At 36.7% G+C, this 55968-nt stretch overlaps 3 protein-coding genes across 14 annotated transcripts; 2 read left to right on the forward strand and 1 right to left on the reverse strand.

Annotated features, from left to right (window-relative positions):
• Positions 1-1361: 1361 nt before the first annotated feature.
• On the reverse strand, positions 1362-17281 carry LOC131789286 (carbohydrate sulfotransferase 11-like). Of its 12 annotated transcripts, none has more exons than XM_066164674.1 (6): positions 10066-10415; positions 6395-6462; positions 5936-6057; positions 5043-5208; positions 2936-2997; positions 1362-2250 (listed from the first exon to the last, which is right to left on the reverse strand). In XM_066164674.1, the coding sequence occupies exons 4-6, from the start codon at positions 5134-5136 to the stop codon at positions 1447-1449; spliced, it is 960 nt and encodes a 319-aa protein (XP_066020771.1). In that variant the 5' UTR covers positions 5137-5208; positions 5936-6057; positions 6395-6462; positions 10066-10415; the 3' UTR covers positions 1362-1446. The 12 variants fall into 12 exon arrangements, with proteins under 12 accessions (XP_066020771.1, XP_058962341.2, XP_066020762.1 ...); XM_059106358.2 differs by lacking the exon at positions 5936-6057 and adding an exon at positions 9849-9927 and having other exon boundaries at positions 10066-10413; XM_066164665.1 differs by lacking the exons at positions 5936-6057; positions 10066-10415 and adding an exon at positions 17262-17281.
• Positions 13047-33501, forward strand: LOC131789300 (attractin-like protein 1). The gene is made up of 29 exons (XM_059106384.2): positions 13047-13260; positions 15482-15568; positions 16092-16205; positions 16777-16914; positions 17280-17461; positions 19031-19093; positions 19237-19342; positions 19974-20073; positions 20634-20856; positions 21392-21569; positions 21963-22120; positions 22550-22634; positions 23016-23080; positions 24041-24166; positions 24993-25105; positions 25380-25440; positions 25912-26076; positions 26738-26929; positions 27434-27505; positions 27967-28032; positions 28644-28737; positions 28861-28925; positions 29481-29560; positions 30170-30245; positions 30779-30927; positions 31120-31178; positions 31568-31646; positions 32027-32119; positions 33112-33501. Exons 1-29 carry the CDS (start codon positions 13067-13069, stop codon positions 33346-33348), a joined length of 3420 nt encoding a protein of 1139 aa, XP_058962367.2. The 5' UTR covers positions 13047-13066; the 3' UTR covers positions 33349-33501.
• A 2905-nt stretch (positions 33502-36406) lies between these two features.
• LOC131789267 (G-protein coupled receptor 83-like) lies at positions 36407-37852 on the forward strand. Its single transcript, XM_066173645.1, has one exon. It carries the CDS (start codon positions 36568-36570, stop codon positions 37507-37509), a length of 942 nt encoding a protein of 313 aa, XP_066029742.1. The 5' UTR covers positions 36407-36567; the 3' UTR covers positions 37510-37852.
• The last annotated feature ends 18116 nt before the right edge of the window (positions 37853-55968 follow it).

A 55968-nucleotide genomic window follows, 5' to 3' on the forward strand; every position in this document is an offset into this window, starting at 1 on the left:
AGTGCATTCTAAAATCCTTTTGACTTTAGAACCTCGTGGTAAAATCTGCATCAAAAAAAAGTTGATATAATTTCATACTTAAATACTACACATACTCATTTAATCTGAGCAACGGAGTTCCTTGCTTTTTCTCCTTGTTTCTTTACTACTCAAAGATTAGTTCATGTTGCGTGTAAAACTCGCTTAACAACGGGAATTTTCTTGAAACTGTCGCAACTGTAAAATTGGACGTCATTAAAATGATGATACCCTGACGATACTCATCGCGAGAAAACTAAAGATAAAAGCTTTGATAATAATTTAAAAAACCCAAGTATTTTCTTCTTTTAATTTCAGTAATATGCCCTAGTTTCGTTTCGTGCGGGTGCTGAAAATTCGTACAATACTGGTACACGCATTACCTGACATTATCGTTCTTTAGCCGGATTCCTCTGATCTTGTTTTTTCCACTGGGTGCATAGTTCCAATTTCTTTCAACGGCTGCTACGTAAAAATCACGAGTAGCTGAGCTAACAGGCCTTATAAGGGTACACTCCACAGCAAGGAAACTCGCTAAAAGGTACAGCAGCATTTTGTAGTAGTCCAGGTACTGAGCTGTATTTTTTTGCTTTAAACTCGACCAAAGTGTTCGTTTTTGCGATAGTAATGAATAGTTGTAAAATGTAGTTACCACGTAATTTAACACAGTTGAATGTGATAGATGTCATTTAGTATATTGAAGTTTTAATGAGGAAATTAGTTTCAGGGCAAACGAGGACAATAGACGGACATAAAACGCAGGTCAATGTCCATGAGCACAAAAACAGCCTTTCGAATCATTTCACAATTGTTCCGTTGGCTATTATAGTTAAGTGTTAATTTGCCTTTTGTGACAATTAGGCTTCATTTGTCCTAAACGAGATTCCTCCGGTCCTCGAGGCCGAGTATTTCCATTAAGTTTACATCTGATGGTTCTCAAGGCAAAATTTAACAGAAAATTGAAGAAAAAAACTCTAACATAACCAGGACTGGGGTGGGGTGGGAAATACGATCGAACTGAATAGAAGTGACAATGAGCCTAGCCTACGAGCAGTTCCTCCATTTCGGCGAAGTCCATCATGGCAGTGACAAAAAATTGGTGTTAGCGCGCCGCGAGGAGCTCTTGGAGTGACGTCGATGCACTGCGGGAGCTCCATGAGTGAGGCGCTCGAAAAGTAGCGGCACATCGAAGTGTCTCAAAGAGCTCCCTGCGGCGCACCACCATCAACTCTTTTTCCCCTGATTTTTTTTTTACTCGAGTGCTCGTAGTCTACAGTAAGCTCTGTGTGTTAGTAGTTTTCCCTTCTAATATAAAGACAAGGAAAAAGAGCTAAAAACCTCTCTTCAGGTAAGAGAATATAATATTTTGATTTTGGACAGTCCAATAATGGTCACTTTTGACATCACGTTAATTTGGTCAGAAACTATTTACTTTATTATGCTTCCTAGAGAGTTCTTAGCATTGTACCCGAACATTTCAAGGTCGCGACGGTAAAGTTTCTTGACCCGCATAATGTCTTCTCGTGGAACCTTGGAATAGTAATCCCCCAAGCTGTTCCTAGTTGATGTGTAACGGACAGGAGGAAATGATACTAAATGATCCACACCCGCCTCGCGTAACACAAATGGAGCATCCTCTGTTAATGTCTCGTATTTTCCGATAAAATCAAAGTCTATCTCACACGGATGACAGAGGTTATCGTAATGATTCCAATGTTCATCTATTTTCCCCCTTATTGAGTGAGTATCGATTAAGTATGATATGAAATCCTCGAACTTAAATTCTCCATGAAGTGCTGAAGATGTTTCATTAGCGCCCAGTCTTACTCTGACAGATTGCTTGATTTTGCTCGCGTACAATTTGTAGATATCAGTTTGATTGGTCAGTTTGTTTCTATACGCTGACAATAGTCGCTCAAAAGGCTCGCGAACGAAAAGAAACTTGTAGTAGTTCTGCAAAATATAACGTATATCAGCTTTGGAGTGATAGCTGAGAAAGTTGAATTTTTGTTTGTGTACAGACTTGCCAGTCAACCCCACAAGTTTCGCCATGATTTTCTTCCATTTGGAGCACGCAACTTTAGGAATATAACAATAGACCAGTCGGTGTTTGCTGTCCACTATGAAATGATTTAGGTCCTTGGCTTGCAGTGCTCTTGCCCTCGTCTTTTTACAGTATGCCAGAACTTGACGTTTTCTCTCTTCTTGTCTGGATGCCATAGAATGAACGGACTGAAAGTAGAAAGGTTTAGTGCGATTTTCGTTTGACCCGGGTGAAAACCACAATTGAAGTAATTTTAACTACCAGTCGCAACAGAAGTAAATATAATCATAAGCCAACTGGAATTAAACTAAATGTCTCGTGAATGTCTAAAGAAAGAGAAAACGCAAGAGACCAGGTCGCCATTCGTTTAGTGTTGCATTTGATTGGTTAAGAAAGTGGTGGTAGGTTTTCTGAACCAGTCAAAAAGCTTAAAAAACTCTGCAATCCTTTATAACCTTGACAATATTTTGTCAGTTGTTCTACGGTCAAACACTTGCTACTGGCTTCGGGAAAGGCATACTACCAAGTTCATATTCACCAAGGAAACTCATGAACTGTCTTTGGACTGTCAAAATGTCATTTGTTTTAAGGCCATGGTATTATTTTCCAGACAATTAACATGATGAGAAAATGCTGAGTTTTGATTTGAGCTCAAACTCAAAACGAACTTTTCGATATAATCCATCCATAACAGAGGATGTCTCCTCTTTGTAGGACACGCGACATGTAACGGTTGGCACTTGAAACTTTGTCTCGACCGTATGGGAGGGAGTGAGGAAAGGCTTTTGGAGAAATCGAGATATGAATCGTGGGGAAAATTTTGATTTTAAAGTAACTTTTTGCTGTTCTTAACTTGTTCTTCACTTTACTGACCTCTGGTTTTGTTGACCATCCTGATTCTGATGTGTTATATGATGATTCTTTTGAGGCGAGACCTGTGGAAAAAGAACAAGCTTAGACATACTTTCATTCCCGTTATTTATACTTGACCTCATTTTCAATACACAGATTGTGGATATTAATAGATTTGACAAAGGAACAGCACCTGATGTAAACAACAGGCCAATCACCTCTATTATACAGCTGAAGCCTAAAGATTTCTGTGTCTTCGCTTAAATAATTCGTCGCATCATTCGATAGAAATCGGTAAAAAAAACAAAACAAAACAAATTCTCGGCGCAGTTCATCAGGACCGAGCTTATTCCGAGTTCCGTCATACCAAGCAACTAGCAGTAAAGTACTGTATTCCCTCGTCAATATAAGGTCTCCCTAATAAATCATTATTTGTCCAATTCCCACAATTTGTACCGCTAATTTTTACTGCTAAGAACAATGAAGAACACATCACATTTAACCCCAAGACGACACAAAAAAATTCTTAATTGAATTATACGGTCTTATATCAAGTAATTTTCGCAAGTGGACTTTAAATTACACTAAGCAAAAGGAAAAAAAAAATTTGAACGTCACTCACGCTGCTGTATCCGAGACACGATCGATTACTATTTGGACGCTTAAATTGAACGAGAAGTCATTAACTTAAGTAGCATTCGTCAGATTCCGTAGGGATTTACTGAAGGCTTTAAGTCGCGAATCTAACAAGTCACAGGGTTTTAGTTTTGGTGATCATCTCTCAATTCTACTTCCTGACCTTTGATGAGAGTGAAAAACGAAAATACTAGAAATGAAGCAGCAGATCTATCTATTTTTAAAAACGAACATTTTTAGGGTCAAAACGGGACATTTAACAGTTACGCGTACCGCTATCTGCCTTGTTATTTTCACTTTTGTTCTAAAACTCATCAAGCTTTCATTAAGTCGTTATTACTCTTCCCGAGTAGAAAAATAAAATTGATCTGAAAATTTATGTACGTGAATTTGAGTACAGTGTGTTCCTAGATTAAATACTCAGAAGAGAATAACTACCGTGAGCGGATTTTCTACAAATTCCGTCGCATATATGTGCGTGTTTATTTCTTCACAAGTGATCAAGATGCATGGGACCACTTAGAAAATGAGATGAATTGCAACACAGTGTAACAAAGTAAATTCTAAAACTGGAGAGTGAATCGTTCTAAATCGTTGATGAAATAAAACGTCGTTTATTTTCAAGCACCTCAGTGGGACTGATTAAAGCGCAAGACATTATAATTGGATTATAAAATGTTTCAGGAACCACTCCAAGCGCATTAAACAGTTTGAGTAAAGGCACGCATTTCCTGCCAGGTTAAAAAGAATGTTAGAGGGGCGAAAATATGTGCAAAAGGCTTAAAAACATTTGATGTGACCGAAATACAAAGTGCAACAAGCTGAAGCGCGCCTTATTCAGGTGTTATTGGGCCTTTTTTCGCAGGAGTGATCAAAAAGTAAATTCTATTGCTAGCCATAACACTATACTAGATGAGGGGATATGGTTTAATTCAACTAAATTTTTTACAACTGAAATAGCAAGAAATGCGTGGCAAATACTACATATGGGATTGATCTTTAGCTCTAAAGTGAAAGGGTAATAGAGATAGTTGTGGTATATAGCCATATAGCCAAATTGCAAGTGGTTGAAAAACCATGATTATTCACAAATTACGAAGGAAAACAAAGGGATACAAATCGACAACGACATTATAGATTTGGAAATAAAAACTAAATAACAAAGTATTTGTTAACGTTGTGTTTCTTAAACACGATGGACGGAAAGCGGTGGAATCAAAAACGTGGGTGATTTCATGCAAAAAAAATGAACTTAACCAGGTAAAAACATATTTTGCGAGGAAAAATCTAACAGAATTTGAATCATGTTGAGCAGAAAAGGAGCGAAAACGAGAAAAATCAATTCTATTCACAAAAAAATGTTACTGAGAGTTCAAGTTACATATTTATCTGGGAACACAGACGCAACAATGGATTCGACCGAGTTACAAGGAAGTCTCTCCTCAGCTATTATAGGAAATGCCGAACAATCTACATCTTTTTATGTTCTTACCTTTAAATCTCTGCCTTTCTGTTGAAATAATCAGCCAAATAGTATAGATGCCACCAAAAATTGCCATCGATGTAAAAACCTTTCTACGCATCATCCTGGTTGCATGTAATCGAACTTGAGCTATCAGACACGATTTCAAAACAAAGTGTAAACAGGCCTCGGATCACTAAGAGACAAAATGGCACCTCTACAATATAAGATAAATGGACGTTAACTTGTGGCTCTTAATAAGAAAGATCATTGCTATTTCCGGTAGCAAGTTGAGGGCGAACGAACGTCGCAAGCCGGATACAAAACGGCAGAGGAAAACAGTCGTTCCTTGTTCCCATGGGGTCTTCCCAAGAAATCTTGGAAGGGGTTTCCCGCTCGGGTTTCTAAATCATGACTCTCTCTCATGCTATTGTTCCGTAGCTGTAAAACACAACCTACCGAAGACATACGGGGGCTAATGCATAAACTTGAGTCAAACAGAGCGCGAAAAGTTACTTTACACCAATTTTGTTGAAAGCCACGAGAGCGTAAATATTCGTGCAAAAATGCGCGACTAAATTTGGCCAGAATTCAACGGGACATCTAAGTTAAATCGGTGCCTTTGAAGACAACCTTAGGGTACTGAGATAAAGCTGGATTTACACCCCTTTAAGGTTTCCGAGCGTAACTGGATTAGTACCCTGCCGTCACTTATCGTTTATTATTATTCCGGAAGGTTGGACATTAGGAACAATTTTAGAGCAGGCGTTTAGCTAATTAAGAAGGCCTCGTAGTCGCGAGTTGGTCAGTTGCTTTTTGGAAAAAAGAGGGTCGTAATATCAGCCTTTTTCTCAAGAAAGCTGTGATACTGTGAAAGATTTCTGGTCTTTCTAGCCAGAAAAAAGGTCGAAAATCTTCCTCACCGTCAAACTGGTCGCCAACTCATCATCGTCATCCTCATTCTGATCCTCATTGTTACATAAGTTGTATGGAGCACTTGAAGCCCAATCTCAGTGTTAAGTACAGAGTGAATTTTTGTACTTGTCTTCGTAGATGAAAAAAAAGATATGTGACGACAGGGGATCATCCTAGTGCCCTAATGAATAATGCAATGAGTGTCCGGGCTCGAATTAATTTTTTTTGCCTTCTTCTACGGGTACTCAATTCATTGCTGCACTGGCCAAAATCAACAACAGAAATTTCTCGTCTCTTTATTTCAGCAAAGGAAATTTCTATGGGAAAATTTATCAACTAACTTTTTACGGGCACCTTTCCCTCCATTCCTTTAGTAAAAGGAAAAAATCCTTCGTGAACAAACGAACGATTGACAATGCATAAATAAGCAAACTAGACAGTCCGAAAAGAAAGTCAATTATACTCACCACTGACCCTTTTTTTTCAGGCAAGAGTTATGTGTGCTCGTCAACAATTGTTACTGAAATATTAGTTCCTAACGAACAAAAATAAATACATAAAAAAATTACACGACTGTGATGCATTTATGTCTTTTAAAATTTTTCCAGGTAAGAAAATCAACATTTTCTTATTCAGTCTTTCTCGGGACAGGATCAAACTCTTTGTTTTTGGCCTCCGAGAAGGAAAGAATAAGGAGAATTTTGTCTTCTACTCTTTCCCCCCTACTTTGAAACCCTCCCCCTCCCTCTCGGCCCACGCCCTGTACCGTATCTGCCTGAGTCTCTCACGGGAATTCTCCGATAAGAATTGTATTTCCTATGGGAAATACAGTTCTTATAGGAGAAACTAGAGATTGCACGTCTTTTAACACTGACGTCCGGCTTTTGAAGTTCAGTTTTAAAGGGTAGATTGAGGTTTTTAAAAAAAGAGATTTTTGTCAGTGCATTTCATAATCTTTTTCAAGCAAGACTATTAACCAATCAACAGACGGAATTAATTAGACGAAATGAACTTGATATATCAGGCTTTTTGGATAAGCTCTTTAATTATTGAATATCGCTCAAACAGATATAATACTGATAAAGATTTAATCATTCCAGACGAAATTTTTAAAATTCAAGCCCAGGGGCTGTTAATTGTGTTTTTTTCTGAAACGTAGACAGCTACAAAAAAGCCATGTGTAAGCCGTCTAGAGTAAACTTTGGGTGCGAGGGAAAATTTTATTCTGACACACATTGCAAACAGCATTATTCTCAATAACTTCTGCATAAATGCAAAAATTTATAGTAAATATGGAGTTTGAACCAAAGAAACAGCGCGAGCCGCAAAAGTCTATCAGAAACAGTCTTAATGCGGCGCCAAGTTAAGTAGATTACAATAGGCGATGTTTATATATTTTTATAGTATTAGACTGCCCCATGAGGCCTTGATGCTAAATATAGAATTTTGTAATATTTGCAGAAACTGATTTGGCTTGATTTAGAGCGAAGATCTTAAAAAAATTGAAGGTCAGATTAAAACACCATCTGACAGAATGCTGTTTAATTATCCTGCGTCTTCGCGACAAGGATGCGGCGCTCCAAGTTCAGAGACACCCTCTTAAAAAAAATTTTTTTTTTTCGGAGGCTGATTTTAAAGTTAGAGATTAAAAACTTAATGGTGATTCCAAAGGTAAGAGTTTAAAAACATCACTCAACAACATTGTCGACCCGAAAGTATATGAATCACCGCTATCGACGATTTATCAATGGTTCTTAAACTAAAGGAGTAGTGTTGACTTTAAGTATACCTTAAAGGGTCCGGACCAAATCAATCAATTTTACAAAATACTTTAATAGGCTTAAAATCCACGGAATTGTTCTAATGCGGATCACACTGTCTCCTACTCGTCCTCTTTGAACACGCTTCGGTGCTACGAGATAGATTTGTATCTTGCCTAAGGATTCTAGTTAAACGGTTCAATTTACGAGGATTAGATTATATAATTGTTCCATTATGAAAAGGGTTAGGGGTTAAATTTATCGAATTTAATCTGAATTCTATTTATTTATTGGTTACCGGAATCTCGTTTCGTGTTGAGTCCAATTTTTGATTATAAGTTTTGCACGTCAGTAACATGAAAGGATTTCTTTGCAAAACTTTGTAGTTTACTGAACGATGACAATTTAATCTTAGCTAAGAAAACTTCAAAAGTGTTGCACATGCAGAAAACATCGTCTAGAATTCGAGCATTCTTTCCTTTTCGGCAAAGTCCGTTGAGCGAATCAAAAAGAATAAGTGAAAAAAACATTTTCTTAACAAAGGATTTAGATGCTATAGAAAAGACCTTAAGAGTTTCTTTCATAGACTAGGAGAAATAAAAAACGTCCCCAGTGTTTACGAACACTGATATCCACAAACTATGCGTAGACGTGTTCGTGGTACACCACAAAAACATCTGTCACTTAAAAGTAATTACTGAATTCTTATCAATTGTGAAATGTTTTTAAAGATATTTCTCCTCAGAATGATCTGAAAGCTAAATAACAAACGTTTTCGATATCTTATTCAATCACGACTTATGAACAAAATGTGCCCAGTTTGAGTGATCGCTGACAATCAGCTGGGTGGCCTGTCGTGACGTGAAATTTATGAAATTCATATCATTTATTTTACTTATATTTTCATCTGTCAAAATGATTAGATTTGAAGCAACTACATAATACAAGGCCACTTTTGAAGGAGCGTATATCTGGTGGCTCATTTGGCCAAGCAGTGGATGAAAGCACAAGGAATAATCTACATGCGCGTCGAGTCTTAAGTCTAAATATAAATTGGTCTGCATTCTTTAATTTAGCCTTAAAGTTTATCGCTTCCTTGTTACTCTGAAAGTCAGTTTGCCGTTGAAATAGCTATATATGTGTATGTATGTATATGTATGTATATATATGTATGTATATATATATATATATATATATATATATACACACATCTGATATCGTTTCTAAAGTAATTAAAAATAGTGGCTGTCAGTGCGAAAAGAAAACACATTAATTAGTCATTATATCAACTGTCAGTCGTGATGGTCATAAATGTTACTGTGTGCTTTTGCTTCTAGAAAATTTATTCAGAACTCTGTAGCCGCGGGCGATTTATGAAATCAGATACTTCAAATGCACAAGATGATTTCAATAATGAACTCTTGAGTTGGAAAAGCCTTTCATAAAATTAGGAACATTACAAGGGGATTATTTAAATGCCTAGCCAACCGCTTTCAAAGATTCAAAGCGAATTTATTATGCCCACAAAGAAGACCGTTCATAGACAGTTGCCCAAGTGATTTCTCAACTTAAGAGGATGTAGAATGTAACTAAAAGTAAAGCAAGGCTAATCAAGCAGAATCTCGCCTTTTGATAGCTTTGAGTCCAATCCTTGCGAAGTTTGCTCTACGGATCGTTTTAGTGTTAAGCCGCGAGTTGACATTTTGAAAGGTTCGACGGCACTGTCGTTTTATTTATCCAACTAAGGGCAGCCCAAACGTACTGTGTGTGATTTTGGTGCTTAAAGGTCATTCAAAGTTAAGGAATACGTAATGAATCAAGAGATTAAATTTTAAGCTTGTGCCTTCAAAAAAAAAAAATTTAAAGAATATACTTGTAAAAATATTCGTGGCTGGTATAACGCGGTGTTTCGTCTCGGCCATGAGATTTGTGAGATACTTAAGGTAATTTTAAAGCGAATTCGTCGAGCATTGCGCTCAAAGTCCCGTTCGCGACGTCATGATGTTGGCAGTCTTAACCCCTATCGCAGAACTTGATTCCCAAGTGCACGTTCACGAATTACAACAAATACGATGAAAAATTGTCAAATACTTGTAGAAAAATTAGAAAAGAATAAAAATGATGATAAAAGCGACAAATATAACGTGATAAGTGTCTTTACCTATACTCCGTAGCCACCTTTTCCCTTCAGATCGTTTTTGACATAATTCTATCGAATGTCTTTGTTCGTGTGGTGTGCACTGAAAATAGGGAAAGCAGGTCACTTGAACCGGTTCCGAGCACCAACCGTCGTCACTCGAAGAAGGTCAATAAATTCCACAAAAGTCGACCGATTCCCCTCAAATTGCCACCAGCAAGAGCGAATAGTAAACACTTACCCGTTCGAACGCAACAGTTACCAAATTCCGCCATGTCGACGGACGCTTCGTTTTGTCATGCATTCTGGCTTTGAAGTCATGCTGATTGCGGACGACCTTACTACGGGATTCAAATATCAAAGCCCATCTGATCAAATAAGTGACTCTGCCGGGGGATCGTTAGGAGGGTTGTTGCTATTGCTCTATATTGCAAAAAAACACCGTCCGGGGAGTCAGTGCGTGTAATATTACCGGAAAGCTCTGAAATTTGAATCCCGTACTGAGGGCCGTGTCGCATTAGAGCGAATTATAGTTTTCAAGTTTTCGACACTCGAAAATAAATTTAGCATTTTCCAAATTTTGGTAGAGGTCGCATCAAACTAATATTCTTCGACAAAAACCTCACAGTTTGATTCAAAAGTCAATCACAAACCTATTTCGTTATAAAAATGGACTTCAAAAGATCGCACGCGAATCAGCACAACGCAGGAACGGATCTTTTTTTTTCCGAGCTGATCTTTTGCGTTTTGGTTGACGCTTGCGCTTCTTATGCTGGCTTCAATACTTGTGATGGAAGGAGAATTTCACGTTGAAGCCACGTGTTATCCACATTGCCGCCAGCAGCTGGTTCCAGGATAGAGTAAAAATTTGACTAAAAGCGGTGCTCAAATGCCTCGTTCCCTCGGAAGAGAAAGGGTCAGATGGACGAGGAAAATCCTGCCATCGTGCGCCAAACTAAACTAGCGATCTATGAATTTTTTTTCCCACTGAAATTTTATTCAGACATGTCTTGCACAACATGACAGCTAAATGGTTAAAATAACATTATTGTTTGTTTTTGCTAAAATTTGGGAGCAATTCGGAATTTGTGCTCGAATGGGTAGATATTCGCTATTAGCTCTTACTGGTGGCAATTTGAGGGGAATCAGTCGACTTTTGTTGAATTTAATGGCCTTTGAGTCGTTAAAGTCGTCAAACAGTAGCGTTAAGAGACCGGAAGCGACCAGGCAGCTACGGAGTAAATGTAAGGAGACTTAACATATTATATTTCTCGATTTTATTATAATTTTATGTTTTTCTATTTTTTTAAAATTGATTTTCATTTTTTTTTGTTTTGTTTTGTTTTGTTTGTTTGTTTGTTTGTTTGTTTTTTTACGGCACATGTTTACGCTTAAAATTCAATCTTAAGTTATAAGGTATTCCTGTTAATGCAAAAATCATCCACATTACGCTTGGAACGCCTGTGGTCCAACTCATGCGGAATTCTGAGAAGAAGCAGAAAGCAAAACAAACGCGAGCAAGCAGACAGTCAATAAGTATGCTAATCACTCATTGACAATTAATGAATTGAAAAGGCCTGAAGCAGTAGTCGTGGTTACAGTAGCCCTTTTACCCATGGGTAAATGGCGTTTGCCCACGGGCAAGGACGTTTTTGTGTGTAACCGCTTTCCCCAGACCGAAACTGCCCAAGGTTATTTCCATGGATACATCAAAAAGAACAAAAGAACCTCCCATGACAATTCCTGAATTGAAAAGTACGGTTTATCTGCTCCCTGAGGTGGCTTGGCCAATCATAAAGCAGAATGTAGCTAATACAGGAAATCGCCTGCAGTGTTTTGAGGTGACCTCCGATGCGCTTGGCTAATTTCGTGCCTTCTTCGATGTCTTCTCGCAAAAAACTGCTGGACTTTTATATTTATGGAGGACTGTCGTATAATGAGCAGGAGAATCACCGAAATTAAGCTTAACAGATCTCGATTCGTAACATCCATGTTGCTCTGTACTTTTCCTGCCAATTTGTCAGGTCAGTGAACTCATATCTATTTATATTTGACCCTGAGGGGAGTCTTTTACTGTGTAACCGCATCCCCAAGGGTAATATGAAACCTGAGCTTAACCAAACCTAAGCCATGTACCCTCCGTAAGGCCCCAAACCTAAGGTGTGTGTAACCACCACTTGTGTTTCGGAGTACAGCACCCTCACCTTTATAATGACATGAGAAATTCTCTAAGCGAAATGACTTGCAGATGTCCTTCTAGCCGGATGTCAACTACATGACAACTGGAATTACGGATAGATCGCACCATGATTAGATCGCTCCCAGTTAGATCGTTCCAACCAAAAGTTAGCTCGCTCCACTCGAAAGTTAGATCGCCTTATCAAACAAGTGACTTCGCTCCCAACATAAGTTACTTCGCTCCATGTAGAAAACTAAGGTAAAGGTAGCAAAACTAAGGTATCTAAATTGATAGTTCATTAAATGAAGTACATATCTAACCGAACAATCGATTAATATCGCTTGCGCGCGCTTGACATAAATCCGAGCTACGCAGAAAGTACAAATAAAGCCTCATGCAAGGAACTCACCAAGTGTAATCTACTTTATTCATTAAAGATGGCGGATATCAGTTTCCTTACATCAAACAGCAAAAAAAGCCACACTGGATAGTATTGATATTTGAATGATCTTTTTCAGTACACTTCCGACTATAACGTTATAATTTATTCCACGATCATTTATTCCATTATCGATATACATCATACATCGGTAGCTCGATGGCTAATCTGAAGGACAGAGTGAGTACGATGTACTTGAATCGTCCCAAGACTCATCATCACCGACAAACTTTTAAGATCATCGGTAAGTAATACAACATGGAGCGAAATAACTGTTGGTAGCGAAGTAACTTATTTGATGGAGCGATCTAACTTTTGGTTGGAGCGATCTAACCGGATATAGACAGCTGCATTGAAGCTGTAGCGGTGGGGGAGAGGGGGAAGGAAAAAAAAAAGAAACAATCTCTCAAGCGAAATGAGGGTTAAATTCGTTCGAAGATCAAACCTCAATTCTTTTAGTATTTCTAAACTCAATCAACTTTCGCGCGGGAGCCTCACAGTTCGTGAATCACGTGCGAGGAGTCGCAAGGCTCTCTATCCACGCACGCAAGTCAGCGCGTCTTATCGCTGGCTCTCATCTGAAATTTTTGTTTGGCGAACTTGATCGCAGAAAATGATTCCGCCATGTTTGTTGTGAGTAGTATACGGAGGTCTATGTCGACACTCATTTTTGTTCTTTTTGTGGTATTAGGATGTTTCGTTTCGCTTTCAAACCAGTGTGACAAGAATAGCGACTGTAAAAATGGCTACTGTAGAGCGGGTATGTGTATTTGCAATCCAGGATGGTGGGGAAATCTTTGCCAGTTTTGTCGCCTCAGGTAAGATGCTATGTTCTTGAGTTGTTTGTCCATTATATCAGCTTCGATTTCCTTGATTTATTACCTAGAATTGGTCATTTTAAAATCATGTATATTTAAGTATTACACTATATGTGCGACGCTTTGTGTTGGAAAATCTGTGTTGCTGTTATTGATTAGTCTGTCGCCTCAAAGAAAGTGCTATTTTGGTCCAACTGTATGCTTATGTAATATTATGTACTGTCAGCTGTGCAGAGATGAATTCTTTGGAGTCTTAAATCTAAGAAAGTCACTTTTCGAGTTTGCAATTCTTGATTTACGCCTCTCCCCAAGCCAAAAAGAAGGAGGTCGTCGCAACCTTTTATGGTAAAGTTGTGTTGAAACATAGTTGTTAATTGATTAGTATTAAAATTTTCCTGAATTTTCTCTTAAACGGAAATGGGTTTGTTTAAAAATTAGTGAAAGCAAGTCGAAAGTTAATAACTTTTTTTTAAAGATGAATTATTCTTAATCTTGGATTCATGCAGGAAGTTTTCTCTAACTAAGAAATCCCGATTTCAGATAGGCTGACAAAAACAACCGTGTGTCAACACGATTCGTCGGCAAAAACTTATATTGACATCGATGGATGGTTTGTTTTAAGTTTACTTCGCTTTGTGATGTTTGTATGTTCTTGTTAGTGTGTACAGTGGTTTTTTGAGAGCTAAAAAATAAAATACAAACCTCCATGAAATTTGTTAGACATAATTGCAAGATTCCTTTTGATTTCGAAAGAAGCATTTGTTAACTGTTATTTTCATTAAAGGAGACATTTACTGCATATGTTTTTGTCCAAATGCAAACCAGTCAGAATTTTTCTTGCACTGGCTTTAATCCTTTCTGACATAATTGACAAATAAATTCCATGCGGCTGTCACAGATGACATCAAAATGTGGTGAGAACTTTAAAAAGTGGCACGCAAGGCACAGCTGTGTGTGTCACTGATGTTCTCACCACATTTTGAATTCTTCTTTGATCTATGACGACACAGAAATACAACAACTTGGAATATATTTGTTCTAAATAATAAAAAAAGCAGAATGCCTGCAATGTTGGCATTATCAGTACATCTGTCCTCCAACAGATCATAAAGCAATCATGCAAAATGTGTGTACGATTCAGCTTCTGGTATAATGAAACACCCAGTAACAGTCACTTCTCATCCATGATCACCTTCCCACAACAGCCACTTTTTTTTCTCTCGACAATTGGTCGTTACTTTCATTCCAATTCTAACCCTTCTATATAGCCACCTATTCCCAACAGCAGGTAACACTTAAAGGGTCTCAACCACCAATTAAAACAACTTCATGACAATGGTCAATTCATCAGTGTCTTGCTATGATATAGCAAAATAATTGATCAATCATCCAACCAGATAGTCTGTGACAGCTGTATTCAAATCTTTTGGAGAAAATACAGCATCCGCAATACCAAAGGTAATATTTCGCAAGCCAGACAGTTCACTTTACCTGACTTGTTTTGATAGTTCTGCGAGCATTTTGTCTAGCATTTTGTTTTTTTTTCATCCATGAGTTGATTGCTATTGTATTAACACTTATGTGGAAGAATTATATGATAAGCTGAATTTTTACAGGCATTTTGATTGGCTCTTACTTATAATTATATATTGGTGGACAGATGCATTGATGATGTCACCACTTGAGCATTTTGTTTTTTTATCGAACAAAACAAATAGATTCTATTTTACATTAATTGTTACAGAAGACGTCAAAATATGGCAAGAACATCAGTGATATTCTGCTGCCCATCATGTGCTACTTTTTTTCCTTATCACAACTTGAGGTCATCTTAATAATAATAGTTATAATAATAATGGTTTATTAGCATATTCATTGGAGGGATTTATTACAAACTAACTACAAACTAGTTAAAAATCTATTATTGCAAAATTACTAATATTGCATACTGCATTTTGCATATAAAAATTATCTATAGTAGAGCACAGATGCATGACAACTTGGAATCTATTTGGTAAATAAAGTGTTTTAAAACATGTCAGTCACAAAATACAGATGTTATATTACACTCCTTACTCCCTAATAGCCTTTTTTCTCTGTCCTCAGGGTGGTTTGAAGGTTCTACTGTGGCAAAATTATCTTATAGCTTAGTTTAATATTTAGTTAAATATTTTTTAGAGTTGATAGTTATAGTGATGTAGGTTTGATTTCTTAATTTTAGACTGGACCAAGATAGTGGAATAATTACTGATGGAGATGGTAAATATGCCAGTGCATCAAAATGCTCATGGCTAATAGAATCCAAAAAGTAAGTTGGTATCTTTTAGATTAATTTTTTTCTTATGAAATTGTGTTCTACCCATAAAAGCGTTCATTCAAAAAGTCAGTTATCTTATAAAGCTTCAACAGTTTTATTTACACTGAGCTTGCATTCTTATACTTATTTGCATTTCCTTGTAGTAGTTGAAAAACCCAAAGTATCAGATATCTGATGTTCAAAACCACCTCTTTAATTTATGCTTGTCTGCTGCCTTCTGCCTTGTTCTGTCTTTGTAGTTTCTTTATTTCCTTGTGTTATAATTAAAATATAATTTATAACTGGTTGTGACATGTTTCTAAACTTGCATGTCAGAATAATTCATAAGAGGAGGTGGGGGAGAGGTTGTACACTGACTTTGCTGTAATATTGCATTTTATTGGTAGCACTCCTGTGGTGATGCCCAAGTTGTTTTTATTTGCACTATTTATACACCTAGAGAACCAAGATCTATTTTGCACTGACAGTGACTGTTTATAGAAACTAATTTAGAATTTATTTTTAAAATTTGCAGGCCAAATAGCACTATTCATTTGAATTTGGAAGAAGTTGCAACTGAGTGTACTTGGGATAATTTGTATATTTATGATGGAAAATCTGTCAAAAGTCCTTTAATAGCCGTGATAAGGTATTGAGCAATATTAACTGATATAATACACACATATGGCAAAGTTCTTTTACCAGACAGATCATGACCCATTCATCATATTGATTGGAAATTGCATTTGTGCTCTTTGGGTCAGGAGTGAGAACAAAACTAAACTCCCTTGTAGCATGTGGATGGAAAGTAAGGTGTCTGCAATACAATGACCTTCAGCACAACTCTTTGGACGCTCTTGACTAATCTGTTCTGCATAAATTTTTTGCTGTCAAAATGTTATTGTCAAGTATTGCAAGCATGGCTTTGTAAACTGTTGACTACCCCCTAGCTGAACGTTAAGATTTGCCTTTTCATAGCATACATATGTTCTCTGTGCATGGTTCAGTATTTTTTTAACAGAACTGGCTGTCTACCCCACCTTTAAGACTCAATATTCAATTATCCTACTTAGACCCTATTTAATTATGTCATAATTCTTGCCAACAGAGAACCTTTAAAACTGACCTTTTATGTGGATATTGTTATGACTCTTAAGCATTCATACTTCAAGTTGTTAGGCGTGAAAGGTTTTCTACATGTTATTTATACCATTATACAGTGGAATTATTAGAGATGCATCGAAAGACAGATTTGCTGATGGTCCGGTGCTACGGTTTGAAGCCAAATCAGGGGCAGCATTTCTCTATTTTTATAGTGATAAATACTATGTTGAAGATGGATTCAGGATAAGATATAGGTAAGCTTTGGTGTTGCTTCATTATTTTAGTTGAAGTATAGCTGTCTGAACTGCATAGGTCACATACACTCAACAAAGATCATACCCTTAGTAGCTCTAGGGTGTGCACTTTCTTTCAGAGCTAAGTAGACAGTACATGGTATTTGGCATTCAGTTAGCTTTTGCTAGTGCTTGAAGTTGAATGTGGGGGTGCTGCTAATAGGGTGCCCTGCTTTTTTCCCCTTCAGGTTTTGTTAGTTTCACTAGTGTGATGGCTCAGCACCTGTGCTCTTTCCCTTCTGGCAGGTGGCTGATATCAGGGTTGCATAGACTTGGCAATATGTTTGAGATGTCATCAATTTTCTCACCTTATTTTCTCTTTTTAGCATCACCAAAGATTGTTCAGCAAGATGCAGTTTCCATGGCCACTGTGATTCAAATGAACTCTGCGTCTGTGATGCAGGATGGACTGGTCTCAGTTGTGATATTCAGACCTGTATAACTGAGTGTGTCAATGGATACTGTGATAACAGCACAAGACTGTGTGTGTGTGACTCGGGATTCACTGGTAAGTTTGAATTTTTATAACACCTCCATTTTTGCTGTCTGTTTAACATTTTTCTGAGTGTGTAATTTTCCTACATGTGTTTTTATTTTCTCCTAAATCAATTGTTTTCAATTGCACGGTCAGTCCTCTTTCTTTCACTTTCGTCAACTGGTTTCAAGTTGGCAACTTTCTGTCTTAATTTCTGGTTTCCAAACTGTTGCAATGTACTACAGTAACTTTGGTGGGTATGTATCATGGGCATAGCTAGGATTTTTTTGAGGGCATTTACACCATGCTACTCCTGGGTTAAGGTATTCCCTTGAATAAAAGCCCTGTTGCTAACCCTGTATACAGAGTACAAAGCCATCCAAACACTTGACACTTAAAAGCTTTTCAATGCCATGGCAGGACACAGTCCTCAAATAACTCCATATTTCTCTTTGAATTATACCAATTTTTCGTTGGAAAATATTCTACCTTCATTTACAATCCTCAAGTGCTTCTAGAAAGTGAAAAAATTCCAACGTTGTCTATTTCGCTGACCTTGTACACAGAGTGCAAAGAGATCCAAGCATGACACTAAGAAAATTTTCACTGGATATGGTCTTCGAATTACTAAACGTCCAGCGGTCTGATATTTTTCCATATTTCTCTTTGAAAAATACCAATTTCTATCGGAAATATTTTATCTTCATTTAGAATCCTCAAGAGCTTCTAGAAAGTGAAAAAATTTGAATGTTGTCCTTTTTGCCGACTCTGTTCTCAGAATACAAAGAGATCCAAGCGTGACACTTAAAAAAATTTTTCTCCGGATTCTTCTGGACAAAATTCAAAATACAGTAAGGAAACTGTAAAATGACGAATGGCAAACGTATTTACTGTAAAAAAGTTGACTATAAGTCCAGGATGGCTCTTGAGAAAGACGATTTTAGAAGGTTTACAGTGATCTGTGAATTCGTGTTACAGGAAATTGGGTGATGGTGCACGTTGTATCAAGGTTGGAAATGGGCCTTTAAGTGCCAGGTTGTCAGATGTGCATTGAGTTATGCATGCTGTGAAGGTTTTTCAGATTAACGCTTCTTCACTATTTGTATGTTGTTTATCAAAAAACAAGGGGGTCGCATGCATCCCCTGACCCCCATAACCAAAACCCTACCCCCCTCTTCAGTTTGTTCATGTAGAGAGGCAGGAGCGTAATGATTAGTACATTGGACTGCAGATCTGGTGATCTCCATTCAAGCCCTGAGGGGATCATTGTGTTGTGTTCAAGATCAAAACACATTGCAGTGCCACTACTTCTCTCTATCTATAGGTACAAATGCATACTAATTAAAAGTACAGGTAAGGGAACTGGGTTAAAGGCCACAGGGTCAGGCAGAGGGGAGAGAGATCCTCTCAATTGCCTTTTACAGAAATGGGAGACAAATATCAGCAGTTGTGAGCCACTTGGCTACAAAACCATGAAAAAAGTTTTCTTAACAAACCCATCATACAATCACAGCTCCACTTTACTTGTTGTCTACTCAATGCAACACATATCATGTAAACCTTGGGGAACAATAACTTGAATATATTTTACTGGTCATACAGGTGCGTCTTGCAATATTACAGGAGACAGAGGGCACTGGATACACCATTCATCAACAGGCCAAGGTAAGGTTTTGAAGTGTCTTAAGACATAATCAGCTTACTTAGTGGATAGGAAGTCAACAGTGGTACATTTGTTCACTTTAAATTATTTCTCATAGCCTTTTTTTTTTTTTTTTTTTTTTTTTTTTTTCGCATTTGATATACAGACCTAATTCAAGGCCGAGCATCTCATGCTTCTGCTCTTCTGGGTGACTACATGTGGGTCTTTGGTGGCTATTCATTAATCTCAGAGCCATTTGAGAACCTTATCAGGTAGAGTACTCTCTTTTGTTAATACTGATGAGTCATGTTGTCACACCTAGATCAAGGTGGAGTTGTGTCGCTAAAGGATGGCTGAATTGTTTTTAGTGATGACTGTGCATTAGGGTTGAAGGGAGAAAGTTTATGAGATGGGTCTTGATCTGTTGAGTCAACATAAGTGGAAGTTAGAGAACAATTTTCTCCTTTTTGATAGGCATAACCTGAAGAAATTTTAACACTGTTAGAGCAATCCTTTTACCTGTTGGATTTTCAAGAATTGTAAGCATGTTAGGTGGTCTCAAGAAGTACATGTGCTTCAAGGGCAGCAAATTTTCACTGGTTACCTCCTGAAAATGAGAATGGTCAGGGAGCAGAACTAGAATGTACAACTGTACTTCAAAGTGGCACTGATGGAGTCAATCAAAAAATGAGATCAAGAAATAAGTTTCTGAACTCTCTTTAGATATACCCTGCAGAACAGGTGGATTGGCATGCTGAAGGGCAAGAATGCATTGCGCTCATTCTTGTGCTTTGTGTACACTTGTGTATCACACTTCAGCCCTGCTAATTTGCTTGTTCTGTAGGCTACCTTGGATAAAGCTGAATGTTAAATGTATCATTTTCCAATATTTGCATTTTCCAGATATCACATTCCTAGTGACAGTTGGCAAGTAATATTGCCAGCTGTCAATTCAACCAGGGGTCCATCCAGGCGTTATGGTCACTCAATGATTGCTTATAATGTAAGTGCCAGTGGTTATTTATTGTATATTGCACTGAAAAAGAAAGTTTTATTCAAACAAGTAGATTTCTAGTCTCACAATAAATCACACTCCGGTTTATTGATCATGGATAACATCAAAATAAATGGTCACAGAATATTGGTATGCACATGCAAAGATGTCTACAAATAATCATAGTATAAGATAAGATACCATAACATTTGTAATCATTTAAGATATTTTATATTTATTAATTTGTGTTCCCTCGCCATTTAATTTACTTCATACAATCCACCCTTCTCTCCTTAGTATTTCCCTCTAAGTTTAAACTTAATGATATTTTGCATAGGCCAAAGGTTGATAGTCGTGTTTTACTTAATGCCTGTTCAGGTTTCAGTCAGTCAATTATTCAATCCATTATTTTTACTTTTTTTATGTTTGTCTGTCTGTTCATTTATTTTTCTCTCATTCATTCATTTATCATTCATTTGAGAGTGTGACCATTTTTTAACCAACCTAACCCTATGAGTTTCTAATTTACAGTCATTCTGATGTTTTGTATAATTATTTTATTTTCACAGTCAACCCTGTATATATTCGGTGGTAGAATAGGAAAAAAAGCAACCAATCAACTATGGTCTTTCGATACTGAAAAGCTAGAGTGGGACTTGGTAACCAGTGATGGTGATTCCCCTCTTTACCTCGCTGGACACACAGCTACTCTGGTTGACTCCACAATGATTGTCCTGTTTGGTTTTGGACCCAATAGAGGCTATACAGACAGAGTTCAAGAATTTGACTTGGGTAAAATACTTTCAATTGTGCATCAGTCAATTTTGCCCATACCTAGAAATTATAGCCAATTACAGACAAGTGGAGTCATTTTAAACTCCTTTACATAGCTGTTTCAGAAGCATTATTATCATGCACAGTTAATTTTGTTGGTGGAGCCACCACATGTAAATTGAACTTTCTATCCAAAACAGCATGTACATAGGACAGAAGCCTTGAAAACTGTTGCCTAAACTGAATTCTGCTTTGTACTCAAATTGTTTGTTTGTTTGTTTGTTTTTTGTCTTTCCAGTGACAATTAAATGTGATTAAATTGCCAGCCTGTTCCCCTGCTTTGAGGTGTATGGCCCAATGTATGTGCTGGTTATGGGGACATTATTTGAACTAAGGGCTCGCAGACAAAAGTGAAATCCATTACATGTAGCAAGCACACAATCTTTTTGGATTAATACTGATTTTTAAGTTGTAATAATTCTAACATGATCATAAAAATAGTGTTATAATTGTGCTGCCAACATGTTACTTTTCTTTTTAATTCTATTTACAGAGACTGGAAAATGGAGCATATACACGACTCCCACAGAGATTATTGCCCCGTCATATGGACACAGCAGTGTTTATGATCCAGTGGGGAAATTAATCTACGTTTACGGTGGGATTGCCTCAGTGGGTTCTGATAAGCTCTCTACTGCACTGACATCTTATGATCCAAAAGCAAGGATATGGTATGTTCCTGTAAGAGGATTTGAACAGAATCATGTGCCATGTACATGTACTTATTAGGGGAGTCTTAAAAGGTTTTTTCTTTTTTCCTCGAGAGTTCAGTAATATTCAATGGCAGAGCTCAGTAGAGTAATAAATGTACCATTGAACATTTTATATTAACCCTTTACACCTTAACATCAGTATCCATATTCTCCATACTCTTCTCTATACATTTTAGGAGAATATCATTGTTGATCAAGGCTTCCTAGCTACTGTAGGTTCTAGGTTTGCGATCATATCCTTTATTCCTGTGACCAAAATCTTTGACTCAGAGTTGATATTGTAAGGGGAAATTGGATGCTTGTCACTCCTAGAGATTAAAGAGTTAATTTTTTTGTGAAACCCTATTGTAGGAAATCTCTCAAAAACAGCAGTTTTCCTCGCTTTCTGCATTCTGCTGTTTTACTGGGTGACCTGATGTTAGTATTTGGTGGTAGTTCACACAATGGTACATCACAGGGGCAGTCTGACTTTCCATGCTTTTCCATGGACTTTGTTGCATACAGCTTGAGTAAGTTGAGTCAATTATATGTACCAGGTAAACTTATACAGTCATGTATCTTATGATCCCTTTTACATCTATCAGGGTTCATATCAGGTCTTGAATGACCAAAAGAAAGAAAATGGAAATCTGCTGGCCAAATTTAAAGACCTTGAAATGTCCAAAAATGTATATAAGGCAATGAAGAAAAGGGAAAGAGTTCTGAAGTTTCTCTTTTCTGAGCTGAAAAAAGATTTCTTGCTGGGCAGTGTCTCTATAAGATTGTTGAATTTCATTTAAATTACCCTGACCCACAATGTTTTATTTGTCAGGGTGTTTTTCAATGTATTTTTCTGTGCAGGGCAGACAATTTAACTTCCAGTTAACCTGGAAAATGAAAACAAATTTGAATTGCACACATAATATTCAACATATTATTAATACTGTGTGATGTTTCAGCCTGTGATGAGTGGAAGAGGATGCCTGAGTCAGGACTTTTAAAATCTGCTGGACGTTATGGACACACTGCTGTGCAAGTCAACAGGTAAAACAGGATTGTATAGAACAAACTGGCAATGACTTTTTGGCAGTGGAAAATTGTGTTCATGTATGATGTTAAAAGATGGAGTCTTTGATAATCCTATCATTTATAATTTTTATCATGACCAAAGAATGCCTTTGGTATATTTTTTTTAATGTTGCATCAATGGTAAATTTTCAATTTGGAGGCTGAATTCATGTCTGTAGGTTTTATGTTTCAATTTTATTGTGTTCACCCATGGCCATGAAATGACATTAGTTGACTCAAAAACAAAGGAAACATTTTCATTGAATTACAATAATTATGAAAATTTACCTTGTTATAAAAAGTTCATTATTCTAGCTGTACACCATCATTAAAAAATTATTTTCTCTCTGATTACAGAACCATGTATGTTTTTGGAGGATTTCAAGGGGTTGTCTTTAGTGACATTTTATCATTCACTCCAGGTAGTTAAGTGTAACTCACATCCAGTGTTATATGAAGTCAATTTTAAAAAGTGTAAACAATAATGAAATACAAATTTTGATTAAAAGTGCAATTGAGCTCACCAAAATGATTTGATTTGGTGCCCTCTCTTGTGCCCATATTTCATGTACTCTTAATCCAGTAAGAGCTCCTATTCTGTTTCAGTACTGTGATAGCACTGCTAGAGTACATTCCCTACCATTACTATGAAAATATTCACTACAGATTTGTTATTCAACAGTTTTAGCTTCCGTTCCTTTTAATAAACATCAAAGCTCCTCTTTGCAAACACTAATTTTTCTCAAAATAGAAATAAGCACCCTGACCATAAAAAGTGTCCTCCCCGGAGCTGCAGTGAGCAAATAAGCACCTGGGTGCTAAGTCAGACCATTTCAGTATTAATAACAAAAAAAGTTTTGTTGAATAATTTGTCATTTGACTTAATAAGCAAGGCCCTACAAATAGTGCAATGAAGTTCAACTTACTATTTGTAAAGCATCTACAAAGTGTATGCTTGTACATGTGAATTTTTTGATGTAATAAAGTTCTTCATTTTAAGTACATAAACATGCATGTGCCACTTACTCAAGGCCTGTGCTGTGAGTTATGGAACAAGTTTTTTGCCCTTGGATTTATGACCCATGTGCAAACTAAGATCCATAACAGTATCAGATGAGTGATGGTTATGGAATAGCAATGGTCATCAATATTGATTAGTTATTGGCACATAAGTCTGAAAACACAATTTTAAAGAAAACTGAATAATCAGACCTTCATTAATTTTGTTCACAAGAGATAAGAATCAATGGCAATTAGTGACTAGAGAATTCTGGGAACAGAAACAGGTGTTGACTTTGTTTGGTTTGGTCCTTGCTATGACTAATGACACCATACTAAATGACTGAGAGATGTACATGTTATGATTATTAATTTTGTTTTAGGACCTTGTGATTTGATTAAGGATAAAGAAACATGCCAAAACCACTTAAACACATCTGAGTGCGTATGGAATGACTCCACCTCTTTGTGCATTGGACCAGAGAGTTGTGTACAGCCAGAGGTCACAGGTAACTCCTTCACTGAAATATCAATTTGAACGGCCTGACCTACCCTTAAATTCAGTTAAGGAGAATACTCTCTTGACTCTAACCTTGAATAAAAACCCAGCAACAGTACTTGTACTTTTTTTTTTTTTTTCATTAGTTTGATCTCCTCCAAGGCTTAATTTTAACCAAACATGTAATTAAGAAATGGTTTTTAGTGAAATAATCTCTTGTGCATTTAGCAGCAGTAACTGACAGTATGACTGTCTAGAAACTTGCATAAACATGAATTCATCCATTTGTAATTCACATCAAAGGAGAATGAATTGTATTTTTCAACTTAAAACTTTTCATTCTGGTAGAGTGCAATATGTGCATTGTGCAATACATTCTTTTATCATCCGACTGCACCAAGAGGAGTACAAATAGTTACACAAATTGAGTACAAAAATCCCATGCTATATTGTATAGTTATTTCTACTGTAAATAGCCAATCTGGTGTAATCTTTTCCCTCCTGATAAGAAAAGCATGGTGGTTAGTATTGCTGAGTATTCCACTCATTTTTTGTAATTTGACTCACCCTGTGTGCTTGTCAAAATATTTCTGGACTTGGAAGAATGCCCAACAAAACCTCACACCCAAAGAGATAAGAGATATTTTTTGTAGTGCACTATAATTGTTTAAAATTTACCAAGAGTAAGATAGGGGTTATGATCACCCAGTAAATTGAATACATGAGAACTTTGTTGCACAGATCAGTTTTCCATTAAAGGTCTGTTACCCTCAGTGGACTCCCAAACAATTATTATTATGTGTGTGGGAATTGAATTTTTCCTTGTTTAAATTTAGTGGAAAAAAAGTGCTCAGAAATGAATGACAGCTGTAGTAGATGTACTTCCAGTTTACATGGCTGTTCATATTGCGAAGGAATATGTGTGAAAGGAGCATGTCCTGATGGTCAGGTTTGTACTTAACCCTTTACAACCTAACATTAGTAAAGCTATTCTCCAGGATTTGTTTAACAATCAAGAGCTTCTTTAGTTGGTGATCATTTCCGTTACTTTCATGATCTCAAATGAATGATTCAGCAGTGTTATTGTAAGGAGAAAGTACAGAACGATGTTAGTCACTCTCACGGGTTAAAGGGTTAATGATGTTTTAAAATTAATCAATGACCTTGTGATGATTTGATTTCCTGTTTTAAATCCCCTAAATGTTTTCTCTTCTCTTCAATAGGAAAAAATTGTTTCTCCAGCAAAGTGTGATAAAAAGCAAACATCATACAAGAAATGTGAAGGTTTGTGATTAATTCTAGTCTATCTTTCTTAGTCAAATTTGTATTTATTTTTTTTGGTATGGTTTTCTTGTTTGCAATAATTGTCTTTGCTGATATGGAAAGTATTGTGTTTACCAAAGAGAAAGGCGGATTTAATATCATTAACTTCCACCAAAAGGGAGGGTAGTTAAAAATTTCACCAATGGAACAATAATTGGAGGTAGGGCAACCAGTGAGGGACCAGGCTATTCTGTTGGGGAGAGGATGAATGACAAGGAAACTGGACACAGTTACCTGGTTGTTTAGCTTTTTTCCCTTGAAGAGTCTTGTGTTAGGGCATGGAAACAAAATTACTAAGCTAACAGGGTTGTCAAATTTACATGTAGCCTTACACTGGGATAAAACACAAGGCATCATATTTGGTTCACACTTGTCCACACAGGGCAGTGGACACACGGTAGAGTCTCACGTTCAAAAATATAATTCTTACAGGTTCAAATTGTAAAGAGAAGTCATGCCACAAATCGACATCTTGTGAAGAATGTGCATTAGGTTGTATGTGGTGTGAGTCACAGAAGCTCTGTGTGGCTAACAATGCCTACACTGTGAATTTCCCTTTTGGCCAGTGCCGTGGTTGGGTCCAAGGGAAGTGTTCAAGTTAGTATGCACTAACAGTTATATCTGAGAGGGCTAGCTACTATTATTGACTTTGTTAACTCTCAAGTGAAGTATTGAATTAAGCTAATAAATTCTGACATTAGGCAGTTTGTAGAACAATAAGGAGACATTTTGCCGCAAATACAAATTAAACTGAACATTAGCTTGTGCTGGATAGATCAAAGTTCTCATAATTGGCTAAATGGGAGAATGCTGGGTAAAAATTGATTTTAAGGAGTGGTAAGAGAAGTTTTATTGTATTGTACTGTGCACTTGTCTTTATCTTGTTTTACTTGTGAAGCTGGTGAAGAAGTGCCAAAGTTTTTAGACAAGTTTTAAATTCTATGGCTGGTTCAACCAACAAGGCCCTTTTGAAGATTTTAAAAAGCAAGCAAACCAGAAACGATCAAAACAAAGGCGCACAGTATTCCCTAAAGCCCTGACAACTGAAAGACACCACTGATTAGCCTTAGCTGAATTTTAACTTTTTTTTTACTAAATTTCAGATGGCCATATTTAAACATTTAAAACTACGTTGTGTTATTTGGTGATTTTTAGTACCTTCTTCTTGAGATCCTTGATCACAAACATTTCTCTTCAGAATAAGGTCCATTTTACTTTACTTTTGTCATCCTTTGCATTTGTGTTTGCTTCTAAAAAGCTGTGCGCTGTTCCGGCATGAAGACCTGTGCTGACTGCCACACCCTTCCTGGTTGTGGCTGGTGTGATGACGGATCAGGGACTGGGTTGGGGCAGTGTATGGACGGAGGAGATGATGGCCCTTTTACTAAACCAACAAACTCTTCAATGAACCAGTGCCTAGCAGACCGCTGGTACTTTATGAAGTGTCCAGGTAGATTTAACCTTGACACCTTAACATTAGTATGTATATTTTCTATACCGTTCCCTATACATTTCCAAAGGAGTTAAGGAGAATTTGTTTAATAATCAAGAGCCTCTTGACTGAGTTGGTGATCATTTCCTTTATTCTCGTGACCATAATGTGTGATTCAGGGGTGTTATTATGAGGAGAAATTAGATGATCATCACTTTAAGGGGTCAAATGGTTAAGAGACGGTTGCCTTGTTCTTAACGTCATTCCCCAGAGTGTGCCCTGCGCATTTTTTCAGTATTTATAACACTAAGTGGTCCACTTTCTCGCCTGCTGCACGAAATAAAACTCCACTTATTTTTATATTACAGTAAGCTCCAACTTACTCACACTGGTGGACTGTGTGAATGCGTCATGTTGAAGAGCTCGAGTTATGTTTGAATCCAAAATGCTCTTCTCCTCTCCAAGTTATAAGTTTGTTAATTGATTCCTTACTAAACAAGAGCCCTTTGTATTTTTGTATAGATTGCCAGTGTAATGGACACAGCAAATGCATCAATAGGAACATCTGTAAAAAGTGCGAGCATCAGACGGACGGTGAGTTAAAACTGCCTCTTGAAGCCACGGAAAAACGTTTTCCTTTTTTTAAACTCAAGTTGTCAGTTACGCCAGATTGTTAATCTTATTAATTTTGTTCTATTAACTGGATTGATAATGTGAAATGGCCGCTGAAAAGAATTCCTAAAGCTTTAGAAACTCTTTACGGTTGCCAAATTACATCATCCCAGTTTATTAAACCAAATTATCCTATGATACTTCATCGACGCAGCAACACAGTTTCTTTAATTACATACTTACGGATTGGGTGTCGCGAAAAACTGAGCCCAAATTTTTTTAGTTCGATCTTGGCAATTCCCCTTTTGGCTTGTCCTTCTCTCTTTTTTTTTTTTTGTATTATCAACCTTATAGTTATTGTTTTCTTTTAACATTACGTCACTAGATTTATTATTTTCTATATTTTGTATAACTTAAATTGTTGCCGTTTTACTGTTTTGCAGGGCCTCATTGTGAGGTGTGTGCGGCTGGTTATTTCGGTGATGCAAAGAATGGTGGAAAGTGTGAAGGTACTGTAAATCGTTTCTAGTTCATTGTAGTTATTAATAGTTGAAGAACTGCAACCTTCTTCCTCAAAGATGATTGAGAGAAAAGCAGATGAATCGTGATCTCATAATACAACAACGTGTAGATTTAAGATCCATTCTTCCGACATTCTCGAGGAGGAACAGCGAAAATGGGACGTAGTGAGGTCTGGGATATCAGGGTGAGATTAAAATGTGACCCTGACACAACTATTCGTTCGGGGTCGCGCCTCAAGTTCGAGAAACTAACAGGGGTGGGGGGGGGGCAGATATTGGGGAGACTCATCGGTGAAATGACACACTTATCCAAAAACACGCTAAGGAGCGTGCCACAAATGTTCGAGACACTGGGGTTTGAGATCTCAGGGAAAATTTATAGTGACTCGGAGACGCGCGTTAACCTTAACACTTGGTTCGCATGCGGAGTTTTTCATGTTACTGAAGATGTCAAATTTAGACGGAATTTTTGCTTTTGCTATAGTTTATTTTTACGGATCGAGAACAATTTATGAAATTGGAAAATATTGGTACCTGCAAAAGTTCCATGTAACACAATAGTGAAAAAAGCGTGATTGTCTTGTTCATCTTGTCTCCAGCTTGCCAATGTAACGGTCACGCGGACACATGTGATGTTAAGACTGGAGTCTGTGATTGTTTTGACCGTTATGTGACTGGGGATAACTGCGAAAGGTAAGTTCAGTCGTTGCTTACAAAAGGTCTCCTTGCGCTTGAAATTCTTCGTACCAAAGCAATTTTACCAAGCATTTCTCGCTGTGGAATTGAAAGATTGTAACCTGATTTACTCTTTCACAGATGTGACGACGGAGTTCGTTCCACGGTGATCGTTGGTAACGCAACAAATGGCGGTCACTGTTACAGTAAGTTATTTAATTTTACTAAAGAAAGATTTCCTTCTAATCCCTAACTTACTTAGCGGTCATGCTAGACCAATCTATTCGTGTTTGTAACGCTCTTCTCAGTTCAAAGGCAGAGGCAACGACTGCTTGACGAGCCAAAAACAAAAGCAAGCAAAAACACTTTTTTCCTTCATAACAGTAACGAGTCTGTGAGAGAAATATAGTTTTTATCCTTGTTTCACTGGGAGTATTTAAATCAGATTACAGTCCATCTTGTGTGCATCTTGCATGCTGAGTAAGCCTGCCTGGCTGGATTGTAAAAACAGAGCAAGACTTTGGAAAGGAAGAAATTCACTCGGAAAAAAAGTGATGTTAAAAAGTATTTTATTCAACACCTCTCCCCTTAAATTCAAACGAAGTTCCCTCCAAGCCATCTGCACTGGAGACTAAAGCTGAACAAGAGAATGTAAACTGAGGTTATAATCTCTTGAGCTGAGGTATTACCCTCATAAAATTGTAAACTCACTGGTATGTTAATGCGCTTAATAGAAACACCACTGCATATTTGTTTGGTAGATAAACTCAACAGTAATTATGAATACACGTACAATGTGTCCAACAAGACAAGAATAAGCTTCCTCAACATTCCTGAAAAGGTGAGCTGATCTCTGCAGTTGCTTCTAACATTTCGGTTCCACAAAAAAAAACCTTTTGATCTGTTAATTTTAGAGGGATGACATTAAAAATCTATAGGTAATTTGTGGCGTTGCTGCTCTCGAACCATTCTCCACTCAACTAGGAGACTGTTTAACCCTTTTGAAACTCCTTTAAAGTGGTAAAAATGGATTTTCTTGCAAAAATTTAGCAGTTTTTATGTGATGAGAATTGCCAACCTATACAAGCCAGATGGTGTAATAGATAAAAAAAAACTTTTTGTGAACGTATCTACAAAGGAGTGAACAACAGCTTAAAGGAGAATTTTGAATGAGGTATTGGGATTTTAAGTTATCATTGTAAATGGACTTTGCAGAAAAATGCGAAAATATTTCCTCACTTTTCATAATGAGAATATAGAGATTAATATTTTTCCGAAGAAAAATGAGAGTTAAACCTTGTATTACGTTGAGGGACGTTGTCTAAGCAAAAGAAATTTCCAATTGGCGGTTTCTTGAACTTCTCAACCGGTAAAAGATTAGATTAGTTTTCACGGTTATCAGTTTAATTTGTTAAAAATTCTTTAAAACAGCAAGTTAACTTCCTTACAGGACGACATCGATGTGGAAATTACTGTGAGAGTCAAAGAGGGCAAGTCTGCTCTGATGAATTTGTCGTACAGCTCAGGTTAGCTGATAGAGAATCGCCTAATACTATCACAAGTATTATAGTTAAACATACGACGGCGTTCTTTCGTGCTTAGCTAGCAAGGGAGGGTATCAATGTCAATATATGCTTCTACAATGGCTGAGTTACTCGACGGCAGCGAGAATAAAAGTAAGTTTCAGTTTCAGTCGAAAGTTTCGACCCTAAGAAAAGAAGATGAACTAGCTCTAATGCTGCTCTCGTCATGTCGGCCCAAGTCACGTCGCCCTCAAGCTGCTTGATTTCGCCCCCAAGTGCAATCACGTCGCTCTAAGTTGAATTGACTGAAGCTGTTCAATATTATCTCGATGCTACCGACATTTTTATTAAAAAGACATACCTTTTTGCTATCTTTGCAGTAAGATTGATCTTATATTTGTTTATGATTGTTTGTGTTTTTGTCTGCATTTGAAAGCAAAAAGCTTAGCTACATGTATGTCAGCATTGGAGCTCTCCTGTTATTTTGATCAACGTTCAATGAGTTTGACTTATAGAATGCTCTCTTTCTCTCACAGATGCTTTAGAGGAAGAAACACTCGTGCACTCTCGGGAAATAGGGTCCTACCAGCAAACCTTCTCATATGGCGTCTTTTCGTTTGGCCGCCGGGACAAATTCACCTTTAAGGTTCACATTTTTGAAATCAAAGGATTCATTACCCTTGAGGTATGTCCTGATAAACTCACTTGGATTAACTTCTCAAAGAGATCTGCTTTTTAGGTTCCGTGTGTCAAAGTTACTTTGTCATGTAGTTTTATTTCTTCTTATCCTTTACTGTCACACCCTCATCCTTCATCTTTCTTTTATCTGCCACTGGATATGCTAACTAATTTTATGCGTTTGGAAAATGTTTTTTAGATTGCGTTCCTCCAGAGTCGTAAGTTCCTGATTCTCAACTTCTTTATTACGTTTTTCGCGTAAGTAGAACTCTTTCTAGCGCTTGTTTTTTTAAGATACTGTACAACTCTTGTTGTTTTATCATCCCTTCTAGCTGCTGCTCATTTCCTTGTGAAATAGTTATGGGAATTTGGTGTTAGATCAAGATAACTACTTAAATGTGAATGTGAATATTCATATTACCTGTTTGCTGGACAGTGTATTGATAATAAATTATAGGGAGAAGTTAGGACATCGTTTCGAAGTTAGCTCCTTATTAGTTTGTCGAATATTGCTTCAAATTTCCTGCGTTGTTAAAGAAGAGAGAATTTCTGAAGGGGATGTGAGGGGTGGGAATTCTTCCTTTATCCTATAGACAAGTTTGGTGTGTTTTTTTTTCGAGATGGTCATTTTTCCTTTTTTATTGCAGCTGTTTCTTTTCCCTTCTGTTTGTGGTGGCCCTTGCGTGGAAGATTAAAGTCAGATATTCAAACTATGTCATGGCTCGGGTAAGAAACCTTCCGGCGCGCGTACTCATGAAAGTTTACGGTTTCTTGAAAAATAATGCTACTAATTATTGTATCGAGCCGAACTGTTAGAACCGTTTTTTTTTGCTCTTACCATCCAGTTCTTTCGATTTATTTTAACTTCAGTTCCAAACTGTTCGGTATCTCCTTAAACACGAAGGTTATGAAGCGAGAGAAAACAATTTAAAACCAATGTTTCTGCCTTTCGTGCTAAATAAAGATCCAACCCTGACCAGTTGTACCGAGGTTTGTCGTTGCACTTGCGAAATTGTGCGAGATAAACCTATTTTTTCAATGTTTTCTCTGACCACACTAAGTTTAATTCCAATCAGTTGACTGATGAACGCATTTTTTACTCGCAGCATCGTCATGAAGAGATGAAACTAATGGCCAGCCGACCATTTGCCAAAGTGGGTTTGGCTCTCACAGAGCCAGTTCAACTAGAAACAAAGAAGGTAGGTTTCATTAGCACGTTCTATGTTTGTTGTTTGTGAAGTTTTGCTGAAGATTATCACCCCAATTACCTAGCAATTTATCGGTAATTTCTCCTGTGGTCTTGAGATTAATGATGGTAATAGGACCGAGTGGAGTCCAATTCTGTCTGTAATCACACAAGTGATAAACAAAATCGGACAAGCGCGAAGCGGGAGTCAGATTTGTTCATCACGAGTATGATTACAGACAATTGGACAACACAAATTCCTGTTACCAATTAATCAAAACTATGACAAAATTTGAGAAAGGAACTTGTCATCGGTTATACGTTTTCATAAAAAGACAACAGTTAACTCGGCGAAATGCGAGACAACAGCGCGCACACATGACGCGTTTTGTCCACTTACACAGGCTTGATGTATTAACTGTCCCCACAATTATTGTCCTATTGCAGTGTCCAATTACAAGCATGACGCGTACACTGTCCTATTAGTGCTCAAATAAGGCTGGTGATAACCAATCACGTTCGAGAATTTTGTTATAGTTTTGATTAAAAGCGTTTGTCATGGAGACAGATGTTCCTTTGGCTATGGTTGACTTGTCGCTAAAGTAATTCAGGACTGTTTTGGTTTACTTCACGTCACCCTTTGATTAGATTACAAAGTCGCGCCATTTACTCCACAAATCATATGCGAGCTCAAATACACAATCCTAATTTGGTTCTTCTCTCTTTTGGTGTTAATCATGGCTATTACCTTCGAATTCTCATTGTTTCGTTTTCTTCTTTTCGTCAACTGGTCACGGCGCATAACGGAAGCCGCGCTTTATATCGACATCTCATTGTTTCCAAGTGTTGTTCCGTCGTTCCTGTAACTGGCACAGGCACTCCCAAAGGCATCAACCGACTATTTCTTGTGCGCGATACATACTAATACTTGCTTGGTCACCTTTTGAAGAGTGCCGCCTCTTTTCGCCATGTTCTCAAATTAATATGTCTTTATTTTTGGTACAGAAACCACTATCGGCTATTGCTATCCAACCAACGGAAAATCACGAAGCTGACGTGGGAGTGTTCGTAATGAGATTACCGGGATCAGAAAATGGCTTCACTCCTGTTGGTCAGATGGGTGTGTGCTGCGCAACCGCGCTTATTACACGCGGGCAAGTGACTACCCAGAGTCTTCACATGCCTGTGATGAAAGGGACAGTTGTCAAGAGATCTAGTATGGTCAGGACCTGTTGTATGTGAAGATCTTGGCGGACGTAGGCTGAATGAATCTGCTTTATTTTAAATCCCTTATTGAAACTGACGGGTGCCCGAGAATTACCAAAGATTGCTACATTCGAAAAAAAAAATTCCTTAGTATGATGAGCACGTCGACGTCTGCGGAAAACAGTTCCCGGAATTGAGAAGCTGTGGTTTTAAACGAACCACTCTTGTTATCGTGTTCCTATTTGAAACGAATCATAAACGTCTCAAGAGACAGCTGGGTTTGATTAGGGGCGTATCGTACGTCATTAAATTTTTGAAGTGAGCATTGTTCCGAGGGTCATTAGGAATAGCTACATTATTTTTTATTGAATCTCAAAGTGAAGTTGCTCGCAAAATTGTGTAAATACAAGCCAATATCGATCACTTGCTATAATTATATGTAAGCTCCTTAAAATGGACCTGGTCGTCAGGAAATTCCTGATTGCTCCATACGACATTAGCTGATAGGCCCTTTGAAGCCAGAGATCACATGATAGATTTTCTGCCGTGGCAGTGCCAGTAACGTACAGAAAAGTCGAACCTTTTTTTGCTTTTTGCAGTGCGTTATTTGCTATCTAGCGTAGCAGAAGTTACTTCTTAGTGCTTATTGGTCAAACAACAGATCATAGAACCATTCCAAAACAATCGTGAAGGACATGCAACATAAATAAATGATTGTACGTTTTTATGTCTCTCGTTTGTGAGACCTTTGAGAACGCAATAACTGCCTAAACCAAGCCTGACGTACGTCTAATGATTCGAAATATAGCCTGTAATGACGTACTCTATCAAATGAGTTAAACTAAGAATTCGGAAATTTATGAGAGGATCATTCTCTCACTGTACAGGTGCCATTTCTTTACGCACGTAACTTATCTATAGCATTATTATTATGGAAACGTTGAGATTGTTATCTTCTATCATCACCATAATTATTATTATTATTGTATTATTATTATTATTATTATCGTTACACTAATTTAGTACTATTCATTCGCCCTTTTTTAATATACGACCGGTTTTATACCATGATGTATTCAGTTTCTGACAAACCTGTAATACGCTTTTAATTTTGTACTTGTTATGTTGCTATAATTTTATATTCAGAAATAAACGCCCATAACTGGTAAAGTGTGCAAGAGTGCGATTTGTCGTTTTGACACTGCCAGGTTTTTACTGAGTTAGCTCTCACTAGAAACTCGCAGTCGGTCATCGTTTAACTCGGTTTGATTGTGGGAACGGAGGAACGGAGTACGGAGGGGGCGGGAGATTTTTGCTTGTGCCCGGTACAGAGCTCACTCACTCTTGATCTGATAAGACGCCTGAATTACAGGCCATCCCTTCGCCTACAACACTTTACTGCGACTGAGACCTCTCCGTTAAAACGTAGATTAGATAAGATTCTGCTTATAGAAGCGACCTTGCTTTGTTTTTGTTGAAATTATTGTTGTTGGTGTTTTTTTGGTTCCTTGTAGTATAAAGTACACAGCCCATAAAAATCCTAATGAAGTTTTTGATCAGTATCCAGCACCGATCGATAGAGACCCACAGATGAGCTGATTCAGCTGACAATTTTTAACTCGCTCTTGCGCGCATGCGCAAGAGCGAGTTATAGATACGATGTGGGGAATGGCATTCGCTCGCTCGCTCGCTCGCTCGCTCGATTGGTCGATTCCTGTAAACGTTTTTTAGATTTTAGGCTTTTGAGTGCATTTTATAGTTTTTGGCGAGCAATAAACAGACGAAATGGCGACCTTTGTTGCTAAGAATAGTGGTGGGGTGAAAAAGAAGCCAATGATAATCTTAAAATAGTTTTTTTTTTTCGTTTTAGTTTCAACAAGCGGCGCCAGCGACTGGCAGGCATGCAAGGATTCACACTGAAATAACAGAACAACCTTCGTTTTTCATAAAATTGTAATTTACAATCCTTGAACTTGAAAACAATCCGAAGATTCATTGAAAATATCACTTACTGCGAAGCGCTCGGAGTTTACAGATATAGCGTGAGATTGAGGACAAAATTGATCATTACGTTTCGTCGCGTGTGTTTTTCCTGTGTGAAGCAACAAAAGATGCCGGCGACTGACGAAATAACAAGTTAACACGAAAATCAAATAACACCTAAACAAACAATTTAGGTACCGATTTTCAGTGAATTTTTGAAGAACAATTTTCTTTTAGGTTTCAAGACAATTTGAAGATTCAACATACGTACAACGTACTAAAATGCGAAAGTTACACACCACAAAATTGATAAATAGGCCTGAAATGAAATTCTATCTTGTTATTGATTATACGTTGCCTAGCACGTGACTTAAATCTACCCAGGCGGAGATCCAAAATGACGGTGGCAGGCTTGGCTTAGTTATATCACTCAAAACTCGTTCCCGTTTGTCTCATTTGATAAAGAGGGAATCGTTAATGTTTTCATTAAGACAGTATTGCCTTGATTTTCTAATATTTACAACGAAAGACAGTAAATTTCACTTTTCACCCACATTTACTTCCAACCTTTTCTTTTGAACCAGAAACAAAAATGATAGACGTTTAAAACACATCACATCATCCACCTTGTCAAATGTAATAGCATGATCATTTCAATTGTAATACCTTCTTATCCCAACGTTACTTTGTTTCTTTGCTACATTGGCGAACACTGAACTACTGCTCGTACTCTAGATATGACAATCAACCACAAAATTCCCTAAACCAGATAACATTAAACATAATCTAAAAAATCATATGTCAATTCACGAGTTTGCTCACAGAGCACTTTGATTTATTATCGCTTTCAATGTTATGAATAACTTAATTTGATCTTTCGTTCCATAGAATTTAAAAATCTTATCAGATTTGTCGAAAAAAATTTATAAACTCCATTTTCATACCGGATACAGTCCTTGATAAAGTTTTTTATTGATTAACGGATTGTCGAATAGAACATCACGATTAAAAATGTACTCACCTGATGCTTTTAATTAAATGACCTTTTATTTACATGTCTTGATTATATTTTAGGCCAGAAAGGACACCAGCAGGATCAACTATATATCACGGAAAGTCTTTCAACTAGTTATTTTTATGAACGTTTTACTACGATGTGACTGGTTTGACTTTTCAACTGCTGACTCTGTCAAATAATGCTCGCCTGAAACATACAGGGCCGTTGACTCAAAGTTAAAGGCGAGTGTATTTTTTCAGCCTTTCCAGTGAATTATGGCCAATTTCTCTATTTTTCAGCCACAAATCCAATTTTTGAGTTCAGCGCTTCCTAATTTGACCTTGATTCTTCTCATTTGCTTCTCTTTTTTGGGACTCGTGATCTGCGGAGTCATCGCTAATGTTCAAGTCTGCCGCGTACTGGTTCGAGGTCGTCGCTTTAAAAAACACTTGTCAAACTTCATGCTCTTTCACTTATCGATCACGGATCTGATCTATCGTCTAGTTGTTGTTCCAGGGTTTGTAGCTGCAAAATACTTCCCTGTGAGGAACAGGTCAGAGCTGTTTTGTAAATTCGCAGATACATGTCTTTACACTGTCTACACTGCTGTTTTTTCAAGTTTGGTTGTCATTGCATTTGACAGGCACCAGAGCATCACAAAACCATTTCAACATCTTCGCCGTAAACCCAAGTTTTTCCGTTGGATTTTGGTTGTTTGGGGATATTCCACTGTTTGCGCATTGCCACAGTTTTTCAACGATGGAATTGGTACTTTTACTTTTAATCTTGCCGATTATTCCAACTCAACTTACGTTTTTCAGATCTGCATCACCACAAAAGACGGTGCCAATAAAAAAATAATGGCAATATTTTATTTTATTTCAGGTTTTCTTGTGCCTCTAGTGTTAATAAGTAGTGCCTACTCTAAAATCGCACTCTTTCTTTGGAGAAAAAGTCGTGATCGTGTATTGAATCAAGCCGCATTTAAATCAAGAAGAAGAGCGTTTCAAATGCTTGTGCTGATAGTTCTTGGTTTTGTGATTTGCCTGGGAACGCCACAATTAAAAGAACTGATGGAGTCGTTAGGTGTTGTTCAGGTTAACGCAGCTGTCGCCATCACTGTTTTGATTTTTCAACTGTCGAGTTCCCTTATCAATCCAATAATTTACAGTCATTACTCCTCTGAGTTTAAACATGGGCTTAAAAACGGAAAATAGTTTCTGGAAAATAGCTCTACACATAGTTCATCATGGAATAACGGACTGTCGAATTGAGCATCAAGATAACAAATGAACTTGCATAATGATGATTTCATCTCAATAACCTTATTATTTACGCAAGTCATGCTAATATGTTAGCAAAAATAACAGCAGGATCGACTAATATCTCACGGGAAGTCTTATAATTTTTTTAATTAATTAACTATCTACTTGGATATGATTGGCTTGGTGTTTCAATTCCTGTCTCTGTCAAATAATGTTTGCCTGAAACATGCAAAATTACAACGCAAGGTCGTTAACTCAAAGTTAAAGATGAGTGCATTTTTCAACCTTCAAGTGATTTATGACTTATTCCTCTCCTGTTGAACTACAAATTTCCTTCTTTCCTGTGAGACTCGTGATCCTTGGAGTCCTCGCAAACATGAAAGTTTTTCGCGAGCTTCTTTAAAAAACACGTGTCTGATTTCATGCTCTTTCACGTAACGATCAAGGATCTGGTCTATCGTCTTGTTGATGTACCAGGGAATTCAGCTGCAAAATACTTCCTGGTGAGGACCAGGTCAGAGCTGATCTGTTAAGTCGCAGAAACTGGTCTTAACACAGTTTATAAGGCTGTTTTTTCAAAGTTTTACAAACCATTTGAGCATCTTTGCCGTAAACCCAAGTTTTTCCATTGGGTTTCGATCATGTGGGCAGATATTCCGCTGTTTGCGCATTGCCGCAATTTTCCAACTATCGAGTTTCCTTATCAATCCAATGATTTACAGTCATAAGTCCTCTTAATCTAAACAAGAGCTTTAAAATGTAAAATAGTATTCAGCTTTTTTGAGTACAATAAACCGGAGGTAGCTCATTTATAAAACAATAATTATGTGTTGTATGACGACGACCGTGACAGCCGACTTTTAAAATCTACCGTTTAGTTCTCTTGATGTTTGTAACAGCGAAACGAATGCAAAAATAATGATTAAAAAACGGAAGTTTCATTAAAAGAGAAAACCTTCGCTTGCTGTTTTCGAAGGAGTTTGAACTACCATTAGTATTGCCTAGATAAGTACAACGATGGGTATAGATATGTAAGATTCATCTTGCGCTCTATAAAAGAATTGATCACCCGTGCTTTTAGACGTGAGTATATCGATGTGTCAATGCATTTGGCCATGGGAAGTTCTGGGAGCACTTGAGAAGTAACAATTGCTCTCGGCTGCGTCACGAGTAACTTTTACGCTTTTCTTTTACTGCACTAGGTAGAGTACAAATAACCCACGACTCGAATACCAACTGAATATCACACGATATTTGGAAAGTTGGTTATTTTTTCTGTAAAGAAAAAAACCTGTTTGACCGGTTGGCTGGTTGTCCTACGATTCTCTATCTGTTTCTCTTCTCCCGCCTCGAAAGAAATGCAGACAAAATAAAGCAGCTGTATGATAAATAACTTATTAGACGTGTTGCTGTGTAGTATTGTTGAGTACATTTACCCGTTGTTTGTATTTTGACTCACCTCACGAGCTTGTTAAAATACTGCACGACTCGAAAAAATACGCAGCTCGGGTTCCCCTCGGCATGACAGGACGGAAACTGCGCTCTCTTTAAGTACCTCCCGATTTCCCCTAGAAATCCTCTGAAAAGTTTTCCGTCCAGTCATGAACGTTGCCAAACGCAAGACAGCCATTTTGAACTTAAGAGCCCGTGCTATAAATACCTTGCGCGAGGTGATTATAGCGAAATATGACGCAATCCTCGACCAATCAATCTTTATAATTAGCGGAGCAATTACGCTTATTCCTAATGTCATGTTCAACCTCATCCAATTGTTGCTTAACATTATCGCGTGCATCCATACCTCAATCATTGAGAGTAAAAATGTTACCCATTTCGTCGCTTTAAATCCGATTGTTTCGTTATTATCACTCACTCTAAGAATTATGTTTGGTTCGATTGTTTCCTTAACATCTCGCCTATTTTTAGGGTTATCAGTTTAATCACATTGTTGCGTTAGCTTCTTGCGCACTCCTTTTATTCCTTTTGGTTGAATTTTTCCGTTAGTGTCTTGCTTTTTCTTTGAATTCGGTTTTATTGGATCATTTTGTTCGTATCTCGCGCACTCTTAGGATTTCCTTGGGTTGGATTATTCAGTTAGTATCTCGTGCTCTCTTAGAGATCTCCTTACCTGGGTTGTGGCGTTCGTATCTATTGCACTTTTTTTACTCTGGTAGATTGTTTCCTTAGTATCTTACGAACGCATAGAATTCTCTTTAGTTCAATTGTTTTGCTATCATATCTTGCACTCTTTCGTAGTATCTTTAGTAGGATTGTCGCGCTAGTATCTTGCGTACTCTTAAAATCCTTTTTAGTTGGATCATTACATGAGCATATCGCGCACGCTTAGACTCCCCTTTATTGGGATCGTTGCGCTAGTATCTGGCTCACACATAGAATTCTTTCTAGTCAGAATGCTTCGTTAGTATCTTTTAAACCCTCCATAGCCTATTAAGTTTAATTGTTGCGTTAATATCTCGCGCATTCTGGGAATGTTTTTTATCAGTATTCTTTCGATATTGTCTCGTGCATTCTTCGAAGTATCTTTGGTTAAATAGTTTCACTAGTATCTTGTGCCCCCTTCGTAATGTCTTTGGTTCGATTATTTTGTTAGTATCTTGTGCATTACTCGACTTCCCTTTAGTTCGATTGTTTCGTTAGTATCTCACGCATATTTGAAGTCGCTTGAGTTCCATTATTTCGTTAGCTTTTCGCGCACTCTTCGTAGTCTCTTTAATGCAATTGTTGCATCAGTATCTGGTGCATTCGTAAAATTTTCGTAGGTTTGATTGTTTTTTATTATCTGGTGCACTCTTCATAGAGTCTTAAGTTGGACTTATTCTTTAGTATCTCGCCAACTACTCAACAACTACTAGATTTCTTTTTACTTGGATTATTTCGAATTCTCCTTCGTTCGATTGTTCCGTTAGTATCTCGAGCACTGTTTGTAATCTCTTTTGTTTAATTACTTTGTTAGTATCTCTCTCATTCTCACAATTATCCTTTGTTCGCTTGTTTTGTTATTATTTCGCGCACTTCTGATTGTTTCTTTAGTATCTCGAGCAGTTATAATTATTTCTTTAGTTCGTCTTTTTTGTGAGTATCTTGCTCACTTTTAAAATTCTCCACACTCTGGTCGTTTCGTCAGTATCTTGCAAACACTGAGAATTCTCCTTTGTCCGATTGTTTCAAATCTCGGTCACTCAGAGGATTCTTTTCATTACGATTGTTTCTTGAGGATCCCATGCACCCTTAAAATTCCCTTTCTTTTGATTGTTTCTTTAATATCTTTCCCTATCTGAGGATCATCTCTGGCGGGTTTGTTTCATTGGTATCTCGCGATTTTTTTCGTGGGTATTTTGCACACTCTAAAGATACTCTATATTCCGCTTATTGCGTTATTATCTCGCGCATCCTTAAAATTCTATTTTGTCCGATTGTTTTGTTATTATCTCGCGCACTTTTAGAATTCTATTTTGTCCGATTATTTCGTTAGACCAAAGAGAAATCTAAAAGTGCGCAACACAGCAGGTATATAGCATCATGCAAGAGCGCGCGAGAACTGAACAATCAGTTCAACTAACGAGATACCTAAAAGATACCAGTTCAACTAAAGGGGCACGAGATACCTAAAAGTGAAAAGTAGCCTTTTTGGTTAGCATAACGAGATTGATTTCTTATCCCTAGATAATTTAAATGGTATGTTCACTGCTTGCTATGAAGATATAACGTTTACGAAACGAGAGAAACTTCGGTATTCATCAATATTAATATAATATGTACTTCTTGACTAAGAGGGCCAGACGGATGGCTCGAGGTCATGACGTACGGACCGAGCGCAGCGACGTTGTTGCTTCATGACAGAGAGCAAAGTATTTCTAGTTCGCTTCAACCTTATATGATGAACATTTTATCTTGTGACCTTTGCTCATTTTCTTTCTTTCTCTCTTCTTTCTTCTTTCTCTTGCGGAGCCGTGGCAGCTTTTTCTGGCTCTCCTCGCTCCATTGCATACGGCCCTCACATGGGGATTTAGATAATGTTTTACAGTAAAAGATGCGCGCGACGCTGTTATATTTGCTCTCGGTCATGACGTACGGACCTCGCTGAGCGCGACCTGTAATTGCCGTGGGCCAAATATTTTCCCGTCCGGTCCTCTCGCGCCGTCAATACATGTAAATACCTAGTTCGAAACAGTTATGTATGCTTTGGTTCTACTAAAACATTATAGGACGTAGTGGTAAATTAATGAAATCCTGCAATTCTACAGAAATAACAACAGAGGCCGGCATACATAACCTGCAGAAGAGGCGTGATTTATTTGTAATGTGCGCCTCTCCCTTTGTATGCTCCTCGTTCTCCGCGTTCTCCTCTCGCTTGCCACAACTCGCCTGAATACGCAAAATAGAAAAGGAAGGATCAAACCCCAGAGTTTATTAAAACACCCAGAGGGGCTCACGGAAAAGTATAAAATCACTATAATCACTTTAGATCATATGACCCGTTCGGCCCCGCTCACGCAATTCCATAGAAAACAAGAGTGAAAGCTGACGTATGTTGAGCCGCGCGGGTTGACGTGAATGCTCATTGACTGAGATAGGTCGGGCCGGACAGGAAAATGTTTGGCTCGAGGTCATGACGCTGTGCTCGGTCTGCTCGGTGCGCTGGGTCCGTACGTCTTGAACTCGAGCCAATTATTATCGCTTCCGGCCCTCCCACTCAGTCAATAACTACATATTCTGGGCGGAAAGTTTAGAATGCAGCCTTTCACCGTCCCTACGTTATGCGTCGACACAGGTATAGATCAAACAGTATTAGAACTCCGTTGGCTTGAATTGCAGAGGGAGGTGAAAGGTCGTCTGCAATTAAGTTTGGATCAATTTTTTTTTATAACTTAAACGATAAGATAGTTGTAACTCCTCATGAAACTTAGTTTAGCAAGTCATCCCATTTCGTATTTTAAAGATATTCAGGGCGTCTGCCAAGGTCGTAAAACTCATATGAATTGCAAATAATCTTTGAAATTAATATTCATGTTTTCGTTTAGTCTTGCACGTGGAAAGAGCTTATGGGCTTCAGCAAACTTCGACGTCTTTTTCCAATGGCTTTGGGGCAAAAAGATACAGCATTTAAACACTTTTAGCTCAACTAAACGTTGTCCATTCAGTCAAGGCCGACGCATTTTTCTTAGAGGTTGTTAAACCGACTCGTTTTACTTCAAAGTCGAGGATCGATGGAAGTTATTTTGTCACGACTTTTCCCAAGGTAAGTAATGCACTTTTAAATGCTGTTTTGAGAAAAACACAGTGTTCATGTTCTTCTTGGTTGAATGCAAAAATCAAATTTCGAAGTGAAATGTAATAACGAGTGGCTTATATCAAGCAGGGCAGTGTAAGACAAATCCTGAAGGCGGCCGCCGCCATGACAATTCTTAGCGAACCACGTGACATTTATAAGGCGGTTGCGCGAAATTTTTCTCTTAATAGACTCTAATATCTACTCTAATCTGTTCTTATTTTTTTAACGACATGAAGTTCTTTACAATCATAGTATTTAAACTTCAAATTTGTTTTAAATGTGTTAGTTTTTCTTTCCTATATTCAACCTCCACTAAAAAGAGACAGGGAGATTGTCAAAACTTTTCACGTAGAATTCTCTTTCTGGATACCAGAATTTTTTTTGCATCTTTCAATCAGAGGCCACAGATAATGGAATTCCTGTTATCTTGAATTTATTTAACGTTGAATATATTGAACCCATGGACTCCGAATTGAGAGGTCCAGCGTCTACTCTCTTAGATATTGTTGATATTGTCTCCAGAGCAACATCAGTGTATTACTTTCACCCCTCCCCCCCTTCCAATGTTGTTTATCGCCAATGTGTCCATGCCATCTTGCACACCAACATTGAGAGGGAGGAGGGGGGGGGGGGCAGTGAGCTGTGTACCAATAAACGTGTCTGTCTGGGGCGTAGCTCTGACTTAGTAATTATGTTTTATTCTTGAACAAGACACTTAGCTATCACAGTGACTCTGTTTTATGGCTTGTTTTACGATTCCTTTATTTCACCCGTATTCTTTCTTTATATCGTTCAGGGCCCAGTTGTTCGAAGGCCGATTAGCGCTAACCCAGGGGTAAATTTTAATCTGGGTTTCCTTATTCCTTTACTCAAAAGCCTTTTTGGGATAATTTTCAGTGTTTTATTTAAAGTGTCAAATAGTCATACTCTAGACTAAAAGAATTCGACTGAATTTCCTTTTACAGCTTTTAGATCTGAAATCAGATTTCACACTAACCCTGGATTATCTTAACCCAACTTTGAACAACTTGGCCCAGATTACTAAACACAGGGGTTCAAACTAAGATCTTCTCTCTCTTTGTTTTCTTTTCAGGACAGCATCAAGTGTAAACAGAAAATAAAATCTGATGTCGAGAAATGTGGGAAGGAAAGAGAAAAGGAGAGCATCTAATAAGGTTGGTTATTCAGTTTTACATTTATTTAAGCTTGTAAATTTGGTCACGCTAGATCCTTTACTTGGACTTAGCAAATGCTTTCACTTTCAAATTGGCCAAAGTCAATGCACAAAGTCATTATTGTTAATATACCTTGTCGTGACCCTCACTTAGTTTTGTTTTCAATTGAAAGACTACAATTCGAAAATGAAGGAAAATCAGAAGGAAGTGTGTTCATGGTAATCCGCAGTAGTTTACCATAATTAAACTGTGATAGAATAACGGAACAGATAAGTTAGTCATGCACTTGTTAGATAACAAGGTTAAAGTCGTTAAAATTGTCAATGAAGAGTGTTACTCGCTCTATTTGTATTTTGTCTAATGTGATATTGATCTTTGTCTTTCACAGTTTAAAGTAATTAACTAAAGATAAGTGAGGACGTATTCACAAGAAACAATCTTTTCTTTCTCTCCAGGACAGCATCAGGCATAGGACAAGTGCACCTAGAAATCAAGAAATTCAAGGGAAGAAAGGAAAACAGAATAACTCCTAACATGGTTAGTTCTCTTTGGTTTTTCTATAACAAATTATCTATCTTGGCGTGTAAGTCTGGTCCTCATAGAATGCTTAAACCTGGATTTACGGATGTCTGTTATACGACTCTAAGCAGAGTCAAAAATGAATGAAAATAGCAACAAGACAAATGTTCAGAACTGTTGAACTGTTGGTTTATGAATACAGCACTTAGTTGGTGATAATTATAAAACACTGGTGACAGAGGAATATTAAGCCATTATCTTGCATCTAAGTAACATCGATGTACATCTCTTCCAAGTTTCAATGCCTTGATTACTTCGAATCAACACTTCTTTTTACAAAATTCAATTAACATCTTGGAGACTTATCCCCTGATGTGTAAGCTCTTAAGGCCAAGAAAAACAATTAGAAGTATTTCCTCTGTTGAACTTTTTCATAATTTTTTGAGATCTCTAATAAGTTCAACGATATGGTAATTTTTTAAAAGCAGATATTTTGTATATTAATAATCAAGCATTAAAGCCCAAAACTCAAATTTGAATAAGCAATCAGCTTTTGACGCTAGTCGACAACAATTTTTGTTGAGCTTCAAGTATTAATGTTTTTCAAAATTTCTTTTGGTCAACGATCCTTTTAAGAGAGCTCTGTAAAATCAATGTTGAAAATGGATGTTGAACCAAGGTTTTAAATTTACAAAATATGAACTTTTCCACTGAATTAAAAAAATACCTTGAAATCTAATTCTCAAATGTTCTAGCTCTCATGGCTAAAACAAAATTAATTATGCTTCAAAAATTATCTGTTGAAGTTTTTCTACAATTTTAAAAAAATTTCTGAAGAGTCTAATGCTCTAGTACTTTTGATAAATCAGAGTTTTTTACTAATTAAATCGATGAAAGCTTTGATACCTTAAAGTCGAGTTTGTATACGCTATCAGCTCTTGAGACTTATGTAGAACAAATTTAATATGCTCCAAACATTGAAATGTATCAAAGTACTTTGTTCTAGTTTTCTATTGCAGAGCTCTGATCAATCCAACACTCTGATAATTTTTAAATAATTTAAATAGTGCAAATACTCTTGGCTCTGGAGGCTAAAACAACATTCAGTATTGAAAGTGGTATTCACTTTTGAAGCTTGATATTTCTTGGACATTTTTTCATTTTTTTTGTAGAACTGTGATAATTTCAACGCTCTAATAATTTTGAAAAAGTCAGATCTTTTCCTTCAAGCAATGAAAGCTTTCGAACCTTAAAATCTAATTTGTGAGGATCTCGCACACATTTAATTGTTTCGGTTGTATCTTGCGCCCTCTTAGAATTCTTATAGTACTTGTTAGTAGCTCGCCTACTCTCGTAATTTTTTTAGTTGGTTTTCTTGCGATAGTATCTCGCGCACTCTTAGAGTACTTAGCGCACTTTTAAAATTTTCTTTCGTCTGATTGTTTCGTTAATTACCCCAACACTCTTAGAATTATATGTTGTCCGAAAGTTTCGTTAGTTTCTTGTGGACACTGATGATTATTTTATTACCTCGATAACTTCGATTCAAGATTTTTTTAAAAAATTGTAACCTGGCAACTCGGTTCAATTAACGTCTTGGAGCCTTATATCCTCAAATTTCTAAGCTTTTAAGGCCAAGAAAAAAATAATATGCTCTCTAGAACTTTTCCAGAATTTTTTAAGATCTCTAATAAGTTCAATGATCTGGTAATTTTTAAAAAAGCGGATCTTTTCTACTTAACCAACGAAATCTTTGAAGCCCAATAGTCAAGTTTTTATAGTAATCAGCTTTTGAGGCTGGCCTATAACAATTTTGTTGACCTTCAAATTATGTTTTATGTAGGATCCTTTTAGAGAGGTCTGTTAATCAGTTTTGAAAATCGATGTTGAACCTTGCCTCCTAATTTTCAAATGTCGTAGCTCTCGTGGCTAGAACAAAATTCATTATTCTTTAAAACTTGTAGTTTGATTTTTTTGGGAATTTTTAAAATTCCTGATGAGTTAAATGCTCTAGTAATTTTTGATCAATCAAAGTTTTTTTACTTAATCGATGATAGCTTTGATATCTAAAAGTTGAGTTTGTGTAAGCTATCAGCTCTCGAGGCCTGAGTGTGTAAACCAAATTCAATATGCTTCAAACATTTAATGTCTCAAAGTACTTTGTTTTAGTGTTCTATTAGAGAGCTCTGATCAATCCAATACTCTGATAACTTTGAAATAGAGCAAATATCTTGGCTCCTGAGGTTAAAACAACATGCAGCATTGAAAGTGGTATTCATTATTGAAGCTTGGTATTTCTTAGAAATTTTCTAATTTTTTTTTTGTAGATCTGTGATAAGTTTAATGTTCTGATAATTTTGAAAAATTAAAATCTTTTTCTCTTAAGCAATGAAAGCTTTCGAGCCTAAAGATAAAATTTGTCTGCTGTTAGCTCTTGAAGTCAGTCCAAACCAAATTCAGTGTGTTTCAAAATATGATATTTCTCATAGTTTCTTTTTCCTTGGATCCTTTTCACGAGCACTGAAACGTTTAAGTTTTTAAGTTTTTTTCAAATGCTTTTTCTTTAACAAAAGTAGGATTTTTCACTTAATAACTCTGAATAACGCTTTATAACTCTGGAATATCTTTGCTCTTGGATTTAATATAAAATGAAAATGCCTCCAGGAAAGAATATTACTGTAGCTAATTTTTCCTAAAACTCTTTTTTTTCTAGACATCTAACTGGTTAAATGCTCCAAAAATGTTGCAAAAATTAGATATTTTCACCTATTTCAATGACACATTAGGCCTAATTGTCAATTTTATAAGTTCTTGAGAGTTCCTGACATTTTTATCCTAAAATCACTGTGTATATTCTCCATACTCTTCTCCATAGATTTTCTTTGGTTCCTAAGGAGAATTCGTTTGACAATCAAAGCCCTTTGTTTTGTGATCATTCCATTTGCTTTCCTGACCTTTACATTTGGTTCAAGTTTGATTTTGTGAAAAGAAATTAGAAGCCGCTCACTCTTAGGGGTCAAAGGATAAAAACAATTTCAATATGCTCGAGATAGTGTTCTTGTATTTCCCCAAATTTTTTTCTGGAATTCATTTTAAATCAGTGACAAGTTTTATAATCTGATAGTTTAGTACCACAGATGTTGTTAAGAGATATTAAACCATTTAATTATTCAAACATTAGAGCCTTTTTCACAAATTTATTTACTCTCTGTGCGTAGAACAAAATTCACTTTGTCCCAAATTTTGATGTGTAATTTTCTTTTAACGTTTTTCAAATTTATATTTACAAACACAATACTTTATTAAAATAATACCATGAAGCCTTAATGTCGAATAGGTTAGCTCTTGTGGCTAAAATCAAATTAAATATCGTCCCAAAGAGAGATATTTCAAAGTGAAAATCACATTATTTTTCTATTAAATTCAAGATATTTAAACCCCTTTATAAATTCTCTGATGATTTTGTATCAGAGTTGTTTAAATTTTTTCCACAATTCTCTTTTTAGAAATAAGATAGGTAAGTTTTTCACCTTAGAAACTTGGAGCCAAACTGTCACACGTCTCGGCTAAAACCAGACTCAGTCTGTCAAAATTTGATATTCCTAAATCAAACACTTTGATTTATCGGTCAAAAAATTGAAGCCTACCTGTTAGATGTCTTAGCAATTAAATCTAAAAGCATTTATCGTATTCTACGCAGTTAAATTAGATTAAATTGCTCATGTATGCTCAAGATTGTGTACCAGTTTTGTTCCATACAAGATTAAAACATTTCTATTTAATTCAGCTTGAAACCCTGAAGCCTAATTGTTCAATACCTTAGCTCTTGATGTTTAAGCCAGATTCAGCATGCTACAAAATTTGATGGTTTTGGATCTGTGATAAGTGTAATAGTCTGATAATTGTATTTTCATATTCTTGGAGCCTAACTATCAAAGTCTTGGTTCTTGAGGCTAAAAAAAAGTCCAAATATGCCTGATATGCTATGAACATAGCTTTTTATTGGTACTTTTATATAGGTACCTTGGGCCAACTTGTCAAATGTTTTGGCCCTTGAGGTTAAAACCAGACGCGAAATATGCTCAAAACAGTCGTAATTCTCAAATTTTGCAATAATTTTTTTAGTTAATTAGGCCTAAACTCTGTAACCTTTTATTTTTTTACTTAATTCAATAACAGAGAATTCGTTTCTATGAAGCTAAACAAGTTGAATGAGTATATGCTGCAAAGATAGATATTCTTAAATTGCTTTAGATTTTCTCATCCGCTGATCATTCTTTTTCTTTCACCTAATCAATAAAAAATCCGGAGGCTGAAACCAATTTCAATCAGTATTCTCTTGCAATGATATTTTAGCTTATTTTGATAGATATTCAGTCATTTTTATGATTAATTGTCAACCTTCTGATAGTTTTTTAACATTCAGTTTGTAAGAAACAATCCTGACAAATGCGAAAAGAGAACCATCTAGTTTTATAACGAGGACTAGAAGAGGCCTTTAGCCAAAATGCCTCAGCTGAAATATTTTAGATAGCATAAAATGAAATTGAAAATACATGCTGTAAGTAGCGAGATAGTTTAATTGAATTTTTTCATTCTTTGATTCTTGGAAAACGGCCCCACGGAATTAGTTTTGTTGTTGTTCAAATATTTACCATTTTTCACTGACCGGGACCAAAATTTTTTTTTACGTCTTAACGCTTTCAGAAGCATGTGAAAATATATGGATTATTTTAATTTTTTGTCGAGAATATGAACAGGAACACAGTTGTTTGTCGTTTAGAAATTTACCATAGATCCTACAAACGATAGAAAATAACATTTAAACATGCATAAAATTAATTCAGGTTGATTTGTTATGACTCTCTCGTGATCTCAAAGGAATTACTAGTGGGCACTGAAAATAATTGCTTTTTTCGGTTCGACTGATAAATTGTGATATGTTGGCTCAAAATTAAATAGCTCCATTCCTGGGGGCAGAAGGAAAAGCTAAGATATAATCTTAAATTACTTTTCACACCAACTACGAACTCCTTGTGTTTATCAGAATATTCAAAAGCGATCGTATTGAATTTATCCCTAAATCCAGGTAACTTTCACGTTCGTTTGCATAGTCAGCCAACACTTAAGCACTGAATAAGGTTTTACACTTGTTTAATGTTTGTACTTTTTCATGCAAACCGCGACCCTGAGTTCTATCGCTCTTATTAATTTATCGTTTATTTCTATTTTATTTCAGATTGAGCGGCGAATATCTCTGACCATCAAGGAAGGATCAAACAAGAAAGACTGTAAAAGTATTTATTCAGAGGTACATGACAGAAGTACTCCCTTTCTCTCGAGGATCCGAAGAGTTCAAGCTAACACTTGTACGCCAATTTTGAGGAGTGTAAGCAAATGTTGAAATCGCAATTTTGTTGGACCGAGAAAAACTATTAATTATGGGCTGTTTAACGATTCAAAATTTTCCCGCCAAAAAACTTAGAAAAAATACGGTGCTCAAAAATACGCATGCGCCGTTTTTTTTTTTTATTTCACCAGTGCTTCATGTAATCAAATTTGTTTTTTTACCAATAAAAGTTATTTGTTGTCTTGTCTCTTGTATATTTGGTTTATAATAGACTCGTTAGAGTATTCAGTTCTTTGTAATCTTTATTGTCTCTGATAAGTAATTCAATAAACAACAATCGTTTTTCTATAACTTTTTAATTGATTAAGTTATTTTCAATTAGCTAGCTGTCGAGAAAAACTTTTCATGTATATACTAAGACTTTTGGCGGGAAAATTTAAACGAATTTGCACAGAGTTTCCCCTGACAACTTTTTGGGCAAAAAAATTAAAGAGGATTCCTTTGAAAATTTCCCGCCAAATATACAAACATTACCTCGTACAAAATATTGAGATTAAAAATACCAAATTGAGGATTTAAGTTCAAATTTTTCCAAGTTTTCAGTTCGTTGCACGAGGTAATGTTTTAAGCAACATGAAAAGGTACAGCCTTTGCGATAAAATACATGTTTAAGGCCAAACATACACTATCTGTTCTCGAATTTTCTTTTTCTTTCCAATTTAATCTTAAACTCGCTGAGCTTATATCTTTTCATGTTGCTTCTGACAGAAAATTAACAATATTTTGCCACCAACTTTTGTTTGTAACACAGGACTAAAAAACATTTAAGCGCGTAAAGTTTGCTTTCTCTGGAAATTTTGTGATGAAATTTTCTTGTTAAAATTGACCAAAACGAAGTCAAACGGTTTCAGCTGAAAGCGTTTCCTGTATAAGCGACTCCAATTGAATCTATATTTTAATTGACCGTCAAGTCGAAGACACGCAAGCTGTAATGTTTTCAGATAGACAATAACAATTGTATTGCTTGACTCAATATCAGCTATAAATTCTCACACCCTATTTTTTTTTTGGGTTTTCTTGCAACTTCTCAATAGTCGATGTCTTATTCTGTTCTCATATAATTTTTTCAAGACACGAGCAAGCTGCGAGGTTTTTTCTCAGTAAGACAGTAACAATTCAATTGCTTGGCTCGATGTCTCTGCAAAGGTTTTTGTACAAGATGAAATTGTCTAAACAGTTCGTCATTGAAGTGACTTTTTATTCTGTTTTTTTTTTTTTTGAGCCAGAAGAGGGATGGTTCTTTTAGAGCTACACAATAATAATTCTCTTGACTGGCTCCATCTTAATTTCATTTTTCTTAAGAGAAAAATTTTGGAGTTCAAATTTGCTATTTAATGAAAAAGGTTTCTTAACTTGGAAAAAATTTTTTCGCGCATTATTTATGTCCTGTGTTGCAAAGGAAGTGGGCGGAAAATGATATTTTTCTACTGTAAGTCATGCATAACAAATTAATATTAAACACAGTGTCTGGTTGAAAAAAAGAAAAATCTTGGACTATTTACTTTTGGAAACCAAAATTAAGATGTTTTTTAAAAGCAAAGTGGTTCCCTCCAAATCCTATCGGAATACTTTTGTCCTAATATTCGTGTCCGTTGTAATTGTGTTTTTGTTCGTTCACGAACTCAAATTTTGTTCAAATGATACTTCAAATGTCTGTAGCCTAATGAGTAAGGCCAAATATTTTCTTTGGTCCAGACTGTTGATTTATTGAAGTTTGGTCATCAAAAGTAAAATGTGTAACCGACTGCAATTACTCGAGCATTGTTACTGTTTCTTCCGAACCAGACACTGTGGTTTATAATTAGCTACAACCGGCAAGAGAACATTGGCACTAAATATTTTGTTACTAGAGATTCATGATTGGAAAACCTGAGCGAATGGTGATGTTACAGTCCAGTTCATGTTTAGTTAGTGTCAAACAGTGTGGTGTCAGATGTACTTCCTGTTTTGTAGTGCATTTACAACATCAGCGCAAGTCATCCGTGTTAGTGTTGCTTTCCCATAAAATGTCGAGACTGGTTTGTGTAAACTGATTGCTCCGTTTCGCCGTTAAGTTATGGGCTGTATGAAAGATTTAAGAATCGTTCGTCGGTTGTGATTGGTCAGTTTTGATAAGTCGCTACAGTTGTGTTCTTGTGTTCATTGGTTACGTTAACGTCGAGCTAAGTTGATGATAAGCTACAGGTGATTGTTGACATCTTTTAAAATTATATTTTTCGATGTTGATAAAACAGCTTTCAAAGTCAGTCGTCGGTGGCAGTGATGAAGGTCAAACATTAAGCAGAGTAAACATTGTTGTCTGTAAGTGGGTCGTACTCAGCAATACCGGCGATTGCTGACATGAAGACTTTTTGTCCTCTTCATGTTCAGTCAGTCTACAATAGTAAACATTGTCATATTGTAGTCATGTCGTTGTTAATGATTCAAAGTTGCAGAATCCACGGGATGGTCCAGTAAGTATCCTATATTAATTGTATCGTCGCTGAAGTAGACGTCAGGAGCATGTTCGTTTCAGTTGTGTCAACAGTTTAAGGAGTGTTCCCTTAACGTAAATTGTTTGCGAGCGAGTTTCATGTCGCCGTTCTTCTTGAAAACGTTCCTATCTCCCACACAAAACGAGGCAAATGGAAACAAAAAGAAAAAGAGCCATTGTTCTCTTGTCGGTTATGATTTAACAACTTTATGGCCAAAGCAAATGAATGGAATTTAAGGTGGCACTGTCAACTGCACGATATGAAAATTGGGCAAAATCAGTGGTTAGTGTCTGATGATTTCCTATTTTTGACCAAATGAACCCAAAGAGAGAAACAAATATTTAATCATTTTCTTCCTCAACATTGTAGCAGAGTGACTTCTCCAATTATTGCGAGCAATGAATTATTGCGAACTTTGAATTTTTAGTTTTCAACCAATTGATGCTTCTCTCTCTCTCTAAAAAAAAATGAAAATTTCCTTCGGAACGAGTTTTTCACTTTCCTAAATGACTTACAGTTCCACCATAAATTCATTCTTTGCGGCCACGAAATGTTGTTACTGTAGGCTATGGTGACTCGAGGTACTGGCTGATTTGCATTTCTGAAAATTTAGACCGAGAAATTGGCGAGATATGAAATTGTAAATTCGTCTTATTTTTTGGTCTAACGAACAACCAAATCATATCAACGCAGAAATTTATTTGAATACACTTCATCCAAAGATAAAGAACAAGAAATATAGATTACAATCGAAAACTCGTCTACTCTTTTGTTTAAGAGACGGTTATGTTATAAAATAATTTGTTTTATTGATTCGCCCCAAAATTGCATGTTGATCTGCAAAACAACACGTACCTCATTGAACTATGTCGTTTGTACCATTTACTCTTTTCTGGTATTTTCAGTCTATGCAGATAATTCACAAATCTGATTTGGTACGTACAATCAGAAGTGAAGCTCATGAATATATTTTGACATAGTCCGGTCACCATTTTACTACAAATTGTAAATAACTTAAATTTCTTATCTTTGTCGAATCTTCTCTTCATTCCAGTGGTTCCATTTGTCCTCTTGACCAACAGTGCACAACTATTTTCTCTAATATGGCTTCCTAAAATATAAGCGTAAAATTCCACTGATAAGCAACAGGCTAAATCTTGGTTAACTGGATTTTGCTCCGATTCATAAACTCCACAAGTTAAAGCAGAAACGTGAAACACTGGAGTGCTTCAGGACCTAAGAATTCAATTATTCAATACACGGGGCCTCGTAGAAGACTTAAGACGTGTTCTAGGTTTTCTGAGCAAAATGTTCTGATTTCTTCTCTTTGTTCAAATTTTTCGTATATTCTGTTTAAGAACTTGGTAAGAAACTTCAGTTTTATCCCATAAATGTACTGTTTCTTGCTTTTGGCGACCGACGCCGAAAGCCGACAGCCGACAGCTCGCGCACGTGTTCACTAGCGAAGGTAACATTCTGCAACTTAACTCTCATATTTACCAAAAGAACATTTCTGTATTTACCTTTATTGAAGTAAAGTATACGCCATGCCATGAACGTTTCTTCATACATCTTCAAAGCTCACTTCAGCTCGTATGCAGAGCTCATCATACAAGTCCTAACACATCGACGACTAACGTGGTTTGGGCTGAATTCTTCGATTCTCATGAATATGAATTAGAAAACAACATCCAATCACTGATGTTGACACGTGCACGATTTGTGGCACATTTTCAGCAGCCAGCGATTCAGAAAGAAAGCCGAAAAAATAGTTCATTCTTATTCCCTCATTGGCTCTTAGCATGTCGAAGAGCGCTTGTAACATTTAATTTTTCTTCATTATTTTGTGATCGTGGGATGACTATTTCTAGAAGAAAAGTTGCACACTTATTATTTTTAGGACTAAATAAGCGTCAAGGATAATATGAAAGGATAATTTTCATTTCTATAGATTTGAAAAATATTCTTGTGGTTAGTTGAGTATGAAAAAGAAGGAAGAGGTAATGTGATCTGTGGACGAGGAAAGGTATCTTATATAGTTGAGGATGGGACAAGTTCTAAAGATGCAAAAGAATAAAATAATTTAATCGATAATAGTATTCCTCAGAGAGAGAGGAAAAAGAACGACAGAAAGGGAATTTAGCCGTTCCTGCGATGGAATGAACCTGGTACGCCTGTTTCGCAAGTGGAGCTCATATCCGCTAGGCAACACGGCAATCTGCCGATATCAGCGGCTTTTTGGAATTAATTTTAATAGAACGCAAAAAGAGCAAAACCAAAAAGTTCGAAAAGGAAAATTAAGTACAACAACTTAATTTACGCGTTTGCCGAACCCTCTATTGGAAAAGTAACGGAAGAGTAATCGCTCATGTGCTAACTACGAAATAAAAGTAACTTTTTTTTTGCTTGCGTTGCATGCCTATGTATTTTCTATAATCGGTTGAGGAATTTTTCCCAAATTTTCGCTGTCTTCACAGCAAGCTATAAAATAAATGAGAAAATAACTGCAATCTCATTGGTATAAAAAACTATACTCTTTTTTACCTTTCAATCCATAGATTTTCATAAAAGCGAAAGAATGCAATTTCTATCGATCTGCTGGCTTTAGCCTTCAAGTACAGGAACTCAATTTCTGTTTCTCTACCGACTACTGTACAGTTCCTGGTAAATTCGACGGGAAATTTGGTTTTATTGCTGATAAGCTGGTCTATTATCCTTACCTGTTTGCTAGATAACATATTGGAATTGCAGGGAGAAGTTACAGGTTAATCACTCCTGGGTATTAAACCTCTAACTAAGGTTATTAGTTAAACTAACACTCTTGTGTTCTTCAAACATCCTACTTGGGTTACTTAGCCGGTTAGCCGATAAACAGTGCAGTAAGTCCTTACTCTCTACTTCTCCTCCAAACAGTACTGCAGATATAGATCGAGATAAATTAGAACAGAAGGATGTGTTTTCTTTTTTTGTAATTTTGAAAAAACTGCTGTTTGACAAAACTATATAATAAAATGAAAGGCAAAACGAAGAGTGACAAGTGCGTCTTTAATTATTTGTTACAAATTTATAATGAAACTTCGGAGGCTCCTTGAGTGTAAAATTTTAAACAAGAAAAACAGACTGCCCGAATTCGAAGTCGATCAGGCCGATCGCATGATAAGCGAACTTCATATCCATAGCACTACTTGAAAACAACCTGAATGTAGACGGAATTTTTTCATTTCTGAATTATTTCAAGAAGTGATTATATTCAGGCTGATTATACTTCATATAAGGTTAGGCGTTCGCCGCAGTAATAAAATAATAACAAGATTTAATAAAAAAAGAGATGTTGGCGCGCCGCGCGGAACTGCGGCAGTGAAGGCACTCATAAAGTATTTTCCTGCCCCTCACTCCCAGAGTTCTGCGCGCTAACATTGATATTTTTTTTTCGTCACTGAATTTTTTGGATGGGGATCCACGCAACAGATTTCGCCGAAAAGGAAGGACTTCTCTTAGTCAAAGTTAGGTGTAGTCTGTGTTGAGTAAGGTTCGTTTTCA

Source organism: Pocillopora verrucosa, chromosome 1 (assembly GCF_036669915.1).
Source record: "Pocillopora verrucosa isolate sample1 chromosome 1, ASM3666991v2, whole genome shotgun sequence".
Taxonomy (NCBI): domain Eukaryota; kingdom Metazoa; phylum Cnidaria; class Anthozoa; order Scleractinia; family Pocilloporidae; genus Pocillopora; species Pocillopora verrucosa.

Coding starts and splice junctions, on each gene's coding strand:
- LOC131789286 (XM_066164665.1), bottom strand. CDS start 5,136: ATGATGCGTAGAAAGGTTTTTACATCGATGGCAATTTTTGGTGGCATC. Junction 2,998..5,042: donor AGAAAGGCAGAGATTTAAAG/GTAAGAACATAA, acceptor CTTTTTCCACAG/GTCTCGCCTCAAAAGAATCA. Junction 2,251..2,935: donor GATGGTCAACAAAACCAGAG/GTCAGTAAAGTG, acceptor TTCTACTTTCAG/TCCGTTCATTCTATGGCATC.
- LOC131789300 (XM_059106384.2), top strand. CDS start 13,067: ATGTTTGTTGTGAGTAGTATACGGAGGTCTATGTCGACACTCATTTTT. Junction 23,081..24,040: donor CATTTTATCATTCACTCCAG/GTAGTTAAGTGT, acceptor ATTTTGTTTTAG/GACCTTGTGATTTGATTAAG. Junction 28,926..29,480: donor AAATGGCGGTCACTGTTACA/GTAAGTTATTTA, acceptor TTTGTTTGGTAG/ATAAACTCAACAGTAATTAT.
- LOC131789267 (XM_066173645.1), top strand. CDS start 36,568: ATGGCCAATTTCTCTATTTTTCAGCCACAAATCCAATTTTTGAGTTCA.